At 43.0% G+C, this 72,089-nt stretch overlaps 1 long non-coding RNA gene, 1 other non-coding gene and 1 pseudogene across 2 annotated transcripts; 1 reads left to right on the forward strand and 2 right to left on the reverse strand.

Annotated features, from left to right (window-relative positions):
* The first annotated feature begins 641 nt into the window (after positions 1–641).
* On the forward strand, positions 642–22,290 carry LOC148774517 (uncharacterized). Its single transcript, XR_016035621.1, has 5 exons — positions 642–1,871; positions 4,172–4,304; positions 11,241–11,526; positions 19,623–19,792; positions 21,716–22,290. It is a non-coding gene; the product is annotated as an uncharacterized LOC148774517 (long non-coding RNA).
* Positions 22,291–38,994: 16,704 nt separating this feature from the next.
* On the reverse strand, positions 38,995–39,774 carry LOC129550139 (large ribosomal subunit protein eL8 pseudogene; annotated as a pseudogene).
* A 16,490-nt stretch (positions 39,775–56,264) lies between these two features.
* On the reverse strand, positions 56,265–56,336 carry TRNAW-CCA (transfer RNA tryptophan (anticodon CCA)). The gene has a single exon. It is a non-coding gene; the product is annotated as a tRNA-Trp (tRNA).
* Positions 56,337–72,089: the final 15,753 nt, after the last annotated feature.

Raw genomic sequence — 72,089 nt, forward strand, 5'->3', positions numbered from 1 at the left:
TGGAAGAACCGGTTTCTGAAAGAAAAGCTTTGTGGCATTCTTTGGAAAATCGTACTCATAGAAAATACTCATACACCAGACAGAGTGTGTTGATTTTTAATTTAAGGACATTTTTGATTATAGGAGCATGTATTTTCCTACTTTTGATTTTCACAAACCCTCACTACTGGTTTAGCTTTCTGTGCTAGTGAGATTCTCTTTAAAAATAATAATACTTTGAGTCAGACAGAGAAAGACAAATACTATATGTCTGTATGTGTGTGTGTGCTTAATCGTGTCCAACTTTTTGCGATCCCATACTCCAGTTCTCTTGCCTAGAAAATCCCATGGATGGAGGAGCCTGGTAGGCTGCAGTCCGTGGGGTCGCTAAGGGTCAGACACGACTGAGCGACTTAACTTTCACTTTTCACTTTCACACATTGGAGAAGGAAATGGCAACCCACTCCAGTGTTCTTGCCTGGAGAATCCCAGGGATGGGGGAGCCTGGTGGGCTTCCGTCTATGGGGTCATACAGAGTGGGACATGACTGAAGTGACTTAGCAGCAGCAGCAGCATGGACTGTAGCCCACAGGCTCCTCTGTTCATGGAATTTTCTAGGCAAGAATACTGGAGTGGGTTGCCATTTCCTCCTCCAGGGGATCTTCCTGACCCAGGGACCAAATGCCAGTCTCTTGCATCTCTTGCATTGACAGGTGGATCCTTTACCACTGCGCCACCTGGAAAGACCCAAATACTGTGTGGAATCACTTATATGTGGGATCTAAACAATTTGACAAACTAGTGAATATAGCAAAAAAGAAACAGAAACTAGTGAATATAACAAAAAAGAAACAGACTCTCAGATATAGGAAACAATCTAGTGGATACCAGTGGGGAGAGGGAAGGAGGGAGGGATGATACAGGGATGGGGATTCAGAAATGCAAACTATAATGTATAAAACAAGCCATAGGATATATTGTACAACATGGGGAATATAGCCAATATTTTATAGCTATAACCTTTAAAAATTGTGAATCGCTATTGTATACCTGTACCTTTTATAATTTTGTATAGCGACTATATTTCAATTGAAAATTGAATAATACTAAAGCAGTGACCATTAGACCACCTGGGCCTTAGGTGTACTTCCTTTTTTTAAAAAAAGAAAAATGTGTTGCATTCAATTTATTTTTAAATTTTTTTCACTTTGAAAAATGGTGGCTGGGGCGGGGGTGGGGAGGGAGAATCTGGGAGTTTGGGACTGACCTGCACGCACTGCTATGTTTAAGATGGATCATGAATGAGGACCTAATATATAGCAAAATGACAACAAATCAAAAAAACAAACCTTGGAACCAAAAAAAAAAAATTTGTGGTAAAATATATATATAATCATCTTAGCCCTTTTTAAGTGTACAGGCCAGTGGCATTAGCACATTCGCATTCTTGGGCAACCATCAGCACCCTCCTTCTCTAAAATTAGCTGTACTTCTAAACTATCAGTTTACTGGCTTTGGTAATTCCTTCTGCCAGGGATCTGTAGTCAGGAGGCGGACTGAATGACTCCTTGCTCCTAGGAAGCCTCTTTTTTCTTTTTTGTTCCTAAGGAATGGTTCTGAAATGAAATGAGAAGGTCCTAGAAGAGGCCCCCCCATTGGAGATGAACCTTATCAGGGTCCACAGTAGTGCATTACAGCCCAGCCTCCAGATCTTTACAGGTGTGGTTTGACTGACAGACAAAGTGGGTTTTATTTGGAGGGCAGAGGAGAGTTCCCAGATTTCTGTAACAGCTGGAACAGCAGAGCTGGGGGATGTTTGGTGCTGAGTGACGTGGTGGCAGCCGTGTTGATGGCCCGAGTCGGCTGCTGCTGCATGATGCCGCTCAGAAGTGGTAAGAGGGAGTAGGGTGGGGGCTGGGAGGGGACCGGGTGGCACAGGGCCTGCCCGCAGGGAGTGAGAGGGGCACTGACCCGGCCTGCTGACTGGAGGCAAGAGAGCACATCCAGACGGTTGAAGTCAGCTTCGTATTCAGTTGTAAGCTTCCCCTTTCTTCCTGTGCAAGCTGAGAGATGTCCTGAGCAGGACAGGAGAGCAGGGTGGAGAGTAGTTTAGAAATTTCAAGCATAGAACTCCAATGGGCTTCAGCTCTTTCCTGATGATTCAGTCTTCCTCTGGGATCACATGAATGGAAAATTTCATCTCCACAATGGTTTGCCCGATACTGGTTCCCTAAAGATGGCCTTGTTCCAAAGGCGATCTCATTCATCCTCACCTTTGTTTTATCGAAGTGTACTATGACGTGTTGTAAAGCTCACAGTTTACAGCCGGTACTGAAGGTCAACACAACAAAGAGAGGACTCTGGTGTCCTCCTAACTGAGTTAAATATCTTCTTGGGAGGACTGGCTGGTTTCGCCCTTTAAAAAGAAACAAATTATTTTTTGTTGCACTGGGCCTTCTTTGGGGCAGTTGGGCTTTCTCCAGTCGTGGTGAGCAGGCACTGCTCTTCCTTGCGGGGCACAGGCCTCTCGTGGCTGTGGTTTCTCTTGTGGAGCACAGGCTCTAAGGTGTCCACACTTCGTAGTTGCAGCCTGCTGGCTCTAGATCACCGACTCCGGAGTTGTGGTGCGGGCTTAGTTGCTTCGCGGTATGTGAAATCTTACGAGATTCGAAGATTCGAAGGGATCGAACCCATGTCCCCTTGTTGGCAGGCGGATTTTTATCTGCGGCACCACGGTGGAAGTTTTGTTTTTCCCTTCGATGTGAGGATAAAAGTTTGCCCTTTGTATTTGTGGAGAAAAGCTCCTGTGGCATTGCCTAGGAGCTCTGCGAGGGAGGGAAATGGATGTCCTTGGCATTGAGTTAAAGGGTTCAGGCAAGTGAGTTCAAGGTCGTGGATTCAATACCCCCTGGACTGTTCTCCTTGAGGAATGCCTCAGAGAGGGCCAGGACAGCCTGCGTCTGCTCCAGTGAATAGCCAGTCACTCACTGCGTCTGTGGTGTCATGATGGACGTGTGTACCAAGTCCCTCTATTGCTCAGCTCCCCTTCTGTGTCATGTGAAGCCTGGTTGTGGTATGGAGAATGTGACTTCCTTGTTTGTCTATGTTGAATTATGAGAAACCAGGAAGGAAACATTATGTTAGATCCATACTGCTAAAGGGAAATTTAGATGAAAGATAGAGACTTGGTCAGGGGTTGATTGGCGTGTTGACTGTGCATCTGCCCACCTCTTTCTTCCTTCCTCCCTCGTGTCTCTGTCTCTCTGTCTCTCTTTCCATCTCTTTACCTGGTTGTGACTGTGTCCTGTGTTTTTCTGTGTATGTCTCAGTATGCTTATCTCTATCTTGTTTCTCTGAGCAGACGTTGAACTCCATTTGTGTGCCAAGTGCTGTGCTAGATTCTGAGAGTCTAAAGGCAAATAAGACCCTGTGAATAATAATAGCAACAGTAGCAACTGGCATTGTTGTTACATGGATCAGACTCTGTATTAAGAACTTTATATCCATTATTGCATTTAATCCTCACAATAGCAGTACGTGATGGTTACAACATTACACATTTCACAGGTAAGGAATCTGAGGTTCAAATAGGTTTGTAACTTGCCCTAGGTTGTGTAGCTTGTAGGGGCTTAAGTCTGTCTGCCTCATGAGTTCTCATTATTTACTGCTACTCTCACTGGCCCCTTTGTGGTTCACTTGAGTTCCTGGGGTCTCCAGGTTTCCCGTGGGACTGTTTTATGATATTGAATCAGTTCCAGGTTACTGGTCTGTTCGAGATCTAGGAAGTGTTGTGCCACTCTGGGAGGGGTTGGGGGAGAGGAGAAGGAGTGAGGGGGAGAGAGGGTTACACACACTCACAGACAGAAAGACGAAGATAGCAATAGACTGAAAGGTGAAAAGAGGAGCTAGGTAAAGAGACAAGAGAGGGAGAGAGAGAAGAGAAGAAAGAAAGAGACAGACGTACAGACTGACAGACATACCAAGACATTGATCACATCTCTTGCCTTCTCTCTTTCTCTCATTTTTCTTTTATTAGTGGGACTTCAGTATGATGTTTCCTTACATGTTTGTTACAAATCCAGATGAATGATAAGCAGTGGTGTCCAGTAACATGTTGTGTGCTGTGGGGAATATAAAAGATTGGTGAGATGTGTAGCTCTGAAACCCAAATAAAAGCCTTTTTTATTCCTAGTGATCAGAAGACAACAGAACTGTTATTTGCTGTATCTTATGGTATTTAACATAAATGATTAGACATAGACTTTGGAGATAGACTAAAGAAATTTACATCCCAGCTCCTCTACTTCCTACTTGTGTGATTCTGAGTAAGTTACTGAACTTCTCTGAGCCTTAGTTTTCTGATCTGTAAAATTGGCATAACAGTGGTACCTCTTTTACGGAGTTCTTGGGAGTTTTTCAAGAGACGGTGTCCAACAGTGTTGGGCATAAATGATTTCAGCTGAACAACGTTGGTAAAGTTAGTTTAATTTAAAACACCGAATAAACTCATCTGCTGTTAGGCTATAGCAACTGCATTGTGCTACTTTTAGGACTCAGTGACCGAGTTTCCAGGGGTGCTCCTCTCAGTCCAGGAGCTGCGGTGACCTGGAATCTCCTGCATGATTCCTCATCAAGCAGCTGGTACTCATCTACCCCCACCCCCACACACTGGCCACTTTTACCTGCTGGTACATTTGATGACATGATTTTCTCTGCCCAGTACACACATCCCTTCACTTTCCCAACATTTCCAGTGGTAAAAAACCCAGGAACTGCTTTGAGTAGCTTTGCCCACCGTAGAGATGGAATGTATGCTACCCTCTGCAGACGCACACCACTGTGAAGCATCCCTGTTGTGGCCATGATCACGGTCTGTTTAATTAAAAGCAGGGTGTCACTCATCTTTAGATTATGAGTTCTTTGCAGACTGGTATTATCTTACCAGCCTTTGTGTTCTCAGCAGGTGGGCAGAGCCCCTGAAGAGTCTAGGAGAGAGCCTTTGGCCATTTGTCACATTCCAGAAATTTCTTTCCTTTGATAAATAGTTACCAGGAAAGCCCAACCCACGTTAGGCATTTCCATCCCATGAAAGACTAGACAGGATGTAGTTGAGATTAGTTTTATATTCTGAGACTTTGCTGTAAAACCCTTCTGTGTAATGTCTCAGGGTTCAGAACCTCTTTCAACTTAATTTATAATAAGAATCTGCCTATCATTTGGGGGGCTTTTGGGGGAGGGAAGACTGCTGTGGTATTTGGACACAACTGTCTCTAAAGCACTGGGATAGTGATGTCACATAGCACAGAGCAGGTACAGAGCAGGTGGTTGGAAAATGCTTTCTGAAGAGCAGGAATTTACGTTGCTTAAAAGTATTTCTTAAAACGGATGCCAATGTCCATCATCTCGACAGGACATGAGCAAAGCAATGATGTAAGCTGAGGAACTAGTTTTGCATGGCCTGGAGTTGAACTTCAGATTTCACTGTTTCATCATTCCATGATTTTATGTATCTGAATCACAGGCTGATTCAGATCCTGGGTAGGAATTTAAATTCTGGACTGACTGTCAACTCTGGGCAGATGTGGGCCTCCAGTAACTAACTGGTCTTTGACTTCAGCTCAAGAGCCTGGGGCTCTGGTGCAGACTCTAGAGTTGTAGAGTGGTATGAGGTCTCCCTTTCCCCTGAACAAGTGGGGAAATATTATGAGCCGTTCCTACCCTTGACCATGGAAAAGTCCATACCAGTCTGAGATCTACTGAGAGTGAGTTTTCATCTCTTTAATCTAAGGTCAGTTTTTAGTCTTAATTTGGCTATAGTAGAATGGAGTCCATATGCCTTTCTTGGAAGTGCTGCTGTGTTTTGCAGGGAGGGTTCAGTTCAGTTCAGTTCAGTCGCTCAGTCGTGTCCGACTCTCCGCGACCCCATGAATCACAGCACGCCAGGCCTCCCTGTCCATCACCAACTCCCGGAGTTCACTCAAACTCATGTCCACAGAGTCGGTGATGCCATCCAGCCATCTCATTCTCGGTCGTCCCCTTCTCCTCCTGCCCCCAACCTTTCCCAGCATCAGAGTCTTTTCCAGTGAGTCAACTCGTCGCATGAGGTGGCCAGAGTATTGCAGTTTCAGCTTTAGCATCAGTCCTTCCAGTGAACACCCAGGATTGATCTCCCCCAGAATGGACTGGTTGGATCTCCTTGCAGACTCTTGCAGGGAGGGTAGTGAACAGGGAATTGCCAGGCTGTTCTTCTGAGTTCAGGGGGGCTTCAGGGACCCTCAAGGTTTGAAAGACTTCAGGCTGAGCCCTTGCCAGGCAGTTTTGAGTAGTTCTGGGTGGTGGCTCCATAAGCACCTTCGTCTTCACACTTGTCATTAGCCCTTCATTAGCTTAAGGCTGATTTTTAAGGTTGGATGCACCACAGGGCTGACCAGCTTGGCTTAGTCAAAGCATTACTCCCCTGATGAATCTGCACTTGCCCCTTGCCAGCTTCCTTGGGCCATGTAAAGGCACAGGTTGCCACTTGGGTCTGCTTCTCCTGGAAGAATTGAAATTCCTGACACTGTGTGTGACAACACAGGACCTGGAGAAGATGATTAAAGCTGAAGTTTCAGGAAGCACACTGGTGACTGCTGTGAGAGCAGCTCTGAGGCTCAGATCCCAGCCAAGCTGCTTCTCCACTATTTGGCTATGGACAGGGGCTCGCCAGGTGCTGTAGTGGTTAATGCAAGAGATGCAGGTTCAGTCCCTGGGTTGGGAAGATCCCCTGGAGGAGGGCATGGGAATCTAGTACTCTTGCCTGGAGAATCCCATGAACAGAGGAGCCTGGTGGGCTACAGTTCATGGGGTCACAAAGAGCTGTACACGACTGAATGCACACACACACACACACACACACGGGCTACAGTCCATGGGGCCACAAAGAGCTGGACATGACTGAGTGCACGCACACACACAAGCCTTGTAGGCTGTCTGGCTCTTAGAAACCTCAACTGTGATCATAACACACATCTTGAGAGGATCATGGGGGGAATACTGGGGTGCCACCATACCGTGGAGACTGGGATAGTGGGGGCACCCTGGACAAGAGTCCTTATCCATTTCTTTCTTGCTGTTTGGGTATCAACAGATATGTTTGTGGTGGTTGGTGACATCCTGAAAGCAGAATGGAAGAAGACACGTGGGGTAGGCTTTTAGGAACTCATAATTTATTTACATAGTAAAAATTTTAAAATTAAAGTATAGTTGATTTATAATGTACTGATTCTTTGCTGTATAGCAAAGTGACTCAGTTATACACATATATACATATTTTAAAAAATTTTCTTTTCCATTATGGTCTGTACAAGGAGATGGATATAGTCTCCTGTGTTACACAGTAGGACCTTGTTTTTAATCCATTCTAAATGTAATAGTTTGCATCTGCTAACCCCAGACTCCCAATCCATCCCTCCTCCGCCCCTTTCCCCCTTGGCAACCACAAGTCTGTTCTCTATATCTGCGAGTCTGTTTCTGTTTTGTAGAGAGGTTCATTTGTGCCACATTTTAGGTTCCATTTGTAAGTGATGCCATATGGTATTTGTCTTTATCTTTCTGACTTACTTCACTTGGTATGATATTATTTAGTTGTTATCCGTGTTGCTGCAAATGCATTATTCTGTTCCTTTTTTATGGCTGAGTAGTATTCCGTTGTATATTTGTACCACATCTTCTTTTTAAAATGTTTACTTATTAGGTTGTGTGGGTCTCAGTTGTGGCACACGGGGTCTTTGGTTTTGGCAGTACATGGCGTCTTTAGCAGCATGGAAACTCTTCGTTGCAGCATGTGGGATCTAGTTCCTTGACCAGGGACAAAACTTGGGCAAAACCTGGACAAAACCCTGCATTGGGAGCTTGGAGTCTCAGTCACTGGACCACCAGGGAAGTCCCATGTACCACATCTTAATCCGTTCATCTGTTGATGGACATTTAGGTTGTTTTCATGTCTTGACTATTGTGAATAGTGCTGTTATGAACATAGGGGTGAATGTATTTTTTTTTTTGGCCATGCCACACGGCTTGTGGAATCTTAGTTCCCTGACATGGATTAAACCCAGGCCTTTGGCAGTGAGTGCACATAGTCCTAACCACTGGACCATCAGGGAATTCCTGCATGTAACTTTTTGAATTGTAATTTTGTCCAAGTGTATGCCCAGGAGTGGGACTGCTGGATCATATGGTAATTCTGTCTTCAGTTTTCTGAGGAACCTCCATACTATTTTCTGTAGTGGTTGTGCGAACTTAAATTCCCACCAGCAGTGTAGGAGAGAAAGGAACTCATACTTTAAAACAGACATCTTGAGTGCATTTGAAGCAAAGCTTGCATAGAAATCACAGAAAACAGTCATAAATATTTGAGAAAATAGGTTCCTGAAAAAAAATTTTAGTATTTAGGTGAATAGGAAATTGCAGTTGTTGGGAGATAGATCTTCATCTGTTTGCCAGTGTGCCATTAGGATCCATTTGGAAATCCAGGGGCTTTTTGATTAATCAAAGATATAAGAGTTGTAAAATGAGGGAGAAGTTGTCTCATGCTAGTGTTTCCCTAAATGCTTGCAGGACACTTCATCTACAAGATCTTTTGGAACAAAACGTGTCTGTTGTCCATTAAGGGCTGGAAACAAAATAGGGTTAAGAATTGATGTTTTACCATGCAAGAGTTCTTCCCTGACCCCAATGGCCTCTGCAGGTTAATCTAGACCCCAGTGGCCTATGCAGGTTAATCTATTAAGATTTATGAGACATCGGGTAGCAAGGAAACCTGGTATAACCCAGCATTTTTCAAGCTCATTTGAGTAAGAGATCTTTCCCAGATAACTCCTACTGAATAGGAGAAATGGAGTGGGCAAAGGTTGAGAAATACAGCTTTGATTGTTGGGTGGGGTGTGAGGTTGGTTGTGTAAGGTTGAGTTGTGAGTGGATTTTACTGGAGAATTTTCAAGACAGAACTAATACAGATGGAAGTTGCAAGGACTTCTGAGTAGGGTTTTCTTTAATCTCTATTTAAAAAATATTGGGACTTCCCTGGCAGTTGAGTGGTAAGACTCCTGCTTCCCCTCCAGGGGGTATAGGTTCTATCTCTGGTCGGGGAATTGAGATCCTGCACACCACAGTGTGGGCAACAGTAACAAATTTCCCATTTCCTCAACGTTTTCTTTTATAAACTATTTCAAACATTCAGGAAAACTGAGAGACTAGCTATATGATCAGGCCACTCAGGATGGCTGTTCTCTTGCCCTGTTCATCCCCTGTTCGACCAGTCCCTGCTTCACCTACACTAAGTGTGTGTGTTGTAAATCGTTTCAGTTGTGTCTGACTCTTTGTGACCCTGTGGACTGTAGCCCGCCAGGCTCCTCTGTCCATGGGATTCTCCAGGCGAGAATACTGGCGTGGGTTGCCATTTCCTCCTCCAGGGGATCTTCCCGACCCAGGGATCAAACCCCTGTCTCTTATGTCTCCTGCATTGGCAGGCGGGTTCCTTCCCAATCCTCTCGATCTCAGGGCTTATTGAGTAACTACCTATGAGATTGCCCCCTGCCCCAGCCGCTGGTTTCCATGGTGACTGATGAGCTAGCCTGATATTAGTTATGTCAGTTCCCCTTGTAAATGATAGCCTTCTTGTTCCTCGAGTAGGGAAGATTTCTGCTGTGTCCTGCCTTCTGCCCATGGTGGAGTGTTTCTCCAGGACTTTTTGCTTCCTATTTGTAAGATTAGCTATCCAACAAGTCAGTGGTGTCTCTGTCACTGTCTCTAGGCATTTTTTTTTTTTTTTGGTCTCCTGGCTGGACAAGGCTTACAGGCCTGCAGGGTGCAGACCAACATTAGTACAATGAAGTCTAAAGTTATATACACATTATGATGGACTTCTCAGGTGGCTCAGTGGGTAAAGAATCCACATGCAATGCAGGCGATGTAAGAGACCTGGTTTGATCTCTGAGTTGGGAAGATCCCCTGGAGAAGGAAATGACAACCCACTCCAGTTCTTGCCTGGGAAATTCCGTGGACAGAGGCGCCTGGTGGGCTACAGTCCATGGAATCACAAAAATTCAGACAGGACTGAAGCTACTGAGTATGTATACACATTATGACACATCACTTCTCAATATTTAACATACATCACTTAAGAATACAGATGTTTGTTTTCAGACCCACAATGTCATTATACCTGCTAAGAAAGCCATCTAAAATCAACTTAATGAAAAATAAAAAAATCAACTTAATGTTTAAATCCCTCCCCATCTACAGCTTAAAAAAAATCAATTACTTTTTTTTTAATGGTTGTTACTTATTTTAAATTAGAATAGTTCCTCTCCCCCTTTTTTTTTTCTCCCATGACATTGACCTTCTGAAGAACTTAGGCTAGTGATTGTACGAATGTCCCACATTCTTGATTTGTTTCCTCATGATGCTCAGTTTTTCCTCTGTCCTGGTAATCGTCTGCCCTGGCTGCACTTCGGAACCACCTGTCTTGATTAATTGGCAGTACAAGGAAGGGGGATTCATTGGCCCACTCTGTTCTCACTGGAATTATTTAAATCAAATTTAAAGCCTAGAAAAGAGAATACCAATGTCTGTGTTCCACTCTAAACCAATTAAATTAGAATCTCTGGAGTTGAAGCTCAGGTGACCCTGGTTTCAAAATTCTCTAGGTGATTCTGGTAAGTATTCAGCACTAAGAACCGCTGCTCTATCCTGAGGATCCTATAAATTAGAAGTTAGATTCAGGCTATATACATTTTTTGTCTGGAATACTTTGCACATTGCAGTCACCTTGGAAGCTTTAAAAAACACTGATACGTGGGGTCCACCCCAGAGATTCTCATATAGTTGGTCTGGTGGCGTGGCCTAGTCTTTGGGAGTTTTGAAATCTGCTCAGGTGATTTTAATGCAGCCAGTAAGACCCACTGCCTTAGATTATTTTTTTTGTTTGTTTAATTTGCTTCCTATCAGGAGGCACACAATGTCACACTATTCCATTATTTGTGATACCAGTTTCAATCACTGGATTAAGATGGTCACACCAGACCTCTGCATCACCTCTTCATCGCAAATGTACGATTGCTCCTGTTCCCAGAGGTAACTGGCCTCTGAGATGATACCTTGGTGCTGATAACAAGTTTTAATCCAATGGTTTTAGCTTCCACTGGTGATTGTTACCTCTGTCAAGTATTATGTGGAGGGTGAGTATAAATGGTGATCTAATCTTGTCTTTCCTTCTGTAACAGAGTATGGCTGAGTGCAGCCCTAAGTCTGCAGCCCTTGCTTCAGTGCCACTATGCTGCATCCAACTCTGGTCACCATTGGACCTGTGGGGGCCCTGCTGAGACACTGCAGTGGGCCTTGCCCATGAGCAACCAACTGTCAAAGAGAGGCCTTTTGGTGGTCCTGCTCAGTCATTGGTCAGCATTGCAGTGAGCCCCGCCCACAAGCCACCAGCTGTCAAGAAGGGACAGTTGAGGGGATGCAGCCAAGGAATCAGGCAGTGGAGTGGTGGTCGTCAGGCAGAGTGAGGTAAGAGGTGGATCCATCTCTCCAGCTTACCTGGCCTCGGACCAGCAGGTGTGCTGTGGGGGCCCAGGGAATAGGCTAGGGGCTGTGTCCTGCAGGGCTCCAGAGCCCTTCCTAGGGCCACCGCACTGGCCTTGGCCCAGGCCTTGAGGTGGTGGTGAACCTCTTCCCCATCCCCACCTCTGACCTAATGGCAGTGGCAGTCCGCATAGGACACAGTCTGTGGGCCCTGCCCCACATTTGTGGCGCCTGAGGAACCTGAGGGTTGGTTGCATCCTGGGCGCTTTGCTCCCTCAGTGATGACAGTTGTGCAGGGTCTGGGGACCTGGCCCTGAGGGAGCTGCCAACTGAGATCTGCCTCCTCAGCTGGGACTGGGACCTCAGAAGGACAAAGCTGTGCTTTGGGACCCTGGCCTTCTTGTCAGACAGGGAATAACGTGTGTTTGGTAGAGATTTACTGGAACATCATTCCCTGACCCTGACCTGACCTCTAGAACAAAGGCTCTGATACCAAGAAGTTTGCAACAGCTAACCACACCCCTCTGTCACCTTTCCTAGAAAAGGGCTTTGCTGAAAGTGTTTGGGGAGTTTGGAATTTTAAGTCATGAACCACCACCCATCTCCTTGCAGGGCCCTACAGTATACCTTTCTCTGTTCCAGACTCCGAAGTTTTGGTATGTTTGGCCTCACTGTGTGAGCACATGGATTTGAGTTTTGGTATCACTTCCACATTTATTTGACTTTCTTTTGTAAAGAAGATCTGTCCTGTTTATCCTCTCACCACCCCCTGGACACATGTATTTTTATTTACTAACCAGCTACAATCATTATCCTTTTCGATATTCAAATTATACTAAATTTGGCCTGTGGGAGCCCCTTCAAACTGGCTTTTTTTAAAAGTAAAAAAAATTTAATTCAATTACGTAGAGAAATATACAAAAGATTGAGTCTACAGGTCAAAAATTTCCCAGAGCAAACACCTGTGTAACCAGTTCCCAGATCAAGAAACAGAAAAATGAAATTACCCCAGGAGCCTCCATCACACCCTCTTCCTATCTTTCCCCACAAGAGTAACCACAAAGAGTCTTGCTTTTAAACTTGTTGATCAGTTTGCCTCTTTGGGAACTTTGTATAAATAGGATCATAGAACATGTAGTGTTTTTATGTGTCTGGCTTCTTTGTTCATCATCATGTTCATGAGATTCATCTATGATGTGTGTAGTTGTAGTTCTTTTTCATCCCTCCTGCAATTTATTTATCCATTCTAATGTTGGTGGGCATTTAGGCTGATTCTAGGTTCTGTTAAAACAGTGCTGCTATGGACATTCTGATACTTGTCTTTGGGTGAACATATTGTTGAGTTTTGTTTGCTTTTTTTGTTTTTGGAGGCGGGTAGCATATACCTAACAGTGGAATTGTTTGTTCATAGAGTATGCTCAACTTTATTCAATACTGCTGAACAGTGTTTACTTTGGTTATTACCCCATTGGTCTTGGTGTACTTTTACTTTCTGGCAGAAGATGTCCTGGGCTCATTTTGTATGTTTTCTGACCAAGCCCTGGAATCTGCCATCTCTCTGAGGAGCCTCATGCTTTTGAATAAGGAATAGTATTTAAAAACCAAGGTCTGCATGCTAGTGGTGCTCATTGATACTGGGAAGTCATTGCTTTTAGTTCCCTTTAGTGGGCAAAGGTAGAAAATTCACTAAAGAAAATAATCATGCATTTGAATGACAATTCCAATTCAACATTGCAGGATTTTTTTCCCGTTAACTGTTTTTATTTTATATGTGCGTCTCTTTTATGCTAAAAATCTTGGCTTCTAATAACATCAATAAGTTTTGTTTATTTACGTTGTTCTACACTTAAAACAGTTGCAAAATTGCAATACTAACTGTAAGGCCGGACCCTGGTGGCCATCTTGGCTTCTTCTTCTCCTCTTCATTTCCCGCTGGCGGGAAAAAGTCCCGCCAAACCGCTGAAGAGTCTCTGATGCAACAGCTCTCCACCGAAATCAACCCTCCCTCCTAACCTCCAAAAAACAAAGATCATGGCATCTGGTCCCATCACTTCATGGGAAATAGATGAGAAAACAGTGGAAACAGTCTCAGACTTTATTTTTTTGGGCTCCAAAATCACTGCGGATGCTGATTGCAGCCATGAAATTAAAAGACGCTTACTCCTTGGAAGGAAAGTTATGACCAACCTAGACAGCATGTTAAAAAGCATAGACATTACTTTGCCAACCAAAGTCCGTCTAGTCAAGGCTATGGTTTTTCCCGTGGTCATGTATGGATGTGAGAGCTGGACTGTGAAGAAAGCTGATTGCCGAAGAATTGATGCTTTTGAACTGTGGTGCTGGAGAAGACTCTTGAGGGTCCCTTGGACTGCAAGGAGATCCAACCAGTCTATTCTAAAGGAGATCAATCCTGGGTGTTCATTGGAAGGACTGATGCTAAAGCTGAAACTCCAATGCTTTGGCCACCTCATGTGATGAGTTGACTCACTAGAAAAGAGTCTGATGCTGGGAAGGATTGGGGGTGGGAGGAGAAGGGGACGACAGAGAATGAGATGGCTGGATGGCATCACCGACTCTGTGGACATGAGTTTGAGTGAACTCTGGGAGTTGGTGACGGACAGGGAGGCCTGGTGTGCTGTGATTCATGGGGTCTCGGAGAGTCGGACACGACCGAGCGACTGAACTGAACTGAACTCCTAACCTCCAGAGCGACCAACCCGGTCTCGCCACCTCGACTAGCTGACCTATGAGAGACCGCCACTCCAGACCTCGCCTTTTTTGGGAAGAATTACTGCTCCTCACTGAGAGGCTATATAAGTCGCTCTCTGCCTTTGTTCAGCGCGGACCACCCCCCACCCCCATCCCCCACCTCGCTCTGTTAGGTCTTGGGGTCCTGACTCGGGGCACCTAGCCAGTAAAGCCTGTTACATTATCTATTTGGCATCTGGGTTCTTTTATTTAACATCATTGGGCCATCTTGACCTTACATTTGGTGCCCAACGTGGGGCTCGAGGTGAGAGCCCACCCCACCAGCCACAGGGTCTTTGGCTCCCTTGGGTCCGACCTGCACCCTGGGCTGATTCATCACCTCAATAGGACTGCTCTACCATCCGGCAGCATACGGGGTGAGTCCCCAGTTTGGGTCTTGGTAGGGGCCTTCCCTTTGGCCATTGGTCCTCGGGAGTTCAGCCCGAAATTGCGGCCACGTCCGAGCTCCCTCCTCCCACAGGCCAGACCTGCTCCTTGGCGCCAGTCGGTTTGGAGACGTCCGTCTCGGCTGCCTTGGCCCTACTGTTCCTCGGCACCAGTTGATTTTGGAGACGTCCATTTTGACTGTGGTAGCCCTAACCATAGTCTAGTCAAGGCTATGGTTTTTCCAGGGGTCATGTATGGATGTGAGAGTTGGACTGTGAGGAAAGCTGATTGCCGAAGAATTGATGCTTTTGAACTGTGGTGCTGGAGAAGACTCATGAGAGTCCCTTGGACTGCAAGGAGATCCAACCAGTCCATTCTAAAGGAGATCAATCCTGGGTGTTCATTGGAAGGACTGATGCTAAAGCTGAAACTCCAATACTTTGGCCACCTTATGCGAAGAGTTGACTCACTGGAAAAGACTCTGATGCTGGGAGGGATTGGGGGTGGGAGGAGAAGGGGACGACAGAGAATGAGATGGCTGGGTGGCATCACCGACTCTGTGGACATGAGTCTGAGTGAACTCTGGGAGTTGGTGATGGACAGGGAGGCCTGGGGTGCTGTGATTCATGGGGTCGTGAAGAGTCGGACACGACTGAGCGACGGCCGACTGAGCCTGGTCAACCCAGTTAGAGTGTCTCCTGCTGCTGCTAAGTCACATCAGTCGTGTCCGACTCTGTGCGACCACATAGATGGCAGCCTACAAGGCTCTGCTGTCCCTGGGATTCTCCAGGCAAGAACACTGGAGTGGGTTGCCATTTCCTTCTCCAATGCTTGAAAGTAAAAAGTGAAAGTGAAGTCGCTCAGTTGTGCCTGACTCAGCGACCCCATGGACTGCAGCCTACCAGGCCCCTCCATCCATGGGATTTTCCAGGCGAGAGTACTGGAGTGGGGTGCCATTGCCTTCTCCGAGAGTGTCTCCCAGCCAACCTCAAAACCTAGCGCCTTTCTTGAGATATCCGCCGCAAGCAGTTGACCTCTCTGTGCTCTGAGGCTTGGCCTCAATATCCTCTCGACAATGGCTCACAATGGCCACCAACGGGGACTTTTGATTTTAATCTCCGTGATTTAGAAAATTACTGCCATAAGATGGGAAAACGGTCTGAAATACCCTACGCACAGGCTTTAGTGGCGATTGCGCCCCCGCCCCTCCCCCTATACTTTCTCCCACCCTCCCAAATCCTTCTTCCCCCTTCCCCTTCTGGCCTCTCGCTGCCAGCCAAAACATTGTCCGCACAGACCGAGGAAAACTCCGCCCTCACGGTTCCTTCAGAAGACCTGACAGCGCCCTGCTTTTGGCTTCTGTTACTTTCTCAACTCCCTCTTCCCCAGCTTCCCCAACCCCTCCCTCATTAACACTTTCAATGCCTTCTCCTCAGCCTTCTCACTCAAGAGATGGCTCCCCGGAGGCCACCGGGGGGCTCCCTCTGTTCTGTCGCTCTACCCACCCCAAAAGAGAGACAGGCCATCTTGGGGGCAGCCAAAATGGTAGCTGACCAGCGACATCTGGCAAATCTGGCAGATCCCGCCCAACCCCCTGGGGCAGCTGCCTAACAGAGACTAAGGGAGGGGTGGGGAAGGGCCAGTATCCAGTGTACAAGCTGGAATGTTTGCTGGAGGGGATGGAAAATACCTCTCTCAAGGTTATTAACATGCTAGAACTAGATAAAGTAACCCAGAGCCCTGATGAAAACCCTGCAGTCTTCCTCAATAGGCTGACCGAGGCTCTCACCACTTACACCCGCATCACCCGCGACTCCCCAGCAGGGGTCACCACCTTGGCTAATCGCTTTACTATCTCAGTCAGCTCCAGACATCAGGAAGAAGTTGTCCAAGGCTGAGGACGGGCCTCAGAGCCCCCTCCGAGACCTGGTAAAAATGGCCTTTAAAGTATATAATGCCCGGGAAGACGTAGTCGAAGCCAGCCGTAAGGCAAGGTTTAAACAACAGGCCAAACTGCAGGCCAACCTCCTTGAGAGGCATACCCAGGCACTGGTAGCCGCCCTACAGCCGGCCATGGAACAGAAGGTGGGTCCCCAGAAGCCGCCTCCAGGAGTCTGCTTCAAATGTGGCCGCGAGGGTCATTGGGCCCGTCAATGCCCAAATCCCTGACCTCCAACTAGGCCATGCCCTCGCTGCTGGTAGAGGGGACATTGGGTGAGCAACTGTCCCTGGGCAGCTCAGGCCTCAACCTCATCGGGCCAGGGCTTGGGTTCCCAGAAGTATGCCCTGCCCTCATCTCCTGCCTTGGAACTCCTCTCCTCCGACGAAGACTGATGACGCCCAGACTTGGGGACCCCCATAACCCAAGCCGAGCTTCAAGTAGCAGGTAAATGCTTCAAGTAGCAGGTAAACCTATCAATTTCTTGATAGATACGGGGGCTACTTACTCTCTTCTTCCCTCTTACGGGGGCACTACTCCCTTCCCAGGTCTTGGTGGTGGGTATAGATGGCAAGCCCTTACACCCCCTACAGACTGGACCACAGCCTGGTCAGCTCGGCCATCACCTGTTCACCCACTCCTTCCTAATACTTCTTTCATGTCCCACTCCGCTATTAGGACGAGACATTCTAACTAAGCTCAAAGCCACCATACATCTGCCCTTCTCACACCCTTACTCCCCAACCCTACCGCTACTCCTCCTTTGTGCCTCTGAATCTTCCTTTATAGACCCCACGGTATGGGACACCGAGGTCCCCACTTAAGGGAAGTAAGGTGTGTATGTTCAGTAAAGAAGGCATGAAAAATGAAGTTAAAACAAATGGGTACAGAAAGTGATAAGAAGGTTTGATGGAAAGTAGACCCCAAAGAAAGAGTTTCTATGTATAGATAAAAGTTTTCTTGAGATGTTGAACTGCCTTTGATAATGGATTTTAAATGTCTTTACTTCTGAAGTGATCTGTTCTATGTTTACCTTTAAAATCTTCTTTGTTACTTTGGCTAAGTGAATATATTATTTCACAGTGATCTACATGATTCTATCTGACTGAGTGTTATAAACCCTTTTGATATTTATTGACAAAACTGCCTAAATAGCTTGACTTATAGCTGACTTTGGGATGCTTCAGAGGGCCCCTGAGACATCCCAAAGAGCTATTAAACTACCTGAGTTCATCTGACATGTTAAATTGCATGGGAAATATTGTTGGAGGAATGATGAGTCTTCTCAGGTTATACTGTATGGGTGATGCTACTTATATAAATATCCTAGAAATTATGTGAAATTCATGAAAATCTGATATGTCCTGGTAAAGTGTTGTCAGTTATAATTCTAGTTATCATGTTAAAATGTTACAAGTCACAGCAATGACAAGGCTACTTTGTAAATTATAATTTAATTAGATTTTAAACATGCCTTGTATGGTTTCACTCTCATGCCTTTAAAAATACTGCTAGTTCTTCAAGATTCATGGGAAAGACTTTTCTAAGATTAACTGATAAATTTTGTTTGTTTGCTATCTGGTAAATTGGTAACAGACTGGAATTTAATCTACTCTCTATATTAAGAGAACAAAGTTTTCTTAGAATGAATCTTTCAATAACAGATTATGAATTTCTTTGCCTTTAAGTGATTCATATTTGTTTTTAAAATCTTTTGTTACTTTAGTAAAGTAAAGAGACGTTATTTAAGATTATGGTACATGTAAAAGCTCATTCTTCTTATACAAAAACTCTGTTAGACTTGTGCTATCCTAATGTCCTTAAACCATGGCAACAGTCTACTTCTAAATTGGGGAATTAAAAATGGGTGAACAATAGCTGAAGATCAGAGTCAGGGCTATGGGAAATCCAAGATGGCCGCTTGGATTTTCCCAGCTCCCTGACAAACCTCATTTTTATTTGATAGGTTAAAGCCTTCCTGGCTACAAGGTTAATGCCTCCATAATGAAAAATCACTGAATATTAAGTTTTGTAAATTGTTAAATTAAGGTTCTAGTTTTGTTAATTAAGGTCTAGTGTTTACTAAGACTCACTGCTGAGACAGTTCCTTGTTACACTCTAAGTTTGTTTCTAAGGCTTATCTCAGTAACCAGTCTTCAGATAAAGGTCAGATGTTCCATAATGTACAACCAGGAGATTAACACCAGGTTATAGTCATTTAACAAATGAAGTCAGATGACTTGGGGTATACCAGGCTTTATCTAGTGAAAGTTCTTGACTTATAATTCTTACTTTACTAATAACTGCTAGGTATGGCTATATTATTTTCTATGTCACTTGTTTCAGAAGATTATTTCTTACTTTAACAAATGTGTGACTGAGCCTGTGATATAATGCTGATATGCACTTCCAAATGAGATCAATGATTGTAATAATGTAACTCTAGATATGGGAAGAAGCAACAAGAGGGAATATTTTCCTGGACCAAGAGGCTAGTAAGACAGTGGTCCAGAGACTTTTGCTACTTGCAAGGCCTGGTCCAATTTTAGCACACTGAGTGGCTCATCGATGGAATCTTCCCTAGAGCTGGGAATGAGCCTTCCCAGCACCGCGGGACACAATGGCCATGAAATGGCCCCCAAACATGGTCAAATATGTGGCTATGAAGGGACCCTGTGGACTGGAAGTTGGTACTTGCCAGCTGCCTCTACAAAGATTACATCATGACCACAGCAAGCTACTGACCTTCAACACCCCCTGAAAGGAGTTCAGGGTGGAAATCAGAAATAAGGCACTCTGTGCTCTGGGAAAAACCCAGAACCAGCCTTCAGATAGTCAGATATTTTCAGGTAAAGATTTTATGAGCCCAAATTCTTGTATCTTCTTGTACCTAGAGAAACACTAACGTCATGAACCAATGTCTGGTCCTGGTTCTCCTGGTAGCCCCTGAACAGCTTTTCTACTTCTATTAATCTCTGGGCCACGTACCTTTAACTTTCTTGTTAAGTTTGTTTCTTCCAGGATGCAACAAATCTCCAAGTGGTAGTATGACAAGAATATTCCCCGACCAACCCCGAGACAATGCTGAAACAAGTCGCCTTCTGCCGGCAGCACTCACACGCATCTGAACAACTCCCCACTCCAAGACAGGCCTCACGCCATTCGAGCTGCTATACGGTAGGTCATCTGCTCGCCAGTCTCCCAGACCCCCCACTACCACATCTCAGAGCCTATCTGCCCTATTTCACACTCCTCCGATCCCTTCTACGGGAACACACAGACCGCACCCTGCCCCAGCCCGTTAGCAACGCAGATCGGGAGCCTCCATTAACTACCTTGGCTCCGGGAGACCAGGTTCTCTTAAAGACGCTAACACCTAACCCCCTCCAACTGCGGTGGACTGGCCCTTTCACGGTGATTCTCACCACTCCTACAGTGGCCAAACTCTTGGGACACAAACCGTGGTATCACATCACCAGGATTAAACGGGCCCCCTCACACAGCCTTCTCCCTCCTCAGTCCACAAATACCCATACCTACACTTCCAAAGTTTCCGGGCCCGCCAGACTCACTATAACCAAAATACCCCTTCCACCCATAGGCGAGTGATGACTGTCGAGCTCAACTGGTGGGACTCGCTTCACCCTCCTGGCCGTACTTTTTGCCATAGGCCTCGCTTCAATCGCCCCACCGGAGTGGTCCTTTGCTCTCCGTCTCTTTCTGGCCCTCGCCTACATCGTAGGTTGCACTATACTTCTGGGGTGCTACTATTTTTTGTAGTGACCTACCTCTCTACGTGTCTCTCACCTTAGCCAGTCTTGAAACTTTCTGTCTGACCTCCTGCAAGACCTCTGGCTTGCCACTCCTATAACTGACTTCACCCAGGCTATCATTGAACTTTGGCTACAGGGAAGCTTCCTTCTTTATACCGACACCCAGATCAACTTTTATACCTTGGTTCTCCTCTGCCTAATATCTTAATCAGCCATGCTTGCTCTGCGGCCTCTTCTGACTACTCTAAGTTAAGTGCTCCTGATTCTGACCATACTGCTAGCTGCATGTATTGCCAACTCCCACCAACCCTTTAATCACTCCAACAGGTAATGGGAGCAAGCACATGTGTTATATCTCCAGGAGCTCGAGTGCCTGCGGGGTTATGTAGCAGTACCCTTTTGGTGCCCAGCGGCTCTTACTATTCTGCCCCCACTGGGTGGTGGGCTTGCTCAACGGGTCTTACTTCCTGTACTCATGGCACCATTATAAATTCTGGAAAGGCTATTGTGTGATGGTTCAGCTGTTTCCTAAAATGACCTATTATGAAGAGACTCAGATGGAACTGGTGTTTTCCCCTCTCCTGTCTAGGACTAGACGAGCTATCAGAGCAGCCGCAGTTCTCTTGTCATCCATGGTGGGGCTGGGCATAGCCAGGGCTACAGGGGTAGGAACCTCAGCCCTGATCCTACAAGACAGAAATTATAAAATCCTGCAGTCAGTCATTGACTCAGACCTCAAACATTTAGAACAGTCCCTGACTAAATTAGAAGAATCTCTAAATTCCCTAGCGGAGGTAACCCTACAAAACAGACGAGGGCTAGATCTCCTCTTTATGCAACAAGGGGGCCTCTGTGCAGCTTTGGGAAAGCAGTGCTGTTTTTATGTCAACCATTCTGGAGCCATTAAAGACTCCGTGGCTTTGCTGAGACGCCGTATTAAAGAAAGAGAACCCAAAAAGAGTGGATGGTACGAACAGTTGTTCAGCGGGTCTCCTTGGCTGACGACTTTAATCTCAGCCTTGACGGGTCCACTTGTCATCTTCCTCCTCTTGTTAACAATCGGGCCCTGCATCATCAACAAGGTGACCAATTTTGTCAGGGAATGGGTAAATTCAGTTCAACTTAGGTCCTGAGGTCTCAGTACCAGCCTATGCAATTAACAGGGACCCAGGATTGGATCTAGATAAGCTACCGGTGAGGGAGGGAAGAGTTGAAGAGCTCAAACGACAACGACGGAATGACAGGCCACAGACCCAAGACCATGTTAGCCGGTTGGAATTAAACCTGTTTTTATTCTTGCAGTCACTTTACTCACATTGCTTTTCAGCCCACATACCAACAGCTGCAAAAGATGACCTGAAATGCCAACAGACAGAAAATGATGATAACCGCCAATTCCAGACCCCTGCCTAAAGACCCTGAGCACCTGGGAACACTGGGGGCTGGCCATGACCCAAAAGCCCCATGACACCCCTTTCCAGCAGGAAGTAGCGAGAGATGACAATGTCGCCCCTTATCCTATCAAAAGCGTCGGAATGTAAGGCCAGACCCTGGTGGCCATCTTGGCTGCTTTTTCTTCTCCTCTTCATTTCCTGCTGGCGGGAAAAAGTCCCGCCAAACTGCTGAAGAGTCTCTGACGCAACAGCTCTCGACGGAAATCAACCCTACCTCCTAACCTCCAGAGCGACCAACCTGGTCTCTCCACCTCAACTAGCTGACCTATGAGAGACCGCCACTCCAGACCTCGCCTTTTTTGGAAAGAATTACTGCTCCTTACTGAGAGCCTATATAAGTTGCTCTCTGCCTTTGTTCAGCGCGGACCCCCGACCCCCACCCCCCCGACCTCACTCTGTTAGGTCTTGGGGTCCTGCCCGGGGGCACCTAGCCAGTAAAGCCTGTTACATTATCTATTTGGCGTCTGGGTTCTTTTATTTAACATCATTGGGCCTTCTCGACCTTACACTAACATTACTATATTGTCAATATAACTGACAATAATATTATGAATTGATGTATGTGTGAAGCTTTAGATTTCTTTGAAGTAATTTTTTGTCTCTTATGAGCAATTTATATGATACTAAATTGAATTGCCTTAACCTAAAGAGGATGAAGAATTTATCCAATGGCTTAAGAAGATGGGTGTTGGGCTCAGAATAATATTGACTGTGGGGCTTGGCCCTTCTAGACAATTACAGCTGTGGCGCTCACACTTTTGCCCCTCCCCCTCCTTTTTCTAAATTGCTTTTTGAAGGATTTCAGGGTTTCCACTGGGGAGAGGTGCACCCATGGGGATGCACTCCTTTCTCTCACTTAGAGGTTCTGTGGCCACCAGCCTCCCCCACCCGGGTTGTGATGGTTCATTTTTTGGGTCAACTGGACTGGGCTCTGGTGCTCAGTGTTTTGGTCATGTACCAGTCTAGATGTTGCTATGAAGGCATTTAAAACATATTTATTTGGCTGTGCCAGGTGGGTCTTTGTTCTGCCATGTGGAATCTTTTATTTGAGCATGAGAAGTCTTAGTTGCAGCATGTGGGATCTAGTTCTTAACCAGGGATCGAACCTGGGCTCTGTACATTGGAAGCATGGAGTTTTAGCCACTGGACCATTAGGGAAGTCCTTATGAAGGCATTTTTGAAAGCTCTGATTAATATTTAAATTGGTAGATTTTGAGTAAAGTAGATGACTCTTCATAATGTGGTGGGTGTCATCGATCAACTGAAAGCCTTAAGAGAAAAGAAAGACTCAGGTCCCTTGAAGAGGACTTCACCTTACTTACAATTCCATCAGCTTCTTGCTGGAATTGCCAGCTTGTCCCCGATTTGAATTTGCCAGTCCCTATAATCATGTGAGGACTTCCCTGGTGGCTCAGTGGTAAAGAATTTGCCTGCCAATTCAGGAGATGAGGGTTCGATCCCTGGGTTGGAAAGATTCCTCAGAGAAGGAAATGGCAACCCACTTTGATATTCTTGCCTGGGAAATCCCATGGACAGAGGAGCCTGGAAGGCTACAGTCCCTGTGGTTGCGAAGAGTTGACTATGATTTAGTGACTAAAGAAAAACAATCAGTCATGTGAACTAATTTCTAAAATCCCCTCCCCACCCCTGTCCCGAGCCATCCTGTCTTTCTCTTCCCCACCCCCATCCTGTACACACACTGAGACAGACACACCCTCACCCACCCACCCACGCTACGGATTTTGTTTCTATGGAGAACACTTATAGAATGCTGGTTACCTCAAGTCTCAGACAAAATGGTCCGGAGTCTCTGCTGTGTGGCCCAGGAATAGCAGAGCAGGGTGAAAAGCAGATTGTTATCATCCAGGCAGAAGAGGGGTGTAGCAGGTTGATAAGGGGCCCTGTGGAGGGAGTGGGTGCAGGAAATAGTGGGTAAGAATCTCCCTCCTCTCCCACTTAGAACTTGGCTACTGTGGCTGCCTACCCCTGGAAGATGTGACCTTTGTTTGACTTGGAGCCAGAGCATCCTCCTGGTCCCGGAGCACCCTAACACTCTCTGTTTCAGTGAGAGAGGAAGAGGCCCTTTGTGACCCTTGAGTGCCTCTGGGGTCAATTGACCTAGGTAGGGTTCCTATCAGTGGCTCTCTGGGTAGGTTGGGCTGTGTGCACAGCCGGCTTTGAGAAGGGCTTCTCCTTAAAGGCCCAGCTGCTTGTTGTTAAGAGGCACTGCAGGATTTCCTCTTTTAGCTTATCCCTCCCCAGGAGGAGGAGACTTTCGGTGAAATAGAGGAAACCACAGAATATTCAGGAACATAATAACGCATTGAAGTTATGAGACAGTCCATGTAAACAACAGAAGAGCTGATTTTCCAAGGTCACTCTATTCTGGGGGGAAAAGGCTACTCCAGTGAAACCTAGTAACATCTCACCACACTCTACCCCCCAGGAGAGTGGGACAGACCAAGTGGGAGAAGACCACGGGTCTAGAGGAGGAAGAGAAGAGAGGTGGAGAGGGAAGAGACCCCAGGATAACAGGATATGTCCTTTTAGATCACAGTTTTCAACCATTTTACTCTGCATTTGTGACACTTTTGATATAGTTCATTTCAGACCTGAGAATGGTTGCTTTTCATATATCAGATAACTAAGGGGACCTCTAGATAATATCACAATTGAACTCTCCCAGGAGTCTCAGGGGGAGAAGGCAATGGCACCCCACTCCAGTACTCTTGCCTGGAAAATCCCATGGATGGAGGAGCCTGGTGGGCTGCAGTCAATAAGGTCGTAGAGTCGGACACGACTGAAGTGACTTAGCAGCAGCAGCAGGAGTGTCAGGATGCTGATCATTCAGTCTCTGGAGTAAAGCCTTAGATGCACCTATCAATATTTTGATGAAGGTGGAGAAGTCAGACCAACGTCCTCACTCATATTTGCCTGGTGGAAGATACACTAGTTAGGAATCTTCTTCTTGTGAATGACCGCAGGTCCCAAACAAACTAGCTTAAAATAAACAAAGCAAAAGAATTCATTGGCTTTTGTCACTGAGAAGGCCACAAGTAAAGCTGCTTCAGGTGAGACCTGAGTCAGGACTCAGGTGATGCTTGCAGGATGCCCCTCTGGTTCTGGTCTGTGCTGGCCCCTCCTAAGTCTCTGTGTAACTGTCCCTGGAATCTTCAACTTCCCATCTTTCTGACTCAATCTTGGGGAGGATAAGAGAAAGTTTCTCTTTCCCATGAGCCTAGCAAATAATTTCCTCCACTGAGGAAATTCTTATGGCTTGGAGAATGTGCCAGGCTAATTGCCTTGAGGTGGGACACACACTCACTATAGGGCTGGGCAGTGGAGTGAACTTCTGGTCAGCTGGGGACCCAGAGTGGGTGGGCTCTCTGGGGGAAAACTGGGAATTGAGACCAAAGCTGAGGAAATGGACGCTGGGAGGACCAAACAGACAAACCAGGAAACGTGTGCACTGACTGATTTAGATGGCTACGGGGAAGGTAAGTTTTTCTCAGAAATGAAACATTGAACATGCTCAAGGCTTTTGGACTACTTCAAGATCCTTAAGACTTTGTACCTTGTTGTCCAGCAGAGAGAATTTGGACCTGAAATAATGCAAAAGCAGGTGTTACTGGTTACTTTAACCATAAAAAGAATTTCTCTTGTGGAGCATCTTATTTATTTATTCAACTCCTACGTATTGGTTGCTTGCTAGTACGAGGCACTGGACGGGACAGTGGAGACAGGAGTGAACTGTACCACCACAAGACCCAACATAGTGTTAACTCCAACATAGGCTGATCATCAGCAGCTGATGGGATTATTTTTAATTAAGTTTTAAAAAGTGAGTTATATATGTACTAAAGTACACAAGCCTTAAGTGTATAGCTCCAATCCATTGAATCACAACTTCTGTGATGTTTTTCCATGTTTTAGATATAAAACAGCAGGATAAGATTCTCCCCAGCTGGGATTCAGTAACCCCATCTACTTAAAAACATAAAGTCAGCTATCCAGACTTAGCAAAGAACTTCAGGAACAGATTCCTTGCCACCAGAATTATTCCTATTCTGCCCTGACTGTTGGTCATCCATCCTTGCCAAATGAGTCTAATTAATTCTGCTGGATGTACTTGCCTAAGGGTAGGTTGTAATAGGACTTACCTCCTGGAGGGCAAATTCTTCTCTTCTGTGCCAGAGGTAGCCTCCATGATCACAGTGGTTAATAGCAGAGCACCTGAGTTGTCTCACCAAATCCTCAGCCTTCCCAGGAGGATGCTTCAGGTAACGGCCATGCAGCAATCCCAGTTGGCATGCCACATGAAAGGATTTTTGCTGTTTTGGATCTTCCTAAGCTGTCAACAGAGACAAAATTTAATAGCCTTCAAATCTCAGAAATCAATAAAGTGGTTAAAATGTTTCTTTCCTTGTGTCTGTGATCCCACTACATTGACAGGATTTTCTTTTTCTTGGAAGCAGTTATCAAAGCAGGAGGTGAGATGGGCCTCAGGGTGAGGTTGCCCTCGAGAAAAGTGCTGGTTTTTAGTGACATATTATTATCTGCTGATAGGAGGGAAAATACTCTAGAAAAGAAGTTTACATTGTTTTAACTCTCAAAAAGTTGCTTGTAGGAATAATAAGACCTTTGTTTAACCCTAATCTTAGGACTTCCCTGGTGGCTCAGATGATAAAGTGTCTACCTACAATGAGGGAGGCCCAGGTTCAATGCCTGGGTCTGGAAGCTCTCCTGGAGAAGGAAATGGCAACCCACTTTAGTATTCTTGTCTGGAAAATCCCATGGACGGAGAAGCCTGGTGGACTACAGTCCATGGGGTTACAAAGCGTAGGACATGACTGAGCGACTTCACTTTCCCTTTAGTCTGCCTCAGAAGGAAGTTTAGAGGATAAAGAATCATTGTCAACTCAGTCTAAAGTATCAGCTAAGATCTCACAAGCCCCATGACCTGGCCAAAAAAATCCAAAAAGAAACAAGCAAACGTTCCCATGGCCCCCGCCCCGCCCCCGCCAAAAAAAAAAAAAAAGCCCTTCAATGATGTGGATTAGGGAAAGTTGATTTTTAAATAATAAAAAATACCAACCCTCTTATTAAAGTTATACACAAAATTCACTACACAATGTCTGTTATTTAAGATAATTAGATTTTGTTGAAAATGAGTTGGTATCACGACTTCCCTATTTTTTTCCCCCCAAATATTTGTTTATTTGGTTGTGCCAGGTCTTAGCTGCGGCAAGTAGGATCTTAGTTCCAGACTGAACAGAGGTCAAAACCGTGCCCCCTGCATTGGAAGCACAGAGTCTTAACCACTGGGCCACCAGGGAAGTCCCATGATTTTCCTACTTTTGTATGATTTTCCTACTTTTGTTCATGCAGCTTATGACTTGAGAATGGGCCTTTGGAAACTGATCTTTTTCAATATAGATTTTTCTCTCTGAATTAAGCAGTAGAGTCCTGATTGGTTTCCCTCCAGTAGGTTTTCTGAAGCAGCTGGATTTCTCAAGTGGAGGTACCATGGACTGTGTTGGAGGCCTGAAGCAGCTGTTTTCCCCAAGAACCAATTTCTTGGTTCTCTGCATTGCTTTCTTTTTTTTTTTTTTTGGTATTGCTTTCTTGATAGTGCTCATCACACTAGGAAATTTTTTTTGTCTGTCAGGTCCCTAGAATGAATGCCAGTGCCTCTCAGTTGTGTCCAACTCTTTGTGACCCCATGGACTCTAACCTGCCAGGCTCACCTGTTCATGGAATTCTACAGGCAAGAATACTGGAGTGGGTTGCCATTTCCTTCTCCAGAGGGTCTTCCCAACCCAGGGATCAAACTCCGGTCTTCTGCATTGCAGGCAGGTTCTTTACCATCTGAGCTGTAGGGAAGTCTGTTAGAATGAATGAGCATGTGTTTAAAGCCCTTTGATAGTTTCAGTTGCCTTTCGGATTAAATCCTGTCTCCTCCTCATGCAGCATATCCGAATCTGTGTCTGTTTCTCTAATCTCTCATCTAATGCTTGTTCCAGCTCCTTGGAACTACATTTCCATTGCCATTGGAATGCGTCCTTTCCCCTGGTTCTCTTTTACAGATCCTTCCCCATATCCAGAATATTTCCTTCCCCAGTTGATTCCTCTTCTCCCATGACCCACTGACTTGAATAAGAGCTTCTTACTGTGCCCCTTTTGAACTTCCTTTATCACCAGGTTATCTTGTTGTTTTATCATTGCCAATTTATTTGTCCAGATTCCTCCAGTAGATGTGAAGTTGGGGGCAGAGGTCTGTCCACTCTCTGATGTCTCTTTCGAGCCTGGAGTACATATTTGTTGAACCACTGAATGAACGAATGAAAGAAATACATACAAATTGCTTAAAAGTGGTTTCATTTTGTTAACTGGATGTAACGTTGTTGCAGGAAAGGGAACCCCTTCAAGGGCCCGAAACTGGGCTCTTGTCCAACGCTCGGAAAAGAATTGTCCGAGGAGACACGTGCTGACAAAGCAAGAGAATTTATTGGGAAAGTGCACCCGGCTGGAGAGCAGTAGGGTAAGGAAACCCAGGAGAACTGCTCTGCTTCATGGCTTGCAGTCTCGGGTTTTATGGTGATGGGATTAATTTCCAGGTGGTCTTTGGCCAATCATTTTAGTTCAGTCTTTCCTGGAGGTGCAGGCATCATTCAGCCAATATGGATGCTAGCGAGGAGGATTCTGGGAAGTAGATGGACACCTGGTGTTTCCTTTCCGCCTTTCCCGAACTCTTCTGGTTGGGGGTGGCTTATTAGTTCGCTATTCCTTATCAGGATCTCCTGTCATAAAACAACTCATGCAAATGGTTACTATGGTGCCTGGCCAGAGTGGGCAGTTTCAATCAGTGTGCTTCCCCTAACAACATGATAAATTATGTTTTCTTTATCACAGTTATGTATCAGAAAGCAGGATAAGGAAAAGGCCAGAAATCTTGGACCAACTGGATCTGCAGTAACTTATGGATTATATGGGAGCCTGGGTTGGTGATCAGGACACTTGCATTTCTTTTAAAAAATAATTAATTTTCGTTTTTGACTGCGCTGGGTCTTAGTTGCTTTGTGCAGGCTTTCTCTAGCAGGGACTATTCCTTATTGTAGTGGGAGGGCTTCTCACGGAGATGGCTTCTCTCGTTGCAGAGCACAGGCTCTAGACATGTAGTCTTCAGTAGTTGCAGCATGCAGGCTCAGTAGCTGTGGCACACGGGCTTAGTTGCTCTGTGGCATGTGGATTCTTCCCAGCCCAGGGATCAAACCCATGTCCCCTGGATATGGAGATAAGAATTGGCAGGCAGATTCTTATCCACTGCTCCACCAGGGAAGTCCAAGACACTTGCATTTTTGTCCTCGTTCTGCCACATTTCAGGATTTCTAAAGCATTGAAGAGCAGATTCGAAAATCCTCTGAGGGTTAGGAAAAACAATGCAACCAATTCTTTTGGGTTTAAAGGTTTTGTGATTCTACATGTCTTGATTTATTAATACCATCAATTAGACCTAATTAATCTGAGTTGAGATAAGGTGTAGCAGGCTGATCCTTAATGGGAAGATTTATGGGCTTCTTAGTCTAGTGCATCTGAGGAAGGGAAGGGAATATTCATCCAGGAACCAGCTGCATGGTGAGAATGTCTTGGCTCCTGTTGCCAGATGACTGTTAAAGCCAAGGCTCAGCAGGCCAGATTGGAACAATAGCCTAGAAAATATTTGAGGGGACCCAGGGGCCTTTCAATGATAGTGTCATCAGGACATGCTTCCCAGATGGGCTGTTATAAATGATTCACTTGGAAACTAATTGACAGGATGAGTGGGAAGTTTAGTGGGCTAGAAGATTTTTATTCTTAGAGAGGGAACTTTAAGGGTCTTAAATCGTTTGTTATTAAGAGTCTCAACCCCGCTCTGGCACAGCTCTTACATGCCCGAAGGCCACAAAGGGCATTAGAGACTCCCCCACCCCCACTGCCGATCCTTACCGTGCTTCAGAAACTCCTTGGAGCTTTGAACTGGGAGGAATCGTGAGTTCTCACATGGGATGACCCTGGAGGCCCTCACTTTTAGCATTGGGTCTACTTTGGGCTGTATCTGTTGTTGGGAGCCCCCAGTAGAGTACAGCCACCTTTGTTTTAAAGACTAGATTTGAATAATGTACAGCTTCCCCTTGGTGTCTATAATGAGAGAAGGTTGTTGAGAAAAACTGCCAGAAGATTCTTTCTGGACTTTTGGTCAGATTGACATAGGAGGGCTTCTTAGTAGTCCAGTCGCTCTAAGAAATTGAATAGACAGATCCAAGAATTTCTGGGTTTTGTCTAAAATTAAATCAGTGGAAAGATTAAGGTGGGAAGACTTCTTTAGTTTGGCCTTCTTACTTTCTGGTCGAGATATGGATTAATAGAGTCTTGATTAATATAAAAAATTAGGAATGTTAAAGATTATGGATTTTAGTTCAAAGATTTTTTTGCCCCCTATACTGGGACTGAATTACCTCAGATTAAAAAATAATAATAGCCAAATTCCCAGAGGTCATCTTAACTGGGTTAATTGCTTGTGGGGTTAATTTTAACTTCTAGAGCCTTTGAATTGCTAGAGGCAGTAGTTTTAATGGGGGCCATCAGCTTTCCTCAGAGAACCACCTTTTAGTGGAAGGTGACATTCTTGGGCTAGACTAAGGGAATTTTGGTTGAGGGGAGAGGGAAAGAGAAATGTGAGAGGGTGGTTAGTACCTTTTCACTGGGAGAGCCTCTGGAGTTGGGTTTGCTAGATCCTACATGAGATTTGTGTGAGGTTGATCTACAAAAAAGAGGAAAACTGCAGTTATCTAGGTTATATGCAGGTCACTCCCCGGCCATTTTAAAGCCCCAATATAAGTAAAGTTTTCCAGGTATCTGTTATAAGGACAAACTGTGGTCCTGGCAAACTGAAGTCTGTTCCTGTATGGTAGAATTTGAAGGGAGACCTTGTTCTGTGGTCATAGGAGGTTTTCTTGTACAAGTGGGATCATCCACTGGATTAAAATCTGGGCTCCTAGCGGGTCAGAGCCCTCATTCTGGGCCTAATATTGTTGGCCAATGTAACAGTTGAGAAATGGAATACTTCTTGCCACATCAGTAAACAAAGGATGTTGCAGTCTTAGTCATTACAGCCCCCACAGATGGTGAGCTGGTGAGCCCCGAGGGAACTCAGGAGGGAAAGAATACCTGCCATCTAGCAGCCGTCAGACTCCAGCCACTCCCTGAGGTGAGACCTGAGGAAGCTCAGGACGTGAAATAAAAGTCGCTCCGTCATGTCTGACTCTTTGTGACCCCATGGACTATACAGTCCATGGAATTCTCCAGACCAGAATACTGGAGTGGGTAGCCTTTCTCTTCTCCAGGGGATCTTCCCAACCCAGGGATGGAAGCCAGGTCTCCCGCATTGTAGGTGGATTCTTTACCAACTGAGCTATCAGGGAAAGCCCTGAGGAAGCTCAGGATGTGAAAACAGGACGTTGGGCCCAGATAGCTGAGGTGCATATCAAAGGAGTGATTTCAGTAAGCCCAGATTCTTGCATCTTCCCATTCAGAGCAGTAAATTCCTTAACTTGGGATTCCTGGCTTTCTTTAATTAATAATTGCTTGATGTTCAGACTACCTGTCCTTTGTTGCAAAACTTCTATGCAACCTGGCTCCTCCCTCACCTCCTTGGAGCAGTTCTCTCAGGGTTACTTGAGACGCTGTCTCCTGGGCATGAAGTCCTAAAAAATTCCTACCCAATAAAATATAACTCACAGTTTTTAGGTTGTGAATATTTTCTAAGTCCACACAATGACCTAGAATTCTTGGGTCCTTCAACTCACACACCATCGTCCACTGCTCAGGTGTCAACAGTTATTACATTTCGGGATTCTCAAAGTTGGGATGCTCTGAGGAGTGGTTGGGGCCCAGGAATCTGTAACTTAAAGCAAATCTTTCAGTAGCCTTTAAAGTAAGTTTGAGTGGACAGGAAGGAAACCCCACTTTCAGGCTCCATAGCCTCATAGCTTCTTTCTGAGCTTTCAGGTCTGAGAGACAAGAGGAGCCTCTTGAAGCAAATCTCTTATGATACTTTTATCTGTGTGAAATCTCCATTTAAAACCCTTTTAGTCATGGATGTGAAGCAAAGCTGGAAAGGGTGAAGCTTTTCAGAACCTGAAAAACAAGTTGTGTTAAAGCGAGTGAAGCCCTGCCCTGTCCCTAACTCGACCCTCGATCTGTGAGTACTAACTTTCTTTTTCCTGCCACCTCTCATTTCCAGCCATTTGGCTTGGCAGTATCATTTGTTTTGGTGGTGCAGCTGGGTCAAGTGAGACTAAGAAGGGGCAGTTTCTGAAGCTCTGTGTTTGCACTCTGAGATTTTGGGTGCCATTGGCTGAGGACTGAGTTGGCCCTGGGGGACAAACTCTGTGGAGACACCTGCTGCTCTCTGCTGCCCCCTTGGTGGAATATTCTCACAAGTCTCTCCAGGCCATCTGTGTGAGGACAGGATTAGTTGTGTGGTAGTTTGTTACACCCCAAATGCACTCATTTCACACATTAGCAAAGTAATTCACAGAATTCTCCAAGCCAGGTTTCAACAGTATGTGAACCTGGACTTCCAAATGCTCAAGCTGGATTTAGAAAAGGCAGAGGAACCAGAAATCAAATTGCCAACATCAGTTAGATCATAGAAAAAGCAAGATAATTCCAGAAAAACATCTGCTTCATTGACTATGCTAAAGCCTTTGACTTGTGGATCACAACTGTGGAAAATTCTTCAAGAGATGGGAATACCAGACTACTTTACCTACCTCCTGAGAAACCTGTATGCAGGTCAAGAATTAACAGTTAGAACCAGACATGGAACAACAGACTGGTTCCAAATTGGGAAAGGAGTACATCAAGCTGTTTATTGTCACCTTGCTTATATAACTTACAAGCAGAGTACATCATGAAATGCCAGACTGGATGATACACAATCTGGAATCAAGATTGCAGGGAGAAATAAGCAGATGACACCACCCTTATGGCAGAAAGTGAAGAGGAACTAAAGAGCCTCTTGATGAAGGTGAAAGAGGAGAGTGAAAAAGCTGGCTTAAAATCCAACATTCAAAAAATGAAGATCATGGCATCTGGTCCCATCAGAGAGTCCCTTGGACTGCAAGGAGATCCAACTAGTCCATTCTAAAGGAAATCAGTCCTGAATATTCATTGGAAGGACTGATGCTGAAGCTGAAACTCCAATACTTTGGCCACCTGACATGAAAAACTGACTCACTAAAAAAGACCCTGATGCTGGGAAAGATTGAAGGCAGGAGAAGGGGATGACAGAGGATGAGATGGTTGGGTGGCATCACTGACTTGATGGACATGAGTTTGAGTAAGCTCCGGGAGTTGGTGATGGACAGGGAAGCCTGGCGTGCTGCAGTCCATGGGACTGCAAAGAGTCAGACATGACTGAGCAACTGAACTGACTGATTTTCATTCAGATAATGATAATCTAGTCATTAGAGGTACATGACTTTATAGCATGGTAGTTTTTATGTTATTCAAATGTGAAATTTTCAGTTATTTTTAAGGCTCAGTAATAATTTCATTGTATACCACAGCTTTCAAGTGCAGATGTTCTATGGGAAACAGTAGACACAGTCTCAGGCCCAGTGGGGTCACAGAAGGTGGTGTAGGAGAATAGTCTGTCCTGGTCACTGAGATGCCAGGAGTTGAAGTGCAGCTGCTTTTGGCAAATCACAGGTGTCTGCACAAAAGCAAAACCTGCTCTGCTTCCAGTGTCTCTATACTTTTCACCTATCACAGTAAAAACAAAAATATAAACAACAAAATTTGGACCCTGAGATAAATCAGAGTCATCCTGACTGGTCTGATTGCCCAACTAATAAAATGTTGAATATTTCCAACAATCCTAGACTCTTCCCAAAATAGTTTTATCTCCAATTTTTGCTGTGTTGTTGGCTGGAGATTGTTAGGAGCATTGTGAATATAGCTGTCTTGTGAGCAAGTCGTTGCTTTCTTATCATGAAGGGATAATGTAAACTTCATAACCTTAGTAATACTATGAATTTTTTGCTTTAAGTCCTTCTTGTGTTTTTTATTTGATGAACCAGTCCTTCTAAAGTCTGATTCCCTTGTTCTCTTCGAAGGTGCATTTTTCTTTCCTTTTCTAAACTCTTCTTTCTCTGGGTATTCCTTTGACACCTGTCATGTCTGGATCAGCTAAAATGCAAAAGCTCAAAGATGTTCTGTATTGGTTTATGTTCTTAGGTTACAATCAAAAATATTGATTTTGAAGTATTTTTAGACTTAGGAGAGGTGGCAAAAATAGTATGATGAGTTCCCGTATACTCTATATTCAGCTTCCCCTAATGATAACATTTAACATAAACTACAATTCATTATCAAACCAGGAAACTGATGTCGTCGGTATTAACTCAATTACAGACTTCATTTAGATTTCACCAGTTTTTATATGCACTCTCTTTTTTTTTTTCAGGTATATAATTCTACAAAATATTACCACATGTGTAGATTTGTGTAAACACTGACATATTTAGGAGACAAAATTATTTCATTGCCATAAAAGAAACTCTGTGACCTCACCCCTTTATAATTAGTCATTCTCTCCTTAAAACTTAACACCTGACAAATAATAATTTGTTCTTTATAACTTTGTCTTTTTGAGAGCATTATATAAATGGAATCATACATATAAACTTTTTTAATAAGATTTTTTTCTTTTTAAAATTTATTTTTGATTGCACTGGGTCTTCATTGCTGCTCACAGGCTTTCTCTAGTTGCGACAAATGGGGGCTGCTCTTCACTTCCGTACATGGGCTTCTCATTGCGGTGGCTTCTCTTGCTGTGGAGCACAGACTCTAGATGTACGGGCTTCAGTGGTTGCAGCATTTGGGCTTTATAGTTGCAGCTTATGAGCTCTAGGGCACACGGGCACAGTGGTTGTGGCACATGGGCTTACTCTGCAGCATGTGGAGTCTTCCTGGGCCAGAGATTGAACCTGTGTCCCCTGCTTTGGCAGGTGGGTTACTATCCATTGTAACACCAGGGACGTCCCGTATAAGCTCTTGGGATTTTTTTTCACTTAGAATAATGCATTTGTGATCCACTCAAGTTGTTATACATATCAATATGTCTTTTCCTTACTGAAAGGTATTTCATTGTGTTATATACTGTACTGCAGCTTATTTATCCATTTACCTGTTGAAACATATTTGGATTGTTTCCAGTTTTTGGCTATTACATAGAGCTGCTTTGGACATTTGTGTAGTTTCTTTGTGTATAAAAATTGTTTTATTTCTCTTGGTTTGGGTGAGAGTCTTATAAACTGTATTCGCGATTGTATAAATTGTAAAAATTTATAAATTGTATAAAATTACTGGTGTTGAGTAGTGCTCCTTGAATTGTCCTGGGAGGGCTTCCCTGGTGGCTTAGAGGTTAAAGCGTCTGCCTCCAATGTGGGAGACCCGGGTTCGATCCCTGGGTCGGGAAGATCCCCTGGAGAAGGAGATGGTAACCCACTCCAGTATCCTTGCCTGGAGAATCCCATGGACGGAGAAGCCTGGTGTAGGCTACAGTCCACGGGGTCGCAAAGAGTCGGAAGCAACTGAACGGAATGGAATGTGAAAAGAGGTAACTTAATATATTAAGTTAACTTAATATATCAAGTGAAGTCAAATGACATGACATTTGGTGCTATTAATTGTTGATAGTATTTCAAACAGAGTCAAGTTCTAAAAGAACTGGGTTCTCACAAAACATGATAGTACAAACCTGCCAAACTCAAGAGCATTTGTCTGAAAGCCTCAGTACATTGCTATGTTGTGAAGAGTGACTTTGTTCCAGCAGAAAAACGTCATCCATTTCAATATATTAAAACAATTCTTCATTTGGATTTTTATTGGTTTCATCGTTTTTATTTCATTTATAATTAAAAAACATTTTTATGGCTCTGGACAAGCATATAATCAGCTCAGCTAAAACCAGTATAGCATATAATTTAGTAGTGGTGTTGGTACTGACTAAAGTCAAAACGAGGAGGGAAGGGGACAGGGCACAACCTTTAAAAGAATAATGTAGCCGTTGAGGGTATGACGAAAACTGGTTAGAAGAATTAAGTACAAAGTAGTGGATGATTTGACTTGCTGTATATCTTGAGCCTCATTATACAGTAATTGTAATACAAGTTCCGTTCAGTTGCTTCATCATGTCTGACTCTTTGCGACCCCATGGACTGCAGCACGCTAGGCTTCCTTGTCCATCACCAACTCCCGGAGCTTACTCAAACTCATGTTCATTGAGTCAGTGATGCCATCCAACCATCTCTGCCTCTGTCATCCCCTTCTCCTGCCTTCAATCTTTCCCAGCATCAGGGTCTTTTTTAGTGAGTCAGTTCTTTGCATCAGGTGGCCAAAGTATTGGAGCTTCAGCTTCAGCATCAGTCCTTTCAATGAACACCCAGGACTGATTTCCTTTAGGATGGACTGGTTGGATCTCTTTGCAGTCCAAGGGACTCTCAAGAGTCTTCTCCAACACCACAGTTCAAAAGCATCAATTCTTCAGTGCTCAGCTTTCTTTATGGTCCAACTCTCACATCCATACATGACTACTGGAAAAACCATAGCTTTGTAATACAAAAGCATGTACTAAATACATACCCACAGGCACCTGACAGTTCTGGGGCAGACTGTAAAAGTCCAAAATGTGGGTGGTGTCCCATTTCCTAGAAATCCCCACACTTTTCCCCAAGCAGTTGAAGTAATCCTTCCACTCATTTGTTGTTTAGTCACTAAGCTTATATCTGACTCTTTGTGACCCCATGGACTGTAGCTTGCCAGGCTCCTCTCTCCATGGGATTTCCTAGGCAAGACAACTGGAGTGGGTTGCCATTTCCTTCTTTGGGGAATCTTCCCAACACAGGGATCAAAACCTCGTCTCCTGCATTGACAATTTGTATGGTTGTGAGGGTTAGACCATAAAGAAGGCAGTGATGAAGAATTGATGCTTTTGAATTGCGGTGCTGGAGAAGACTCTTGAGAATCTCTTGGACTGCAAAGAGATCAAGCCAGTCAATCCTACAGGAAATCAACCGTGAATATTCATTGGAGGGATTGATGCTGAAGCTGAAGTTCCAACACTTTGGCCATCTGATGCAAAGAACTGACTCATTTGAAAAGACCCTGATGCTGGGAAAGACCCTGGTAAAGGCCCTGGAAAGACTCATTGGTAAAGATCCTGACGCTGGGAAAGGCAAAAGGAGAAGGGGGCAGAGGATGAGATGGTTAGATAGCATCACTGAATTTGAGCAAACTCTGGAAGATAGTGAAGGATAGGGGAGCCTGGCGTGCTACAGTCCACGGGGTCAGAAAGAGTCAGACATGACTTAGCGACTGAACAACAAGAACAACTACATTGGCAGGTGGATTCTTACCCCTGAGCCACCAGGGACGCCCTCTCCGTCATTAGCTCATGAAATTACCCAGCCCATAAAACCTAACTGTCCCTATTTCCAGGCAGCTCTCACCTTCTGAGATGGGCTGCATTCTGCCTATGGAACATACGGCTTGCCCTTGAATCCTTTCTTGCCTGAATCCAGGGACCCTCACTCTTTGGCCTGTCCCAGGAACTCATCCAAGACCCAGAATGTGACCATCCTCTCCCATTTTCCTGCAACCTCTTTACAAAGGATATTGATAAATATACTTCTTACCTCTTACTTTGCCTCTTGCTGAATTCCTTCTGTGCTGCGGCGTAAAGAACCTGAGCTTCAATATGTTTGGAGGCAAGTTGTGTGGTTTCTGTTGGAAGAGCGTAGTTTCAAGTTTCATCCAAGGTGTGTGGTTTTAAAAGGAATACATAAATACATCTATATTAAAAAATATGGATGGGTATTTATGCCATGTTTTTCATTTGTATATATTAATATAGTTTGTATATAGGATCAGATATTAAAAAAAAAAGGTGGCTTAAGCAAATGTAGAAAGTCCGTTCTCTCATAAACATCTGAGCTAGTCAGTTGTCCAGTACTGTAGCATTGTCATCTGGAGACCCATTTTCCTACTAGTTTGCTCCCCTTGCCTTCTCCTAGATTGGTGCTTCCCAAAATTTAATGTACATATGAATCACTTGGGGATATATATATATATATTTTTGTTTGTTTGTTTGCTTGTTTGTTTTCTTTTTTTCACTGCTCTGCTTGACTTGAAGTTTCTTAGTTCCCCAACCAGAGATTGAATCTGGGCCCTTGGCAGTGAGAGCAGAGTCCCAATCATTGAACCACCAGGGAATTCCTTGGAGATCTTATTTAAGTGTAGAATCAACCTCAGTAGGTCTGGTTCGGGCTGATTCTGCACTTCCACAGACTCCCAGGTGATGCTGACTTTGCTGGTCACACAGAGCACATGTGAGCAGTTAGGTCCAGGAATATTGCCTTCATTCGCATAGCTGAAGCTGGTTTGTCACCATTTCTTTGGATTTCCAGCCTGTGGGAAGGAGTAGAGAGGAAATAAAGGGGCAAGTAGCTTCCTCGTGAGAACATGACCCAGAAGGTGTAGACATTCTTTCCATGTACTTTTCACTGGCCAGAATGTGGTCATTTGACCCCTCGGTTGCAAGGGAGGCAGGGAAATGTAGGCTTGAGGTAAAATTCGAACAATTCTATTAACTAAGCGTAAGATGGCGAGAACAAATATAAGGGAATTATAAACAGTGTCTGCCATGATATTTAAAGAGAATTTAAGTCAAGACAGGATCTGTGAGAATATTTTTCCTTTTATGCTACTTGTATGTGAGAAACACTAGTCTGAAGTATAATCTAAAGTGTATACTTCCTTAGCACTCATGAAGACTTTTTCATAATCTGTCCCTTTTCAGTGATCACACCCTTTGTGATCTTTTGAATGATTTGCTTTTGCCTGAAGAAACACATTCTTATACCCTTGTGTCTTTGCACATGGTATTTCCTTTGTCCTTCCACATCATCCATCTGTATCCTAATTTAGGCTCGTTGGCAAAGCTGTATTGCCGAACAAGAGAAGCTTAGGCAGGGGTTTTGAGAATTTTTTTTTTTTTTAGGAATCTTTTATTACTTTTATGTACAGAAAGCTCAGTGGTGCATACTCAGCCCAGTTTGGTGGTCAGCTCTTTGGCCTTCGCCTTTTCCAGCTTGGTGATGAGAGCCACTGACTTTGGCCCCAAGACATTGCCTCATCACTGATGGTGGATCTCATCATATCTGTCATTGTAATTGGTCCTGATGGCTTCCACCAGCTTAGCCAGGGCACTCTTGTCCTCCAAGTTGACTTGTGTGAAGGCCGCAGTGGTGCAGGTCTTCCTGTGGACCAGGCGCCCCAGCCGGGCCTTCCTGTTGGTGATGCAGTAGGGACCCCACATCTTTCAGCACAGGAAGACCATGTCATGAGCAATTACCACCAGCTGAGCATCCTTGTTCTCCACCAAAGTGGTGACAGTGTTGACCTCTGCTCGAAGGACAGGTGGCCTCTTGGTGGGCGGTTTGCCGGCAGTTTTCTTCTCCTCTTGGGCCAGCAACCTCTGCTTTGTCTCTTGCTTCGTCTCTGGACTGTATCTGTGGGCCAACTTAAGTAGTTGAGTAGCTGTTTGTTGGTCAAAGGTCTGGGTGAATTGGTTAATTGCAGGAGGCACTTACAGCCACTTATAGAGAATAGCCCTTTGCTGCTGCAGCTGGATGTAGCGGGGCCATTTGACGAAGCAGATGAGGTCCTTTTTGGGTAGGATAATCTGTCCAGTGCCAAAATTCTTGGACCTTTTCTAGAAAAGGGGGTTGACCACCTTCTTGGCCCCCTGCTTCTTCACCACAGCGGGAGCCAGGGCCACTTTCTTCCCCTTGGCCTTCTTTCCCTTCATCTTGAAGGGCTGGCAGAGAGAGAGAGAATTTTTTTTTTTTTTAACAGAGACACCCCCTTCAAGAGAGAATGGATAGATAAGCACAGATGATTATTTGTTTGAAACCTTTCAAACATTCTATTCTACTGATAAGAGCTATGAGCTCACCTTCACACTTGAAAGTTACGGCTCCAGGTTCTAGACCCTGCCTATCCTCCAACCCCTCTGCAACATGAGGGGAAGGCCCACAGAGTTAAAGTGAGTTTTTGCTATATAGAGATTCTATGACAAAACTAGGAGTGAAATGGCTTGGATTCTATTGGAAGATGTTATTGACTCATTGGGAAGCCTTCAGATACTCAATGTAATTAACTCCCTTACAGAACACTAGTTTATTTTTGTAAACTTAGGCTGGAATATGTATCATGCTAAGATTTTCTTTCATTTGAGACTATTTTACAGTTGCCTACTGGTCATCAAAATTGAGTGTGTGCATGTATTCTAGAAGAAATATAAAATTCCTTTAATTTTTTTTTGGTTTCTATTTCTAGTTAGAATAGAATTCTCAAGAAAATTTTCCTGGATGCAACTATACTTCATGATATTTCTTTGAGGAAACAACAAATCAACAAAAACTTCCCATAAAATTTAAAGAACTCACTACATTAAAAAATATTTTTATTTGGTTGTACTGCAAGGAGATCCAACCAGTCCATTCTAAGGGAGATCGATCCTGGGTGTTCATTGGAAGGACTGATGCTAAAGCTGAAACTGCAGTACTTTGGCCACCTCATGCAACGAGTTGACTCACTGGAAAAGACTCTGATGCTGGGAAAGGTTGGGGGCGGGAGGAGAAAGGGATGACCGAGAATGAGATGGCTGGATGGCATCACCGACTCTGTGGGCATGAGTTTGAGTGAACTCCGTGAGTTGGTGATGGACAGGGAGGCCTGGTGTGCTGTGATTCATGGGGTTGCGGAGAGTCGGACACGACTGAGCGACTGAACTGAACTGAACTGAACTGGGTCTTAGTTGCAGCCTGTGGGAGCTTTAGTTGCTAGCCGAAGTATGTGGGGGTCTAGTTCCCTCACCAGGATAGAACCTGTGCGTCCTGCAGTGGAAGCACAGAGTCCTAACCACTGGATTGCCAGGGAAGTCTCTCATTTCTATTTTACGTATTTTATCCTTGTTATATTAGGAACTCACCATTGTTCTTTTTTTAATGATAATATACTTGCTGTTTTATATACTTTTTTCCAATGGCCTCATTGATTCATTTACCAAGTAGACGTAATGGTTGGATTAAAAATGTAATATCATACATGAGTGAAAATGTAATATCTTAAAATACTCTGGGCTTCCCTGGTGGTTCAGATGGTAAAGAATCTGCCTGAAATGTGGGAGACCCAGGTTCTATCCCTGGGTTGGGAAGATCCCCTGGAGAAAGGAATAGCAACCCATTCCAGTATTCTCACCTGGAAAAATCTCATGGACAGAGGAGCCTGGTGGGCTACAGTCCATGGGGTTGCAGAGCATCGGACATGACTGAAGCAACTTAGCATGACATATCAAGAGTATAGCCCCTGGCATCTAGGAGCTACTGATTTAAAGGCAGATAAAAATAATGGCAACAAAAAAATGATGTTCAAACTGGGCTACAGGAAACGCTTTTGCTACCCAGTCCTTATGCAAGTCCAGTGTTTGGCCTCTTCATCCCACATCTTCAGATTGCCCCTTTGGCGTCTTTCAGCAGAGTTGTACATCACAGAGTGGACTCCCTGGTGGTAGTACTGGACCAACAGTGTCTCCCCGGTCTTCCATGTGGAGAATGATCGATAGGAAAGGGAGCTGAAGTGTTTTCCTATACATTCTCTCTGGGGTAGTGCAAAAGAGAGAAAGTGGGTTTGAAACCTAAGGTAAGATTTTGGCCTCTCTTGGCCTCAGTTTTTCATCTGTAAAATGGGGATGATAATACTTGCCTTATAAGATGATGTCATGATTTTATGGGGAAAAAAGAAAAAAAGGAAGGGTGCAAATGCTTACAGCAGTGCCAGACGTGAAGTCATTGCAGTTTGTTTCTTGCTCCTCTTGGTAAGCCTCTCTAGCACACTCAGAACAGTGTGTTTCTCCCTGGAAAAAGGCTATATTAGTTGTTAAGCTGCTCCAGTGACCCAGTCAATAGACTAAGAATTATGGTCCCCGGAGTCAATCGACCTATTGTTATTAAATTGCCTTGGCTCTGCTAGTTTCTGGAGTTGTCATTTTGCACTGTAATTGATTTACAGTTTTCTTCCTACCCGTCTCTTGCAGATGTAGGCACTAGATGGCGCCATTTTACCAAGTATCAATGGCTTTCGCAAGTGGCATAACTTGTTCTTCCACTTGTCCAGTGCTAAAACAAAAAAAAACACAGTTCTTACAGTGTGCTTCAGCATAGCCACATATTCCAGGACATCAAAGAAATCCCTTTACAATTCTGTATTTCCTTCATTTAAAATAGGGAATGTGTGATGCTTAGAAATCACCCAGAAGTTCACATATTTGCTTTGGTTTAGGGGACAGAGAAAATTTGGAGTAGATTAAAAGGGAAATGATAAATTTGATTGGAATGGGAAAATGAAATGTTTGAGCAGGGGGTCACATAGACATGGATTACTTTGTTTAGAGAATGGATAAGTAATCTCATGGTAGACTCTAACAATGAAGTGCTTCTGGGGAAAAGGCTCAGCAACTGTTACTCTCCAAGAATAGAACAAGGAGAAATGGGCTTCATGACCACAGGAGAGAGAGAAGTTAATCACAAGAAAGGATTTTTGGAACCAAGAATATGTCACATCAAAATGAAGAAAATTGTCAAAGCTTTCTTTATTAATGTGAAAAATAAATTAGTCATGTCTCAACATGATTATTTTGAGGATTATTTGCAGTCCTACTAGAAGATAGAGGACTGTTTTATCCTTTATTGTGGTCATTATTTGAAACCTGACATGTGTAGGCTAGGGTAATGCTCATTGCAGTCTATTGGCACAGGCTAGGATTGGATATGACTCAACAGGAGAGCAGTGATTTCAAAAGTGTCCCATTTTTATATGTGTGTTACACACACACACATATGCTAGCATTTTTTTCTTGGTTTCTAAAATACGTAAGAGCTGGATGAGAGGGAAGGCAATGATCATAGGAAAAAATCAGATGTCTTTCTTGACACTCATTTTAAAAATTATTTTTTAAAAACTTTTAATCTTATATTGGGGTATAGCCAATTAACAATGTTGTGATAGTTTCAGGTGGACAGCAAAGGGACTCAGCCATTCATACACATGTATCCATTCTCCCCCAAAATTCCCCTCCCATCCTGGCTGCCAGGTAACATTGAGCAGAGTTTCCTGTGCTATACAGTATTGACACTTATTTTTTTGAAACTCTCATTTGTTACTTATCATATGATTGTTCAGACTGTGGGTTTTTTGTTTGTTTGTTAGTCCTTATTTATACTTGTAATAGCTGATTGATCAATATGAGTACATTTTCATGATTGCACACAAAGTCCACATGAGGGCACCAATTTTTATTTTATTAACTTTCTGCAGAGATTTGTCCAACAGTCCACCTAGAGAGTCACTCTGGGTGGATCTCCTTTTTTCCCTCCTGCCCCACAAAATTGGTAGTCTTCCCTCCAGGGTTCCAGTTTCACCCTGGAGAAATAGCACTTGACTTTTCAGGTCCTTCAGATTCCTTAGGGCAAATAAAATATAAGATAATAAAACTCTCTATTGCTGATAGTGACTGGCCCTCATTGCTTAGCTTAGCTATATTATGCTAGCAATACTTTATCTTTTCAAAGATTATTTAGCAGGAAGGGCTGAGGTGGAGATATAGAGAAGGTGTTAGTGATGGAAGATTGGGATGAGGTGAAAAAAAAAAATCCAGTCCAGCAGTTTTTTCCCTTGCTGATTATAGATGTAATACATGTTCATTGTAGAAAATTTGGAAAAAGCACAGACTGATGTAAAAAAGAAAGCAAAATCATTCTATGTTCTACTACTCATAGATGACAAAAATTAGTATTTTGAAATATTTCTTTCCATGTAACTATAGGAATTTGGAAAAAGTAAGCCAACTATTTGTAGAAAGCTGGTCTAGAAGATCACTGAAGGGTTGAAAGGTGAATTAAAAAAATTTATAGGAGTATAGTTGATTTATAATGTTGTGTTAGTTTCAGGTGTACAGCAAAGTGATTTTTTTGTGTGCATATACATGTATTCATTCTTTTTTAGGTTCTTTTCTTATATAGGTTATCACAGAATATTGAGTAGAGTTCCCTGTGCTATATAGTCCTTGATAGTTATCTATCTTATAGATAGTAATCTATCTTATAGATAGTTCAGTTCAGTTCAGTTGCTCAGTTGTGTCCGACTCTCCGCGACCCCATGAATCACAGCACGCCAGGCCTCCCTGTCCATCACCAACTCCCGGAGTACACTCAAACTCATGTCCACAGAGTCGGTGATGCCATCCAGCCATCTCATTCTCCGTCGTCCCCTTCTCCTCCCGCCCCCAACCTTCCCCAGCATCAGAGTCTTTTCCAGTGAGTCAACTCGTCGCATGAGGTGGCCAAAGTATTGCAGTTTCAGCTTTAGCATCAGTCCCTCCAATGAACATCCAGGATTGATCTCCTCTAGAATGGACTGGTTGGATCTCCTTGCAGTATAAGGGACTCTCAAGAGTCTTCTCCAACACCACAGTTCAAAAGCATCGATTCTTCGGCGATCAGCTTTCTTCACAGTCCAACTCTCACATCCATACATGACCACGGGAAAAACCATTGCCTTGACTAGATGGACCTTGGTTGGCAAAGTAATGTCTCTGCTTTTTAATATACTATCAAGGTTGGTCATAACTTTCCTTCCAAGGAGCAAGCGTCTTTTAATTTCATGGCTGCAATCAGCATCTGCAGTGATTTTGGAGCCCCAAAAAATAAAGTCTGACACTGTTTCCACTGTTTTTCCATCTATTTCCCATGAAGTGATGGGACCAGATGCCATGATCTTCGTTTTCTGAATGTTGAACTTCAAGCCAACCTTTTCACTCTCCTCTTTCACTTTCATCAAGAGGCTTTTGAGTTCCTCTTCACTTTCTGCCATAAGGGTAGTGTCATCTGCATATCTGAGGTTACTGATATTTTCCCAGCAATCTTGATTCCAGCTTGTGCTTCTTCCAGCCCAGCGTTCCTCATGATGTACATATAGATAGTAGTGTGTGTATATTAATCCAAGCTCCTGATTTATGCCTCCCCCACGGGTTCTCCTTTGGTAACCATAAGTTTGTTTTCAATATCTGTAAGTATCTCTGTTTTATGAATAAGCTCATTTGTATTATTTTTAAAATTAGATTCCACCTGTGGGTGAAAGCATATGATATTTGCCTTTCTCTAACTTGATAATCTCTAGGTCCATTTATACTGCTGCAAATGGCATTGGTTCAGTCTTTTTCATGCCTGAGTAATACTCCATTGTATATGTATTTATGTGTGTGTTCCACATCTTTCTTTTAAGTTTTATTTAATTAAAATTTTTTTGACCATGCCATGTGGCTTATGGAATTTTTGTTCCCTGACCAGAGGCTGAGCATATAATAATGCTAATATTGGTATATTAACCTGGGATTGGGTTTTGAGAGTGATGGCCTGGGAGTGTATAGATTATAGAGTTAGATAAGGCAAGAGTTTGCTACAATGAATACACTTGCCTGTAGTTTAGGATTTAATGTTCTGGCAAGGTCTCTTGAAGCCAACCTCAGTACGGTGCTGGATGACCCCTGGAATCTTGGAAAGAGTGATGACCACCACACTGCAGAAGATAGAAAGGCCAGAACTACCTCAGCATAGTATCAAACAAGGGATAAAAGTCTCAGAGCAGTGAGCATATGTGCCAGTTATCAGCTTATTATCTCTTAGCTCCAAATCCACTTTTTTTTTTGCCTTGTGATTTTGGAGCTGGACTAGGTAATCATTTTTTCTTTGTCATCTGGTACAATATCAGGCTTTCACAATGGAGGGTGCTGGAGGGATACTGCACAGCGTAGGCGAGGAAGGAGCTTCTCTTTCTGGTTTTGGCATGCTTTTTTTCTTTTTCTTTTTTCCCTGATAGTGTGGCTACTTCACAGTGGGTAGAGGCCTGTTGGTACTCACTCCCCTACAAGCTAATGCAGGAATCCAGCAGGCTGTTTGCTGTGAACCAGCTCCAAGTCTCAGTAAACATTACAGGTAAGGATAGGAGGGTGACTGGTAATCAGAATGTTTTGGTCCATAGAGTTCTCCCACAGAAGCCAAGTAATCATGGTGTAATTATGAATGAAAAGGATGGGCATTCTTCTAGAATATTGCTACATTCATATAGCAGAAAGCAACAATACAAACTCCACATCTGCTGGTCAGCAACCTGATTTGAATTGCCACAGTGGAGAGTTATGGCCATTCACACATTTTCCAGACCTGAGCCATTTCACAGACTCAGAGTTCCTTGATTGAAGGGCAGCTGGGTCACCTTGGGAAGGACTTTGTATTGTTGCCACAAGTATATACTATAAATCTTCTCTCAAGACTTCCCTAATGGGACTGGTGTCTATTTACTAGAGTAAATGTGCATTGAGTAAAAGACCTCTGGGTTTTACTAGATACTGGCTCTGTACTAATCCTAATTTCCGGGTCTGTAAAAAGCTAGCAAGGCCTGGTAGTCAAAGTGGGGGCTTATGGTGGTCAGATGACAAATGGAAACTAAGTCACAATGGCTCCAGTTGATTCACGGACCCTTCCTGTGGTTGTTTTCCCATTTCCTGAATGTAATATTGAAATATACACTATTGGCAACTGCCGGAATACCTATACTGGCTGTGTTACCCAGCAGGCAAGCAACCAAAACCAGCAGCAGCTAGCCAAGGGGAGAGGATCTAGAATTAATGATAGAGAAGCATAAATGGGTGGTATTAATTATAGCTTCAGGACCAACTGTAGTGGTAGAGACTATGATTTGTCGTGCCAACTTCCTTCTGTAAAAAGAATCATACAACAAATAACAATAATCATAAATTATAGAGCTCATATATTCTTACACTATTCTAGGTGCTTCACATTTATAAACTCAGTCTTCACAAAAGTCTATTAAGTTGGTAGTTACAGTTTTACAGATAAAGAAACTGAGACCTAAGTTGTAACTTGATCGAGAGTTGAGAGGGATATGGATGATAGAATACTTTTAACATGGGATAATCCAAAAAGAACTCATAATAGACTTTTGATCCTTTGCTTCAAGTGGGTTGGATGAATAGCAGATTTGGTGATGGGTGGGTGGATGCAAAGAGAACAAGTGTTCCAGGTAAAGGGAATGGAATAAACAGCTGTACAGAGGGAGCAAAGAGAGATGTATTCTGGCTGAGTAATAGATACAGGAGTTTGATTAGAGAGCAAGACTGGTGATGGGAAGGAATGGGAGATAAAATTTTAAAAGTAGAACTGGGTCATCCTGGGTAGAGTTCTGAAGTCGAGTTAAAATTTTTGAATTTTACTTTTGGCAGTTAACAGGGAATGACAGGATTTTTAAGGACATATGTGATATGATCATAGTGCTCTCTAGAAGACTGATTTCCAAATGTCAGGTGGTAAAACTAATCTTGTTCCAGCTGCCTAAGAATTATTTGGGTCCTTGAAGGATATTTGCTCTTGTTAAAAACATTCATAAGATGTTGATTTACCCCCAAATGTCTTTGATATTTGCAGGAACATTTGGTTCTGTCCAAAACATTTATAAGACATTTGGTCTATGCCAGAAGGTCCTTGATATTTGGTCCTTTCCAAACTGTTTGTAATGGACCAACTATATTCATGGATGTTTTGGGTAGAACCAAGCCTCTGTGTGGATCACAACAAACTGTGGAAAGTTCTTAAAGAGATGGGAATACTAGACCACCTGACCTGCCTCTTGAGAAATCTGTATGCAGGTCAGGAAGCAACAATTAGAACCGGACATAGTACAACAGACTGGTTCCACATAGAAAAAGGAGTACATCAAGGCTGTATATCGTCACCCTGCTTATTTAACTTGTATGCAGAGTACATCATGAGGAACACTGGGCAGGATGAAGCACAAACTGGTATCAAGATTTCTGGGAGAAATATCAATAACCTCAGATACACCACCCTTATGGCAGAAAACGAAGAACTAAAGAGCCTTTTGATGAAAGTGAAAGAGGAGGATGAAAAAGTTGGCTTAAAGCTCAACATTCAGAAAACAAAGATCATGGCATCCAGTCCCATCACTCCATGGCAAATAGATAGGGAAACAGAGGAAACAGTGGCAGACTTTATTTTTTGGGCTCCAAAATCACTGCCGATGGTGACTGCAGCCATGAAATTAAAAGACACTCCTTTGAAGAAAAGTTATGACCAACCTAGACAGCATGTTAAAAAGCAGAGACAATACTTTGCCAACAAAGGTCTGTCTAGTCAAGGCTATGGTTTTTCTAGTAGTCATGTATGGATATGAGAGTTGTACTATAAAGAAAGCTGAGAGCCAAAGAATTGATGCTTTTGAACTGTGGTGTTGGAGAAGACTCTTGAGAGTCCCTTGGACTGCAAGGAGATCCAGCTGGTCCATCCTAAAGGAAATCAGTCCTGAATATTCATTGGAACGACTGATGTTGAAGCTGAAACTCCAATATTTTGGCCACCTGATGTGAAGAGCTGACTCATTTGAAAAGACTCTGATGCTGGGAAAGATTGAAGGCAGGAGGAGAAGGGGACGACAGAGGATGAGATAGTTGGATGGCATCACTGCCTCAATGGACTTGAGTTTGAGTAAACTCCAGGAGTTAGTGATGGACTGGGCAGCCTGGTGTGCTGCAGTTCATGGGGTCCCAAAGAGTCGGACATGACTGAGCAACTGCACCGAACTGAACTGAAGCTTCAAGGTTCTTTTGGCACAGACAACTTGTCTTATGAACCAAATGTCTCATGGGCTTTTTGGATTGGACAAAATGTCTGCTAACCATGTGGAGACATTTAAATAATACCTCTGGGACATGCCTGAGGAATGACCAAGCGTATGTCTCTATTGACTGTCTTTTTCCTTCTCCCCGTGGCCAGGTTCTACTTCCACTTTTAAGTGAAGGCCCCCCTTTTTCTTGCTCCTTCACATTTATTTGTGACATCAGTTAGCTGTGACTTCTGGTTATGTACCTATTTCATCTGAGGTTATTCAACTCAGACCTCAAATGTTTGGCAACCTTAGCTTTTTTCTTTTTCTGAGATGTTGCTAATAAGGTCATGAAGGTTCAAAAAACTCAGTCTTTCTGATACTTTTTTAAAAAGAGAACTTTTAGGTTTCTCTTTTTCCTTTTCTTTCCTAAGCTAAATAGTATCTGTCCTTTTAATGGTTTAACTTATGTCATGGTGCCAGACCTTTAATATTCTATCAGGTTCTAGTTTGCATGTGATCCTTTGTGATGGTGGCACTCAGAACGGCATTCAGTACTTTAGATATTCTTTTTTAGAAATTAAAAAAAATTTTAAAAACTTTTTATTTTGTAATGGGGTGTAACCAATCAACAATATTGTGGTAGTTTCAGGTGAACAGCAAAGAGAACTCAGGCATACATATCCATGTATTGCTTCTCTCCCAAACTCTCCTCCCTTCCAGGCTTCTGCTCTAGGTATTCTGATCCACACAGACTAGATTGGGACCATTATTCTTTCTCCCCCAGACTAAACTGGACTCTAGGTTTCACAACTCAGATGCATTCATAGCACAGCAGCTCCATCATTCTGCTGCTTCTTTTAAAGCTATCGCTGCTAAAGTCACTAAGACTTTCCCATTCTAGCTGTTTCTTATCTCTCTTTCAACAATTGTATGTGCAATTGGCTCCTAGAGAGTTACTAGGGAACTGGGCTCACTACTTTAGCCAATTTATTATCCCATCTAGTTTTTTGGTGATGGGCAATTTAGTGTAATGTTGCCACAGTTGTGATTCCATCTTTTCCTCTCATTTTTTTTGCTTATAAAAAATTAGCACAAAACGCTTTCTTAAAAAACGCACTAGATTTGGTTATATTCCTTTACTTTCTCCCATAAAACTAAAAAACAAACTGTTTTGTTTGTATGTTTTGTCGTCAGTCACAAAGAATAAAGACTTTCAAAATGGACTTTGGTTTTGTTCTTTAACTGACAGGGATGTGTCCTGGTCACTAGCTTTTAAAAATTTTGGATAGGTGGACACAGAAAAGAAACTTGGTACTGAGGTTGGTAAAAATGTGATAATGTATTCTTCAAAAGAAATTAAGATATAATGCATATACCATAAAAATCATCCTTCTAAGTATATAATTCAGGGTTTTTTTTTCGTATAGGGTTGACCAGAAGTTTGTTTGGGTTTACAAACTTTTTGGCCAACCCAATATATTCACAAGGTTGTGAAAACTATTGCCACTAATTCCAGAACATTTCCATTACCTCCAGAGAAATTTTGTACCAGTTAATAATCACTATAAAAGCCTCTTTGTCCCCAGCCCCATTGGATTCTGACTTCCTGCTCTTATCTATACAGATCCCTGGGACACACTTGTGTGGAACTTTGAGCCTTGCACTCTGAGAGCTGACTGGCACAGGTTTTCATTGGCAGCCTAAATTGTGCAGAGGAGAATCTTGCATTTACAGTGTCCCAACTCTTCATCTATTCAGCTATACTGGATTCTTAGGAAGAGATGAACTCATTTTTGACAGAAAATGAGAATTTTGTTCAACATTATCTCTTCCACCTGGGCTTCAGCTTTTTCAATATTTATGCTTCTCTTTATAGCCAGATGCCCATTCTCTTTAAAGAAAAGAATCAAAATAGAAGTTGAGCAGTTCTTCTTTCTCTATGATCTGCCAGCATCGCAGCATAATCTCTACTTGACAGATTTACATCTTCCATGTTCCTGCCCCAAACAAAATCACAAAAAACTATTACTTTTCTTTACTGTCTTTTGCATCACTTGTGCACTCTGGGGGCTTCCCTAGTGGCTCAGCTTGTGAAGAATCCACTTGCAATGTGGGAGACCTGGGCTCGATCCCTGTGTTGGGAAGATCCCCTGGAGAAGGGAACAGCTACCCACTCCAGTATTCTGGCCTGGAGAATTCCATGGACTGTATATTCCATGGACTGTATAGTCCTTGGGGTCACAAAGAATCAGACATGACTGAGTGACTTTGACTTTCTGTGCATGCTGGGCTTCAGCCTTCCTGACACAATTCCCATTTGATCTGTGCCAAATTTTGCATGTAATTTTGACCATGGGTCCCTTGACCCCGTCCATGGTATGTATATTCTAGATCTGAATCTGAACTTTCTAGTACACTATATATGTGACCGCACTGATCCTTGCTCTCTTTTTTTCTTTCCAGGAATAATTTCTGAAAGTTAGGTCTGATTTTTATTGTTGAAAGTCCCATCCTTCCTGCAAAATCTCCCCTCGTAGGACCACAGACTGTGGACCCACAGCTATGCTTTCTTCCTGCCATAGGGCAAGAGGGCTTGCCTCTGACTATACCAGCTCTCCCTTCCATAATGGTCATCACTCCAGGATGACAAAATCCCTTGCTCCCCAAAGTTCCTGTTACTTCATCCTCAGCAAAATTCTCCCATGTTGGTAGAGAAGAGTAGTAGTAGCCTCATTATATCCTCCACCTCTGAGAGATCATACTGTCAGGTTGGATTTGTCAGATGTACCTTCATAAATGGAGTTGGACATGACCTTTCTAAGACATTTGTAGTATGTGATCATTTGTTCTTTTATGAACATTCAGGAAGTGTAACTTGTATAAATCGACCTGAGAGCAGGGATAAAAGGAAGGAAGGAAGCTTGTATCCTGAGCTGATGGACAGCAGAGCCACATAGATGCATATATCTTGTTTCTCCAGAAGATGATGCTATTTTAATCACTACTTTTTGAGAGTTGTTAGGTAATTTATTTACTTTTCCATACAGATAGATGATTAGGTTAGAATTCTAGTGTTACCATAACTATATGACTTTGGGCAAATTCCCTATCCTTTCTAAGTTTAGCTTTCTTTGTAGAATGAGAGTGAGAATGCCTAGCTCATAGTATTTGTCATTAATTAAAGATGTCTGCAGAACTGTACATGGAACAACAGACTGGTTCCAAATAGGAAAAGGAGTACTTCAAGGCTGTATATTGTCACCTTGCTTATTTAACTTATATGCAGAGTACATCATGAGGAACACTGGGCTGGAAGAAGCACAAGCTGGAATCAAGATTGCTGGGAAAATATCAATAACCTCAGATATGCAGATGACACCACCCTTATGGCAGAAAGTGAAGAGGAACTCAAAAGCCTCTTGATGAAAGTGAAAGAGGAGAGTGAAAAGGTTGGCTTGAAGCTCAACATTCAGAAAACAAAGATCATGGCATCTGGTCCCATCACTTCATGGGAAATAGATGGAAAAACAGTGGAGACAGTGTCAGACTTTATTTTTTTGGGCTCCAAAATCACTGCAGATGCTGATTGCAGCCATGAAATTAAAAGACGCTTGCTCCTTGGAAGGAAAGTTATGACCAACCTTGATAGTATATTAAAAAGCAGAGACATTACTTTGCCAACCAAGGTCCATCTAGTCAAGGCTGTAGTTTTTCCCGTGGTCATGTATGGATGTGAGAGTTGGACTGTGAAGAAAGCTGATCGCCAAAGAATTGATGCTTTTGAACTGTGGTGCTGGAGAAGACTCTTGCGAGTCCCTTGTACTGCAAGGAGATCCAACCAGTCCATTCTAAAAGAGATCAATCCTGGGTGTTCATTGGAAGGACTGATGCTAAAGCTGAAACTGCAATTCTTTGGCTACCTCATACGACGAGTTGACTTACTGGAAAAGACTCTGATGCTGGGAAAGGTTGGGGGCGGGAGGAGAAGGGGACGACAGAGAATGAGATGGCTGGATGGCATCACTGACTCTGTGGACATGAGTTTGAGTGAACTCCGTGAGTTGGTGATGGACAGGGAGGCCTGGCGTGCTGTGATTCATGGGGTTGCGGAGAGTCGGACACAACTGAGCAACTGAACTGAACTGAAAGATGTCTGCAATTTTTTTGAACACCCCCTCCCACTGAGAGCTAAAATCTATGTCTCTGCTCCTTAAATCTGGGCTCTATGGTTGCTTGCCCAATAGGATATAGTAGAAGTGACAATATACCAGTTTCTAGTATAAAAGACTGACAACTTCTACTTCCCCTTTATAGGAAAAATTTCTCTAAGTGTCCTGAGCCACCATGTAAGAAGTCCATATACCCTGAGATCACCATGCTGGGGCCTCAGTGTAAGACAGTCCTAGCTGAACTCAACCTTCTAGCCATCTCCACCAAGGCTATAAACGTGAAAATGAAGCCATCTAGGACCTTCCAACCAGCCCATCAGCTGAATACCATCCAATGACTCATTGATGGCAGTTGATTTCATGTGGAACAAAGGAATTGTCCAACTGAGTCTTGATTGAATTCTTAACTCACAGATTCATGAAATATAATTATGAATATTATTATATTCATCATTAACTTAAGACAATAACTTACTGTCTTAAGTTATTCAGTGTATGGTGTGATAGAAAACTAGAATTTGGTACCTGGAAGTGGGGTGCTTCTCTACTAAAACCCTAAAATGTATGTCTTTGGGACTAGGCAGTAAGCAGAAGCTAGAAGGCCTTGAGGGGAGAAGGCAATGGCAAGCCACTCCAGTACTCTTGCCTAGAAAATCCCATGGATGGAGGAGCCTGGTAGGCTGCAGTCCGTGGGGTCGCTAAGGGTCGGACACGACTGGGCGACTTCACTTTCACTTTTCACTTTCACACATTGGAGAAGGAAATGGCAACCCACTCCACTGTTCTTGCCTGGAGAATCCCTGGGACGGGGGAGCCTGGTGGGCTTCCGTCTATGGGGTCACACAGAGTCGGACACGACTGAAGTGACTTAGCATTAGCAGCAGAAGGCCTTGAGGAGCCTATTGATAACATCTGGAAGACCATTGAAGATAAAAGCAGGTAAATCCTGGAAGGAGGGAGAAAGTTGGTTTTGGAGGTTGGAAAAAATGTGATCCTTGTGTAATGGAGGAAAGTTAGACAATATTGTCTGCAGTAATGTGGAAAAAATTAGAACAACCTGACAAACTGGTGGGTTTGGCTCAGATTTACTGGCAGCATACTGAAGGTGCCAGTTGGTTTCTTTGGACACTGATAATAAGGTATGGATGTGCTGTGCTTAATCGCTCAGTCATGTTTGACTCTCCGTGACCCCGTGGACTATAGCCTGCCAGGCTCCTCAGTCCATGGGGATTCTCCAGGCAAGAATACTGGAGTGAGTTGCCATGCCCTCCTCCAGGGGATCTTCCCAACCCAGGGATCAAACCCAGGTCTCCCTCATTTCAGGTGGATTCTTTACCAACTGAGCCACCAAAGTTTTGGATGGAGAGACTTAAGTGTAAAAAAAAAAACAAAAAACTTTCAGTATTTAAGCAATTTTTCAAGGAACTATAAGGACTTGGGATTTAATGGGTTTGAAAATAAAACTTTCTCATTTCCTTCCTCTCCATTGGCAAAGACCTTTGAAGTAAGACCATATAAATAATATGACTTTAAGACCCTTTGTTAATCTTCTAGAAAGATTTAAAAATATGTCTAGAACTAGAAAAAAGGCTTCTAATTATTCAGCCCAAGGCAGAATAATTATGAATCACTCTGATTGAGCCCAAGGCAGAGAATTAAAGAGATTAAATATGTTTAAAGAGATTAAAGAGTTTTGTTGATGTGGCTTTTATTTAATGAAGTTCATTCCAGTGAAATTCATAGAAATCCCACGAAGTTTTTAAGAGAATTGAATTGATGGACACTCCGTCAACTTTGACTGAAAGGGACAAAGATAATTCAAAATAAAAAGAGCTCTTAAATTTCAGTGGGCAAGAAGCTATTAAAAAGGCTACTAAACTACAACCACAGGCTAGTTCTTATGAAAAAGGCACACATTGTTTTTTGAATAGACTCTCAATTCCATTCATACCTGTGTAATTGGGGGCCTTCATCTCAATTGCAGGTCCCACAATTTTCATTGGTGTGACTCTTAGAAGTGAGTATACTTGCTGTTGGCTTGAAATCTCATCTGAAATGTCTTTTTTTTTTTTTTAAAGTTTATTTATTTTAATTGGAGGTTAATTACTTTACATTATTGTATTGGTTTTGCCATACATTGACATGAATCTGCCCCGGGTGTACATGGGTTCCCCATCTTGAACCCCCTCCCACCTCCCTCCCCATCCCATCCCTCTGGTTCATCCCAGTACACCAGCCCCGAGCATCCTGTATCATGCACCAAACTTGGACTGGCGATTCGTTTCACTGAAATGTCTTTTGAGTGTACAGCAAATATGACTGATGGAGAATCTAAATGCTGTAATTTTCAAGATCTAGATTATATATGGAATCTTATGTTTTATATGTCAGTAATCTTTCATCACCTTGATGAAAGTGAAAGAGGAGAGTGAAAAGGTTGGCTTGAAGCTCAACATTCAGAAAACAAAGATCATGGCATTTGGTCCCATCACTTCATGGGAAATAGATGGAAAAACAGTGGAAACAGTGTCAGACTTCATTTTTTTGGGCTCCAAAATCACTGCAGATGCTGATTGCAGCCATGAAATTAAAAGACACTTACTCCTTGGAAGGAAAGTTATGACCAACCTTGATAGTATATTAAAAAGCAGAGACATTACTTTGCCAACCGTCTAGTCAAGGCTATGGTTTTTCCCATGGTCATGTATGGATGTGAGAGTTGGACTGTGAAGAAAGCAGATCGCCGAAGAATTGATGCTTTTGAACTGTGGTGTTGGAGAAGACTCTTGAGAGTCTCTTGTACTGCAAGGAGATCCAACCAGTCCATTCTAAAAGAGATCAATCCTGGGTGTTCATTGGAAGGACTGATGCTAAAGCTGAAACTGCAAAACTTTGGCCACCTCATGCGACGAGTTGACTCACTGGAAAAGAGTCTGATGCTGGGAAAGGTTGGGGGCGGGAGGAGAAGGGGACGACAGAGAATGAGATGGCTGGATGGCATCACCGACTCTGTGGACATGAGTTTGAGTGAACTCCGGGCGTTGGTGATGGAGGGAGGCCTGGCGTACTGTGATTCATGGGGTCGCGGAGAGTCGGACACGACTGAGCGACTGAACTGAACTGAACTGAATCTTTCATCAAACTTTATTTTAAAAAATTTTATTTTTGAAAAATTTATTGGAGTATAACTGATTTACAATGTTGTGTTAGTTTCAAGTGTCCAGAACATTGATTAAGTTATACATAAGTGAAGTGAAGTGAAGTGGCTCAGTTGTGTCCGACTCTTTGCGACCCCGTGGACTGTAGCCTACCAGGCTTCTCCGTCCATGGGATTCTCCAGGCAAGAATACTGGAGGGGGTTACCATTTTCCTTCTCCAGGGGATCTTCCCTACCCAGGGATCGAACCTGGGTCTCCTGCATTGGAGGCAGACGCTTTAACCACTGAGCCACCAGGGAAGCCCAAGTTATACATACACATATATTAATTCTTTCTGAGATTCTTTTCTCATTTAGGTTATCACAGAATATTGAGTAGAGCTCCCTGTGCTATACGGTAGGTCCTTGTTGGTTATTTATCTTATATATAGTAGTGTGTGTGTGTTAGTCCCAAACTCCTGATTTATCCCTCCCTCACTATGTTTCCCCTTTGGTAAACATAAGTTTGTTTTTGAAGTCTGTAAGTCTGTTTCTGTTTTATAAATAAGTTCATCTGTATCATTAAAAAATATTGATTCCTCTTTCACGGAACTTTAGAGCAAGCCAGGGCAGGAATAAGAGTAGGGAAGACTGAAAAGCTTAAAGAAAAATAACAGTTAATTGAATCACACAGTTAGAAAATTGTAGGAAAATGCTTGTTGAGCTTTTCTGATCTTTAGAAAGAAAAATAAATAATGAAAACTGACAATAAAGACATGAAGAACTAATTTTCAATTTCAATTTGTCTTTCTGAATGATACCTCTTTGGTCTTTTATGAAGGATAAATTACATTTGAAATGAAATCTTTTAAATGAGTCATCTTTTGGGTAGTTATTTTACACACCTTTAAAATGCATTTTGCTTCTTTGTAGGGGGTGGGCTAGAAAGATGAATTCTGAAGTTGAGAGGAAAATAATTTCAGGAGGTAATGGATGAACTTGGTCTGGAAGATTAATCAGGGCAGTTGCAAGAGAGTGCTAAATGCATAACAGGAGTAGAACTAAATATCTGATTGTAATTAAAACTTTAGGTTTCTAATGGCTGCATGAAAGATATTTTAATAAACGTGAAATGCACTTTCTAAATGGCACGCTAACTTTTAATGACTTGGGTGTTTTGTTTGATTAGTAACCTGGACTGTTAAATTAAAGCCAACTGCAAGTGCATGATAAAATATTGATGGTTTCAGGCAAATGAATTGGGGGAGTTATGCTTGACAGATTTTTTGTATCATTAAGGATTTTAACTGGTGGAAAATATATATTGCTGGTGCTTAAAGATAGTTAAAGAGGATCTTCCTGTTTATATGACCTCGTTTTAATTTTACAGTAATAATAAGGAGGAAATCTGAATTATTCACAGATGGTTGGTCAAGAGAGGTCACTTAATTAAAATAGTGTTATTTTAATTACACCTGTTTCACATTCCTGGAATAGGAAATTAAATATTTTGAAGCATTTGATTATTTCTGTTTCACAGAGTACCTGGACTTTTGCTGACTCTTGTGAAGGCCTGAGATTGTTCTGTGTAAGGCTTTTACTTCTTATTAGTAGAAAGTTTTGCTTTTAGAATCAGGACTTTAGAAAGAATCTCTATATGGATCAGAGTCACTTTGCTGTACAGCAGAAATTGATACAACAATATAAATAAACTATGTTTCAATAAAAAAGCTTTTTTTAAAAAAAATCAGAATTAAAAAAACCTTTTTTCAGTGATAGGTTTAGAAATAAGACAAGAAGATTTACACACACACATATACTTATATACATATATTCACAGCTATATTCTTCTAAATGCAGGACAATTCTTAGGATGTATTAGAAGATATTAATATAAAGCATGGTTACTTCTAGGGAGTCAAACTGGGGAGTCAAAAGGTAGGGAGATTTTATTTCTTATTCTTTTTGGAAAATAGAGTCTGTTTTGCAATGAGATTGCTTTAGTTTTATAAAACAAATTTCTCTTTGAAATCCAGATTTAGCTTTTAACAATTCAACTGTTCCTTTTCATGCCTCTTTCCCCATAACAGAGAATTTTTTGATTTTGCCAGATGATGTGGTTGATTTTAAGGAGCTTTCTCCCCTCCTATTCCTCTAACCATTCATCCAGCCTCAAATATTTAGCATTCAATGTCTCTTGACTGCTTTTTATAGCCTAAGTCGAAGTAACTCTTTGAAAAAGATCTGCATTCTTAGTGTGGCTCTCTAGGATTTGTCTCTGGTAGGAATTGAGCTGTGGGAAGACGGGAAAAAGGTGAAACTTTGAGAAGATGGAGGAATTTTGCAAAGGATGTTAGGACAGTGTTTCGGGGTGGCCTAGACTCTGCATCACTAGATATTCCCTTTTGTAGAAGGAAAACATGTGTGTCTCCTCAATTACTGAGAGATGTGTAAAGTGCCAGAAGGACATCTGGAGGGGAAACAGTGGAATGGCCTTTTCTTTTTCTAGGGTTGCAGTGTAACAGCACTTAAAATCTACTATTTATAATGACCATTATTTCATAACAGAAAAGACATTTTATCACACATACAAAATAGAAAAACAACCTCCTCCCTACTAATTCTCCTGAAACAAATGGAGAAGGGCCTTTTCATAAAGGAAGGTGCCAGCCCTTCCCAGGGTGCTGACCTTTGGGTGCTTCAGGAACATAGGCCACACACACACACGCACACGCGCGCGCGCGCGCGCACACACACACACACACACACACACAAACACACACATACTCTCTTCTGTCCTATGCTTGCTCCTCAAATGATCGAACCTCAAGGGACTGAAGAATATGAAATTAACTCAAGTTTTCCATTTACTTTTTGCTCTTAGTTTCTAGTTTTTACACCTTTCTGGGCCTCTCAACTATGAAAAGAAGATACATATTCTGTTGTTCAGAATAATAAACAAATGTTCAACTACTATATTAAAGTGTGGTAATTTCTTTTTACCACTCCGAATGAATTGTAGTTGGATTTATTTTTGCGTTAGCTAGTTTTCATATTAATAAATGGTAAATGGTAGTAGTAACAGTAATACCAAACAACAATGCATTGAGTTCTCAATGTGCTGAGTGTATGTACATACATTATCTCATCTAATTTCTTTTGCAACCCTATGAAGTGGGCTAAATTTTACAGATGAAGGAACTGAGGCTTCAGAGAAGTTAAGCAGCTTAATTTTCTTTATATATCTATCTACCTATCCTTTTTCAGATTCTTTTCCTTTATAGGTTATTACAAAATATCAAGTAGAATTCCCTGTACTATTTAGTAGTTCCTTGTTTTTATTTTATACATATACGTGTATGTGCTAATCTCAAACTCCTAATTTATCAACCTCCCTCCACTCCCTTTCCCTTTTGATAGCCATAAGTTTGCTTTCTAGGTCTGTTTCCCATTACTTTATTTATTTATTTATTTTTTGGGTGCCCATTACTTTAAATCAGACTCTTTGTCCTGACTTCGGTCAAGGTTGTTTCCCTCTTTGTTCCACCCAGCCTTGCCAACCTTGTTTCTCTCTACTTCCAACATATACCTTCTTCTGTGGTCAGACATTTCTACTCTGTCTCTCCGTCTTTTTTCATTTGAGTTCTCTCTCTTGCTCCTTTCTGTGTTTTCTTTCCCCTCTTCTTTCATCAACTAATAATTTCTGAGTGTCCATCATGTGCTAGTCTCTGGAGCTAGAACTGTGTAAAAGCTAAGACACCTTCCTGCCCCCAGGGAGCTTACAATCTTGATTAAAATTTCCCACGTGTGTTATGCTCATTTTTTCCTCTTAGTTTTGTGTTAGTTTGTTTCATCTCCCTGAAAGCTGTTCCTTCCCTTCCAGCTACCTAAACTGTGTTCATATTTGAAGGCCTCACTCACATTTTCTTTTTCAGGCACGTACTCCAGAGGCTTCAATGCATTTCTAGTCCAGAACACCTTTAGTGCACAGTCATCCCTGCATAACTGAGCTATCATTCTTCTTTCTCATGCTATGCTGATGCTATTATATTTTTGAGAGCCAGAAATATGTCTTATCTGTATACTGATATCCATGTATATAGATACTAATATGTATATAGTATTTTGACCTCTGTCTCTCTCTCTGTGTATATAAAAACCCTTGGCACCCTCATCTTTAAAAATTCTCAAATTCATGAAAATAGAGTTGCTTTAAACCAGACTCCTGGACTTTTCCAGATTTGTATTTCTATTCAGAGCCAAGTGTAATCCTTGTGTATTCTTAAACCACAATCACATAATCTTTTCAATGCTCATTAAAGGTATTTCCAGTACCTGGGGCCATTTTCCACATGGTAACAAAATTCTGTGGCATCCTGTGCATTGCCACATGCCCAAAGTCAGGAGAGAATGGCAGAGGAGGCAGAACTCAGATGGGTAACTGCTTGAGTTTCAGAGTAAGCCAGATCTGGAGTCCAACTCTTCACCAGCTAGCCTGTGATGGTTCCGACTCACCTTTACTCTTGGAACTCAGTAATATGAACTAGCTTACATCACACTACTGAGCTATGTGATCTACTCAATCACATGTACTAGCTCTATCAGTTCAGTTCAGTTCAGTTCAGTCGCTCAGTCGTGTCCGACTCTCCGCGACCCCATGAATCACAGCACGCCAGGCCTCCCTGTCCATCACCAACTCCCGGAGTACACTCAAACTCATGTCCACAGAGTCGGTGATGCCATCCAGCCATCTCATTCTCCGTCGTCCCCTTCTCCTCCCGCCCCCAACCTTTCCCAGCATCAGAGTCTTTTCCAGTGAGTCAACTCGTCTCATGAGGTGGCCAAAGTATTGGAGTTTCAGCTTTAGCATCAGTCCCTCCAATGAACATCCAGGATTGATCTCTATGGTCTTACTCAATCTCACTGACTATGATCTGGAGAAAATTTCTTAACTTCTGGGAATCTTAGTTTTCTCATCTATAAAATGGGGATAATCATGGTTCAATGAAATGACGTATAGCAGGCAATTTGTACAGTTCTTGGAAAATTAAGAAAAGCATGATAATGTGTTTTTAAGGTTATTGATAAAGCTAGCTAGGCTCTCTTATTAATGACTAGCTCCCAAATACTAGTGTCATGGGATTTAATGTTTGAATTTGAGCCTCGACAAAACATAAATTGCTATCAACCATGAGTCTCTTAGACTGCTGTGAATGCTCAGCCCACAAGTGTCAGAAATTTAGTGAGTATTTGTGATCCCCCAGCTCCTGGCCTGGTTGGGTCTCCAGAGAGGCTGAGCATATGATTTATTGGTTGACAGTGGAGGATGGCTAGGTAGGGAGAGTTAGAGAGGACAGACAGACTGTGCATGGCCTCTCTAGCCACCTGCATGAACATTTAGTTCATTCCAGAATGGAGCACAACTTGATCTGCTCTGTGAGGAAGCAGCACATGGCCTTCTTTAAAGATTTTATGAATGGGAGTAAGAAATGGAGGCAAGCCAAAGATAGCAGCTGGGCTATTCTCTCAGACCATGCGAGATAAAAAAAAAAATCTTTTATGGAATAGGTTATGGGTTTAGCTGGCACACTGCAATAATAAATGCTCTCCAGTGACAGCCACCCCTGCCCTCAGCCCTACCTCACCCCCTAGCCCTTACTGTCCTTTGCAAGCCCTGGGAGATAGCACTGTCCCAGGCCTGGGCCAGGAGTGCCTATTGGTGCCAGCAGAGCAAAAGGATGCCCCCCTTCCCCAACCCTGCCAGAGGCTTCCAGTCCAGACAGGGGAGGGCACAAGACACCTGCAGAGAGAGTAAAGGTGTGTGCAGGCGGCTGGGGGAACTGAACAAAGCCTCAGGAGTGACCAGGATCACAGGAAGCCAGACTCTGCTGAGAGCCAGTTATAGGATTACTGTGGAGGCCAAAATACCACTAATCTGTAGAAGGCGGCTGCCTGTGATCACACAGAAGCACAGCTCTGGCTAACACACACGTTAGCCAGTCATCCATGGAAAGCCCTGGAGGGAGGGTGGGTACCACTAAAGCGGGTTGAGGAAGAAAAAGGAAAAAGATCAGGAATCAGGGAAGCTGCTTTGCAATACCTTTTATTTATTTGTTTTCAAACCATCAGCACAGGGTTTGTTCTCAGTTACTATCCTTTGCTTTTGGAGCCTCCCCTCTCCCCCAACATCCCCCTCCAATACCTTGAGACTAGATCTGTGTTTTAAAGCCCAAACACTGATTTCGGGTTCCCTCTTTCTTTCCTTACTGATATATACCATGATACATATGAGTCTGTCACTTTTCTTCCTGGCTAAGTGTTGGCCCTGTCCATATGCTGAGCAGTGGGCTGGCTGGGGAGGCCCACAGAGAAGAGGATGGGCTTGAGTGTCTGCGGCACTCTAAGCGCCCCCTACAAGCAGGCTGCCTTCTCACAGCATTGCACATCTTCGCCTTTGAAGCAGAAAAGAAATCCCACCTTTCCTTTGAGGCCTCTTTTATAATATTGCTTTCCTCTGGCTGGTTGGATTAGTTAAAGTTTCATCAGCTTATGTCTCTCAAAAAAAATTTTCCTGCTGTCATATCAAGAAAAGAAAGGATATCTCTTGAAGATGTTTGCCGCCCTCAAGAAATAAGAAAGAAAAGAATCTGATCTGCTCTGATTTAGGAAACTTAATTTCCCTTGCAAGCTTAAGCTGGTCAGACAAAGTGTTTTGAAACAAACACATATATATCATATATATATATATATATTTATATTTTGTGGTTCTTCAGTGATTTTATTGAAAGAAAAATAAACCCCCTTCCCATACGCCTACCAGTTCAATGTTCTGTGTGCTTTGGGGCATGAGAGTGGGCAGGTTTACAGACCTTGGCAGAAAATACACATTTTGAAAATCGACTCAAAACAGTATCAGCCAGGATGAGATTATTAGACTAAAACAGTAGGGGGCAGCCTGACACAATAGAAAAAAGGTTGCTAGTCCAGTAAAACATGGCTCTTTGAGACAACAAAGGCAAAAATTGTACTAAGAGCTGTAAATCTTGAATGCTAAATTCCTGTGCAAGAGACAGTCGTGGTTGTATCATAATTAAACATGCTGCTAAAACATAAATCCCTTACTGATAACTTCCTCTTAGTGGCCTCATTTCCCATGGAGGGAACCAGAGGCTGGTCACCCATTAGCATTAATTGGAAGGATTTCTGGTGTATTCAGCACGGAATGTGCGTAAATCACCATCATCATTGCCACCAAGTACCGAGTGTTTCTAACCATGTTTATGAAGATGCGGCTGTGTTGGTGCTAAAGAATGGCATGTAGTGGTTGACTCCAGCGTTTTCCGACCTAGTGAAGTGGTGGTCAATAAGGAAGACCGTTCATTTATAGACATTGTATCTGTTCATAGGGCCTCTCTAACAAAGTAACAAAGCAAATGGCTTCAAACAATGGAAATTTATTCTCTCAGTCTAGAAGGCTGGATGTCCAGAATCAAAATGTTGGCAGTGTCATGTTCCATCTACAGTTTTTTTTTTTTGGGGAGAATACTTCCTTGCCTTGTCCTAGCTTCTGGGGGTGACCACTGAACCTTGGTGTTCCTTGGCTTGTGGCAGTATAACTCCAGTCTCTGTTTCTGTCTTCACATGGCTTTTTTTGCTCTGCCTGTCTTTACATGACTGTTCTCTTATAAGGAAACCAGATAAAGTAGATTAGGGGCCCACATGTGACCCCGATCATGACTAATTACGTCTGCAAGGACCCTATTTCCAAATAAGGACTCATTATGAGATATTTGGGATTGAATTGTGTCTCCCTTTTATGGAGGGACACAGTTGAACCTGTAACAAGTATATATTTTTTGAGACTCTGCCATATTATCTATTAGCATATCATGGCATCTCCCAAACATGATCAATCGATTTGGTCTCCTCCAGAAATTCTAGTCTTGGAGTAATTCCTGCCAAGGAATAGAAATGGTATGAACAGTTGTTCAGTGTCTGCTAAGTGCCAGGCACTTTACCAAAATTATGTTCCATTCAACTGCTTCTCACCACTGCCACTGCTATGTGCCACCATAATTACTAGGATGGATGGACCATTTCTGTTTTCTACAAACTTGGTCTTCTGGGTTTCAAACTTGCCCTCTATATTGGTTGTCTATTGCTGCATGACAAGTTACCCCAAATCTAGAGGCTTAATATCTCACTGTTTCTGAGGTCAGGAATCCAGGCACGGTTTAGCTATGTCCTCTGACTAAAAGTCTCTCTCAAGGCTGCGATCAAGGCACCGAAGGAGCTGCAGTCATTTAAAAACTGCATGGTGGGGAGACTTCCCTGTGGTCCAGAGGCTAGAACTCTTGCTCCCAATGCAGAGGGTCCAGGTTCAACCTCTGGTCAGGGAACTAGATCCCACATGCCACAACTAAAAGATCCTGCAAGCTGCAGCTAAGACCTGGTGGTGGTTTAGTTGCTATGTCGTGTCTGACTCTCGCGACCCTGGGACTATAGCCTGCCAGGCTCCTCTGTCCATGGGATTCTCCAGGCAAGAATACTGGAGTGGGTTGCCATTTCTTTCTCTAGAGGATTTTCCTAACCCAGGAATCAAACCCGGGTCTCCTGCATTGCAGGCAGATGATTTACTGACTGAGCTATGAGGAAAGCCCTGGTGCAGCCAAAAAAACAAATAAACCACCCCTCCCCCCCAAAACAAACAGAAAAACCCAAGACTGCACTGGGGGAAGATCCACAGCCAAGTTCACTCACACGGCTGTTAGAAGGACTCATGTCAGTCCTTGTCACCTATAGGGCCCCTATAGGGCTAATCTCAACCTGGCAGCTCACTTTGCCTCAGAGAGGCTCTGAAGGGGAGATCAAGTGAGAGAGGGTGAGTAAGAAGAAATGCACAGTCTTGTAACCTAATCTTGGAAATGACATGATTTTTGCAGTATGCTGTTTGTCAGAAGCAAGTCATTAGATCCAACCCACACTCAAGAGGAGAGAATTATCCTAGGGCCTTGTAAGGAAAAGCTAAAAACTTCCTCTTGAGTGTTTCTCCTTTATTCCTACAATACTACCACACCCACAGCCTGTCTGACACCAGCTGGATGGGCTTTCCATATGTCAAGCAATTTTGTGACACTACCTGGTTGTCCTACAATTTAACTCAAATTTGATGCTTTCTACCTGGAGCTAGAATTAGATGGCACAGGTTAAGAGCTCAGTTTCACAGGACATCCCAACTCCCCTGCCCAGTGCCAATCCCAAATCACCTGTGCTTCTGCCTGACTGGCCATAAATTGAAGGTTCCCACCACCCTATTTCAATTAATTTGCTAGAGAGGTTCACAGAACTCAGGGAAATATTTATTTATGAGATTACGGATTGATTATAAAAGAGTATAATTTGGGGCGGGGGCTGCTTTGGTGGCTCAGTGATAAAGAATCTGCCTGCCAATGCAGGAGATATGGGTTTGATCCCTGGGTCAGGAAAATCCCCTGGAGGAGGAAATGGCAACCCACTCCAGTATTCTTGCCTGGGAAATCCCATGGACAGAGGAACCTGGAGGGCTACAGTCTAGGGGGTCGCCAAAGAGTTGGATACAACTTGGTGACTAAACAACAACATAACTCGGGAACAGCCAGATAGAAGAAAAACATAGGGTAAGGTGTGGGGAATGGGAGCAGAGTTTCCATGCTGTCTCCTAGTGAGCCCTCTCCTTGCATCACCATGTGTCTACCCAGAAGTTTGCTGAATCCTGTACCTTTGGGGACAGTGATTGATTAAGTCATTGATTGTTGGTGTTGGAGTTCGATCTCTAGCTTCTCTTCCTGGAGGTTGGGGTGTGGTGGGGGAGGGGAGGCCTGAAAGTTCCAACCCTCTAATCAAGTTTGGTTCCCTTGGCAACTAGTTTCCATCCTTAGGTTTCTTAGGGGTTTCCCCAAATTCCTGTTGTTAACATAAGCTGATGTATTGTTGAAAGGACCTTGTTCTAAGTAAAAAAGATACTGTGATCTTTCTTATCACAAAAACCTTGGAAATTCCTGTGCCAGGAGTTGGACAGAGACTAAATGAATATTTTTTATTGTAAATCACAACATCACAAGCATTCACAGGAGGAGGCAGGGATTGTAGATTATTTGCTACAGAGCTACCCAAGTGATCCAGTTAAAATGTAAATAAGTCATAACATGATACTGCTCAACCCTCCAATGGCTGCCCATCCATCACTCTTAGAGTCCAAAGTCCCTACCCAGGCCTAAGTGGCTTGGCCCTAGATGTCTCTCTGATCTCACTTCCTTTAACTTCCCTTTTCCCACCACTTTAGCCTCTGGTCCTCTGACAAAGCAACTTAGATCTTTGCCTTTGTTTATCTGTTCAGTGTACTCTTTCCCCAGACATTACCTATTGAAAGACATCTTATTTACTCCCAATTTTGGGGTAATTATCAATAAATCTAATACAACATTTTTGTATAGGTTCCTGTAAATGTAAGTTTTCAACTCATTTGGGAAAATACCTAGGAGCATGATTGATGGATCATATAATAAGACTATGTTTACTTTGTAAGAAACTGCCAAGATGCCTTCCAAATAACTATTCCATTTTGTATTCCCACCAGCAATGAATGAGAGTTCTTGTTGCTCCACATGCTTGTTAGCATTTGGTGTTGTCAGTATTTTGGATTTTTGCCATTCTAATGGGTCTGTTATTATGGTTATATTTTGTAATTTATTACATAATATAATATGTTATATATATGTTATACTATAAAATGTATATAGGTATAATGTGTTATATAGTATATATTACATAATATAATATGCTATATTACGATAGTGTGATCACTCACCTAGAGCCAGACATCCTGGAATGTGAAGTCAAGTGGGCATTAGGAAGCATCACTAGGGAAAAAACTAGTGGAGGTGATGGAATTACAGCTGAGCTGTTTCAAATCCTAGAAGATGATGCTGTGAAAGTGCTGCACTCAATATGCCAGCAAATTTGGAAAACTCAGCAGTGGCCACAGGACTGGAAAAGGTCAGTTTTCATTCCAATCCCAAAGAAAGGCAATGCCAAAGAATGCTCAAACTACTGCACAATAGCACTCATCTCACACGCTAGCAAAGTAATACTCAAAATTCTCCAAGCCAGGCTTCAACAGTTCATGAACCAAGAACTTCCAGATGTTCAAGCTAGATTTAGAAAAGGCAGAGGGACCAGAGATCAAATTGCCAACATCCATTGGATCATAGAAAAAGGAAGAGAATTCCAGAAAAACATCTACTTTATTGACTATGCCAAAGCCTTTGACTGTGGATCACAACAAGCTGTGGAAAATTCTTAAAGAGATGGGAATACCAGACCACCTGACCTGCCTCCTGAGAAATCAGTATGCAGGTCAAGAAGCAACAGTTAGAACTGGACATGGAACAACAGACTGGTCCAAACTGAGAAAGGAGTACGTCAAGGCTGTATATTGTCACCCTGCCTATTTAACTTATATGCAGAGTACATCATGCGAGATGCCAGGCTGGATGATGCACAAGCTGGAATCAAGTTGGAGGGAGAAATATCAATAACCTCAGTCATGCAGATGACACCACTGTTATGGCAGAAAGCAAGGAGAAACTAAAGAGGCTCTTGATGAAAGTGAAAGAGGAGAGCGGAAAAAGCTGGCTTAAAACCCAGTATTCGAAAAACAAAGATCATGGCATCTGGTCCCATCACTTCATGGCAAATAGATGGGGAAACAAAGGAAACAGTGACAGACTTTCTTTTCTTGGGCTCCAAAATCACTGCAGATGGTGACTGCAGCCATGAAATTAAAAGACGCTTGCTCCTTGGAAGAAAAGCTATGACCAACCTAGGCAGCATATTAAAAAACAGAGATATTACTTTGCTGACAGAGGTCCATCTAGTCAAAGCTATGGTTTTTCTAGTAGTCATGTATGGATGTGAGAGTTGGATTATAAAGAAAACTGAGCACCGATGAATTAATGCTTTTGAACTGTGGTGTTGGAGAAGACTCTTGAGAGTCCCTTGTACTACAAGGAGATCCAACCAGTCAATCCTAAAGGAAATCAGTCCTGAATGTTCATTGGAAGGACTGATGTTGAAGCTGAAGCTCCAATACTTTGGCCACCTGATGTGAAGAACTGAGTCTTTAGAAAAGACCCTGATGCTGGGAAAGATTGAAGGCAGGAGGAGAAGGGGACGACAGAGGATGAGATGGTTGGAGGGCATCACCAACTCAATGGACATGAGTTTGAGCAAGCTCTGGAAATTGGTGATGGACAAGGAAGCCTGGCATGCTGCAGTACATGGGGTCACAGAGTCGGACATGACTGAGTGACTGGACTGAACTGAATAGGCATGTTGTGGTATTTTGTTTTAATTTGCAATTCCCCAATAAAATATAATGTTAAGCATTTTTCATATGTCTGTTTGCCATTTGTATATCTTCTTTGGTGTGGTATCTGTTCAGATCTTTTGCTCATGTTAAATTGGGTTGTTTGTTTTCTTATTGCTCAGTTTTAAGGGTTCTTCTGCAGATGCTGATTGCAGCCAGGAAATTAAAAGACGCTTACTCCTTGGAAGGAAAGTTATGACCAACCTAGATAGCATATTAAAAAGCAGAGACATTACTTTGCCAACAAAGGTCTGTCTAGTCAAGGCTATGGTTTTTCCCGTGGTCATGTATGGATGTGAGAGTTGGACTGTGAAGAAAGATGATCGCTGAAGAATTGATGCTTTTGAACTGTGGTGCTGGAGAAGACTCTTGCGAGTCCCTTGGACTGCAAGGAGATCCAACCAGTCCATTCTGGAGGAGATCAATCCTAGGTGTTCATTGGAAGGACTGATGCTAAAGCTGAAACTGCAAAACTTTGGCCACCTCATGCGACTAGTTGACTCACTGGAAAAGAGTCTGATGCTAGGAAGGATTGGGGGTTGGAGGAGATGGGGACGACAGAGAATGAGATGGCTGGATGGCATCACTGACTCGATGGACATGAGTTTGAGTGAACTCCAGGAGTTGGTGATGGACAGGGAGGCCTGGCATGCTGTGATTCATGGCGTCGCAAAGAATCGGACACGACTGAGCGATTGAACTGAACTGAACTGACTGAAGGGTTCTTCATATATTTTGAATATAAGTCCTTTATCAGTTTATCTTGCAAATATTTTTCCCAGTCTGTGATATCTCTTTTTTTAAAAAAAATTATTTAATTTTTTGGCTGTGCTGGGTCTTCATTGCTGCATGGACTTTTCTCTAGCTATGGTACATGGGCTTCTCATTGTAGTAGCTTCTCTTGTTGAGTAGGGGCTATAGGACACTTAGGCTTCAGTAGTTATGGCAACTTTTGTGGCTCTAGAGTGCAAGCTCAGTAATTGTGGTACATGGTCTTAGCTGCTCTGTGGCATGTGGGATCCTACTTCAGGGATAGAACCCGTGTCTCCTGCATTGGCAGGAGAATTCTTTATTACTGAGCCACCAGGGAAGCCCCCTCTTTTCATTCTTCTAAAGCAAATTCCATTAAAAAAATACAACTGAGATGTAAAATAGCATAGAAAAATTTTGTTATAATTAGTTAATTTACTTCAAAAAGACATCTGGAGATGTAAAAATTAAGTTAAATATAGACAATATTTGACAAATCACTATTATTGAAATGAATAAAATTAAATACAGTTGAAAAGATCTGTCCTATAACTTTGTGATGGGTATAGTATTATATAGCAAACATAGGAATTGGATATAATTTCTTGATCACAAAGGAAAGGACCAATGGAATGGATAGTTTGTGTTTAATTAAAATTTGGAGATATATAAAATAACATTTTCTGGAGTAAACATTTGCAATAGAGTGACAAAGGCTTATTGTCTTGAATGTATACAAAGCTCTTAGAAGTCAGTAATTAAAAATTAAGAACACACTCAATGACAAAGACAATTGATCAAAGATCTACAAATGGCAAATAAGCCTTTTAAAATGTTCAACTTTGCTGATAACTTAAAAGCAGCTAAATTTAATACATGTAATACCATTTCACATATCAAACTGGAAAGATGATGGAATGAGGGTATCCTATACTGCTGTGGCACAGATGAAGCATTTTCTTCATATATTGGTGAAGTGCTAAGTGATAAAAACCTTTTTGGAAAGCAGATAGAAAGAATATATTGAATTGGCCAAAGATTTCCTTTAGGGTTTCCTATAACATCATATGGAAAATCCTGAACAAACTTCTTGGCCAACCCAATGTTAAGAGCCTTACATTAAAAAAAAAAAAACCCAAAAAACCTTTGACCCAGTATTCTTACTCCTGGAGATCTGTTCTAAAGAACTAATCTAAAATATAAGCAAAAGTTTATCCACAATAATGCCAGTTACATCTTTGTTCATTAAGAGTGAAGTCATTTGCTATAATAGCCTGTGTGGATCATTCTTTGGGCCTAGTGATTACCTAACATAAATTCTGAAAGATATATTCACAAATATAATTCTAAAAATACACTGTTCCATTAATTCATCTAGAGCCTGTGCTCTGGAACAATAGAGGCCACCGCCATGAGAAGTCCATGCACTGCAACCAAAGAGTAGCCCCTGCTCTTAGCAACTAGAGTGAAGCCCATATAGCAACAAAGAGAGCACAGACAAAAATTAAGTAAATAATAATTATTAGAAAAAAAAGTACGAAGCATAACTGGAGTCCATTTTAAGGAGATTGACTGACGGCTCCTGGATGATGAAACAACAATGTTATATGGACAGGATAGTTTATTAACTCCCTAACAAGCCAGGACCCAGGTTTCCCACAATTCACTGTCTGCTCTCAGTCCCTTCTGATGCTGGGGTCCACTTAACTTCCCCTCATTGGTGCCCATATCTGACATGCCTTGGGCATCGCTGCTCCACAGAGTCTGGGCCCAATGTACCTTTAGACCCAGCCGTGGGTTCTCAGCCCAGCTTCCCATGTAGTAGTACAGGGTTGCATGATGCACTTAGTTTAATGCTCTGCTGAACCGTGGTGTTGGAGAAGACTCTTGAGAGTCCCTTATACTGCAAGGAGATCCAACCAGTCCATTCTAGAGGAGATCAATCCTGGATGTTCATTGGAGGGACTGATGCTAAAGCTGAAACTGCAATACTTTGGCCACCTCATGCGACGAGTTGACTCACTGGAAAAGACTCTGATGCTGGGAAAGGTTGGGGGCAGGAGGAGAAGGGGACGACGGAGAATGAGATGGCTGGATGGCATCACCGACTCTGTGGACATGAGTTTGAGTGAACTCCGGGAGTTGGTGATGGACAGGGAGGCCTGGCGTGCTGTGATTCATGGGGTGGCGGAGAGTCGGACACGACTGAGCGACTGAACTGAACTGAACTGAACTGATAACCGTATTGAAATTCATTGTTGTTCAGACATGTCCAACTCTTTGCGACCCCATAGATTGCAGCATGCCAGGCTTTCCTGTCCTTCACCATCTCCTGGAGCTTGCTCAAACTCATGTCCACTGAGTCAGTGATGCCAACCAACCATCTCATCCTCTGTCATCCCCTTCTTCTCCTGCCTTCAATCTTTCCCAGCCATCAGGGTCTTTTCCAATGAGTCAGCCCTTTGCATCAGGTGGCCAAAGTATTGGAGCTTCCACATCAGTCCTTCCAATGAATATTCAGGATTGATTTCCTTTAGAATTGACTGGTTGGATCTCCTTGTAGTCCAAGGGACTCTCAAGAGTCTTTTCCAGCACCACAGTTCAAAAGTATGAATTCTTTGGCCCTCAGCCTTATTTATGGTGAAACTCTCACATCCATACATGACTACTGGAAACACCATAGCTTTGACTATATGGACCTGTGTTGGCATTGAAATTCTTAATAATTGTTAAACAAAGGGCCTCACATTTTTTTCTTTCTTTCTTTCTGGCCATACTATGTGTCATGTGGAATCTTAGTTTCCTGACCAGGGATCAAACTCATGGCCCCTGCACTGGGAGTTCGGAGTCTTAACCACTGGACCTCCAGGCCACATTTTCATTTGATGTGAGCCCCACAGATTATGAAGCCTGTCCTG

This window comes from Moschus berezovskii, chromosome 21 (genome assembly GCF_049115385.1).
Source record: "Moschus berezovskii isolate FMDL1 chromosome 21, NW_MosBer_1.0, whole genome shotgun sequence".
Lineage (NCBI taxonomy): Eukaryota > Metazoa > Chordata > Mammalia > Artiodactyla > Moschidae > Moschus > Moschus berezovskii.